General features: G+C 45.9%; 1 protein-coding gene across 2 annotated transcripts; it reads right to left on the reverse strand.

The window, feature by feature from the left end:
* Nucleotides 1–12,793: 12,793 nt before the first annotated feature.
* Nucleotides 12,794–32,138, reverse strand: LOC109740382 (protein ABERRANT POLLEN TRANSMISSION 1). 2 transcript variants are annotated; one of them, XM_045227810.2, is made up of 22 exons: nt 31,726–32,138; nt 31,515–31,626; nt 31,111–31,407; nt 30,773–31,038; nt 29,821–30,028; nt 28,946–29,114; nt 28,790–28,867; nt 27,844–28,089; nt 24,817–26,916; nt 22,776–24,573; nt 22,494–22,597; nt 21,430–21,786; nt 21,193–21,311; nt 20,485–20,743; nt 20,048–20,272; nt 16,363–16,502; nt 15,175–15,247; nt 14,825–14,926; nt 14,452–14,730; nt 14,142–14,309; nt 13,602–13,986; nt 12,794–13,145 (listed from the first exon to the last, which is right to left on the reverse strand). In XM_045227810.2, exons 6-22 carry the CDS (start codon nt 29,105–29,107, stop codon nt 12,994–12,996), a joined length of 6,747 nt encoding a protein of 2,248 aa, XP_045083745.1. In that variant the 5' UTR covers nt 29,108–29,114; nt 29,821–30,028; nt 30,773–31,038; nt 31,111–31,407; nt 31,515–31,626; nt 31,726–32,138; the 3' UTR covers nt 12,794–12,993. The 2 variants fall into 2 exon arrangements, with proteins under 2 accessions (XP_045083745.1, XP_020155021.1); XM_020299432.4 differs by having other exon boundaries at nt 28,946–29,119; nt 31,726–32,133.
* Between the last annotated feature and the right edge of the window lie 39,951 nt (nt 32,139–72,089).

Consider the following 72,089-nt stretch of genomic DNA (forward strand, 5'->3'; position numbering starts at 1 on the left):
CTCTGGTGAGAAATTGTGATGTAATTGTTTTGATTCTACTCTTCTCCCCCTTCAATTTTTTTAGGATCACGCGTGTATTGTTGGAATCGTTGTGATATCGATGTGACGGGAATTCTGTCTTGGTGCCTCCTGATTGTATGGATTGGACCCGAGGAGTTGAGCTCCAAGGTGTTTTCTTCATAGTTGCTCTCGTTTTAATTCTAGAATACCAGAGGACGCCGACATTGAAACGCTGCCATACATTTCATGGTGGCAAATTATGCCGTGACTTATCCCAGTACTGGAGGAGATAGCATGGATGATCTTCCATGACTAGTATCGTTGTTATTTTCGAAGGTCTGAGGTACATGAGTTTCTGAGGTTTTCTTGCTTATGTGTTGACGGATGTGATACATTTGGACCGTAGAATTCTGCTAGGAGTTGTCTGATGATATTTTTTCCTTGTATCCATTGGACCAGATTGCATTACCAGAAAATTGCTGGAGTTCTTAGGTGGGAATTCAAGTAGTTACCTAGGATATCTTTCCGGCAGATGCATGATAGGAGACTGGGGTTCGACGTCTAGTGGTCCGCCTGTCCACGGTTGGTTTTACAGTGGTCTTGTTGTGTCTTAAAGAGCCCTGTGTAGCTTTGCTATAACTTGGGGACGCTTTGTATGTCATGTGCACTTCCTTGTACATGATGGTGTTGTACGATCAAGCCTGTGTGGGCCCCACCATGAAAACTTCGGACGAAATCTCTATCATATGTTTGTTCCAGCTTATTCTGCAAGCCAAATCCTTTGTTTTGTTTTGGTTGTGGTATTCGAGTTGCTTCGATGTCAAGTGTTGATCCATACCTTTCATAAATGGTGTTCACATGTTTCTATGGGAGTGCTAATCCTTCTTGATGATCGATATTGTCATGTTCATTATTTTCTAACCGGTGTGCTTCTCTCCAAGTTAACTTAATCCTCTTCATCATTTGCAAGATCAGTTCCCAGTTTTCTCAACAACGTTCATTTCATCTATCCCAAGTTGCCTTTGTTTTTTCACCCTCCCACCCTTTTCTTCAAGGACTTGGATTTCTTAATCAACTATCCATTTTATTGATGTGAAGTCTCTTCATTCTTTTTTCCTCTAATGTTCTTACCTGGAGATTCTCATGAATATGCTAAGGAAGTTTCAAGCTTATCATTCTTCATTCTCTTTTCTTTTCCGGTGGACTAAATTCAAGCTTCCAGTGTTGATCATATCCCTTTCCTTTTGTTAAAAATGCTTTCACATGTTGCAAGTTCTTCTCCAAGCATCTCTTGATCATTAACCTCTCTCTATTCATATCTGGAGTGTAGAAGATATCTCAGAAGATTCGTGTTTCCATTCTAGATCCGTTCCAATTATATTGAGGTGGTTACCTCATTCAAGCCATTTAAATCAACTAGTGCATTATCTCTTCATAAGAAATATTTTCCAGCGGTGTTTCTTTTGAGTGGGACCTATCCCACAAGTCTTTTCCCAGGGTCTTACCTGGCTCTTCTAATTCATCCAGCGTTAATCTCAAATTCTTTCCAAAGTTTGACATAAGAATGGATTTTCATCAGTCAATATGCCTTCTCCAAGATCGCTTTCAGATTATTTTCATCTTTGGCTCACCATTTATGTTCTTCATTGTTCCAGAGTGTCTCAACAATTTTGGTGGTGTTTCTCATCGTAATTCTTAGCTTGATGCCATTCAAGACCGAAGAAGAGTTTCTCCTAAATCTGGGACCATTCTCTAGAAGATTTATAGTTCAAGCTTGATGCCATCCTCTCAAATTGTTCTGGTTATGAAAATTATTTTCATATCCATCTGAAGCATTTCAAAAGTCTTTTCAGTTTGATTCTCCGGAGCCCATCATTTCAGAATTATTCATTCTCGGTGTTCAGCTCTCATTCCCCAATCCTTTCGGTGTCTCGTTCAAGTATTCTCTAGTCAGCTCGTGATCTTTCCGTTCTCTTGTATCTAAATTCCATCAAGCATCTTCGTTCATTTTCTAATTATTCCCCGTGATTTGTTTTGTTTGCTTCTTTCGTTTTCAAATGCGTATGGCGGTTCATTCAACACTTCTCTTTCGTTGTTATCATATCAATTCATTCATTTTTTTAATCCTACCGGTGAATCATTCAAGATTTTCCCAAGTTTGCGCTGTATCTCTTCTTAATCCCTTCTCAATGAGAATAAGTAGTATGCCAAATCCTTTGATTGTCATCAATTTAAGTTGATGAAGGATAGGCATACAATAATTCTTATTCGTGTTTCTCAAGGTGATTTAATTCCTTCTTCCGGACTTCATTCACGATATCAAGTTCTAGGTTCTAAGTTGTTCACCTTTTCTTTACGAAGTTCCAAGTATTTGCAATACTATCACGAAGCTCCATCTAAATCATTGCAAGGCTTCAATCTTATCTTTTCATCATTCACTTCTTTCTCATCATCCTTTTGTTACCAGAGTTCTCATGAAGGCTCAACATGGTGGTTCGTTAAGGATTTTTAATTCATTCTTCAAGTGTTCGTCAAGACTTTTTTTAGGAGAGCTCAAGTATTCTTCGTCTTGCATTCCACAGTGCAATTCTTTCTACCTTATCTTTTGAGGTGGTGTTATGTCATCCTTGGAAATTCTTTCGTGTTTCATGATTCACGGGTTGTCAGGAATGACATATTTTAAAACCATCATTTTCTCTTTGTTTATGAGATCTTTTCAACCCAGCCATTTCTTTGTTGGAGTTATCTTGTGTTATATTTCATCTAAAGCCTTCCCTAAGGAATGTTGCTATTGTGGTGCTTATCAATGATCCAAGTTATCTCTTTATCATATTGGTGGAAGAAGTTTTCATCTCGTTGGTGTTCTCAATCATATTAATTGATTCCGTTAGTGGCAGGTCTTCACCTCGTAAGTTTGGGATGTTTTCCATAAGACCATTGGAAATCATATCATTTGATTGCTGATTTTCCAACAACTCCGTTCAATCCTTCTTTTGTTCTGAAGGCATTGTGATCTTGCTATGTTCGAACCATCATCTCATTTTTTTCAAAGTTCATGTTCTATTCCTTCCATGTTCAACTGGAGTGCTATCTACTTCTGTCATTTTTTTCCTTGACTATCTCGTTATACCAGGGTGGTTTCATATTCTTTTGGTTCATCAAGCTCTTGTTTCACGTCTTTCAACCTACAAAGTACTTGCAAATTTGTCGAAGAAGCAACTTAGTTTTACCTTTTTCTCTTCCTCTTCCTCTTCTCATTCTAATATCTCGGGGCGACATCTCTTGTAAGTTGGGGAGAGTTGTAACGACCCGAGACCGATGCTCCAGATGCCTTCCATGTTTTTCGTTGTTGCCGTGTGTTTCATTTTTTTGTTGCGTTCATCATCGAATCACTCGCATTGCATCGGCACTCCGTTACCGTCATATTTCAAAACTTGCATCCGCTCGTAGTTGCCACTTCATCCTTGTCTCTGTTGACCTCCTCTTAGATCAACCGGGTCGTTCTCTTCTCTCTCTTCTCGGAGCCCATCAAACCCCCTAGTCTCCATGGTCTTTTGTCAAACCCCTCACGCGCGTCCGAAAAACTTCCCTGAACATGAACCGGGCAGTCATGACCGATGGGTCCGGATCAAGCCCGAACATCCCCAAATATCTTTTGTTTCTCATTTAGACTCTCCTAGCCTAATTATCCGAACCGCTCGATCTAAATCAAATGGACCAAATGGCACCTAGCCAAAAATCCACTGCTATAAATAGCAGGTCCAACCCTAATCAAAGGAGTTGTCCCATCCATTCCATCCATCCCATCATCGCACCGCCACTCCCCCGGGTCTCTCCTTCCACCTCAGGATCATCCAGATCCATCTCGCCGCCACCCACTCCAAATATCCCCTCGGGATCCCTCCCAATCCTTTTCCATCCAAGCTGATGGCTCCGACCACCTCCCTAGATTTGCACCGTCGACCAACCACAGCCGCCACCTCCGCTGCTCCCGAGGCCCCGAGCTCCTCCTCTCGATCCAGAGCCCGAGCGCTCGACCCCCTCATCCACGAGCTCGATCGAGGCAGCTACCTCGCCCGAGCCTCCTTCTAGGGCAGCCGAGGACCTCCCTGACCCCTTTGTACCTCGCCGAACCAGCAGATGAGCCCCATGCCGCCCCCTTTCCTTCCTTCTTCTCCTGCTTTCCTTTGTCGCTCTCAACCTTCGCTCTCTCTGCTTCTCTACAGGAGCTCGCTCGTGCCACCATGGACGCCCGCAAACAGAGACTTGCCTCACCTCCTCCGGCGACCACGGCCTCATCACCGCGCCGCTCCGGCGACCCAGCCCGCCGGCGACCTTGACCTCCAAGGCCACCCCTGTCAGATCCCACTGGGGATCGACAAAAAATTCTACTCCCGATGTTGGAGCACTCTCTATGATTGGGGATTTTTGGAAGAACCCTAGCTACAAAAATAAATGCAGATAAGCGAAGAGTAAACTGGATACTTTATTTCATAGCCCGAGTCGAGTGCTGGTCACTTATATAGTCATACAAACGGGATTGTAGAGTTACTTTCAGAGTGCCTGACACAAGACGAGATACAGTTACGCAGTGAAACTGGTTGGTGGCCTTCAGCCGTTAGATCTTGGCTATAGCTCTCAACCGTTGGATCTTCATAACTGGACCAAATGTTATCTGCTAGACTAACGGACAGTTGTATTGAAAAATGTTCAGATAGCACGGTTGTGACAATGCTCCCCGTGGAGATCACACTTGTCCTCAAGTTGTATTTTCTGGAAACCAGGAGCGGATCGTTTGCTTGAAGAATGTTGGGAACACCTGCTTTATGAAGTTTGCATCTTCCAAAGACGTTTCATCAGGTTCCAAGTTGGCCCATCGGATCAGCCACTGAGTGACCAAAACTCCTTTTCTTTGCAAAGATCTTGTTTCCAGTACTGTGACTAGCTTAGTTCTGATCTTGCCATCTTCTCCCACCAGTGGTGGTTCCTGTTCGGGAACAGCATGGGTGCCCTTATGGCTCTTGAGCTAACTAACAAGGAAAACCGGGTGAATTTGAATTTAGGACGGGAGCAATATTTTGTATGAAGAGTTGCCCAATTTATGTATAATTCTAAAGGGCCCATAGAACTTTGTAGTGAGCTTGATAGCTTGCCTCAGTCCAAATGATACCATTCCGTAGGGTTGCATTTTGAGGTATACCATATCCCCTTCTTGGCATGATCTTTCACTCCTGTTCATGTCAGCATAATTTTTCATTCTTTTCTGAGCTTGTTGCAGATTTTCCTTCAAGTGTGTTATAGTCTCCTGTTTCTCTTCAAGGAATTGTTTAGCTTCCGTATCTGAAGGGCCTGGAATAGCCACTTCACTAATCATGGGTTGTTCATAACCATATAAATCCTTGAAGGCGGTTTCTTTAGTAGAGGTGTGATAGGAGGTGTTGTACCACCACTCGGCTAATGACAACCAGTCAGCCCATTTCTTTTGTTCCTTGAATGACATGCACCTCCGATACAACTTACGACACTGGTTAACTCTCTCTGGATGACCATCTGTTTCTGGGTGGTGACCAGTTTTGAGTTTGAGTTGAACATTCATAGATTTGAATACTGGTTGCCACATGTTGCTTGTAAAGATCCTATCTCTGTCAGTTACAATATACATTGGTGGTCCATGTAATTTGAAGACATTGTCTATGAAAGCTTGAGCCATTGTATGCACATTGTAAGGGTGGGGTAATGCAATGAAATGGGCATATTTGGTGTATCTGTCTACCACCACCAAAATTACTTCTTTGCCCTGAGATTTGGGGAGCCCTTCCGCAAAATCCACGGTTATATATCAGTCCAAGCCTGGGTTGGGAGTGGGAGGGGATCCAACAGGCCAAGATATTGGCAGTGTTCATATTTCTCTCTCTGGCAAATAGCACACTCAGCAATGAATTTGTGCACCTGCTTTGTGAGACCAGACCAATAGAATATCATTTTGATCCTTTGATAGTTTGCCACCATTCCTGAATGTCCACCAATAGCAGAGGTGTGAAATGAGTTTATGAGTTGCTCTCTGATGTGCTCCTCTTTTCCAATATAAATTCTGCCTTTATACCTCAGGATGCCCCTGATAGAGGGTAATGTGATGTTTTATCAGGAGCAATTGCCAGTTGTTGTAGCAAGTGCTTACAGTGTTCATCTTGTTCATAACTCCTCTCCACACCCTCAATCTAGGAAGGTGTGAAAGTTATGATTGCCATGAGTGTGTTATCTTTTCTGCCTAGTGCATCTGCAACCTTATTTGTCTTCCCTTTCTTGTATTCAATGGAGTATCTGAACTCCAGCAACTTGAGTAGGAGTTTGTGCTTCAGTCCTTCAGAAACTTTCTACTCAGTGATAAACTTCAGACTTTTCTGGTCAGTTTTGATGACCAAATCCAGCCCCTGAAAGTAATGCCTCCACTTTTTGAGGGCTTCCAATATTGCTAGGGCTTCTTTTTCATAAGTTGACATAGCAGCAACTTTCATGCCAAGTGTCTTGCTGAAATAAGCTATAGGTCTGCCAATTTGCATCAGTACTGCCCCTATACCATAACCACTAGCATCAGTTTCCAGTACAAATTTTTCTTTGAAGTTTGGTAGGGCTAGAACTAGGGCAGTGATTAGCTTCTGTTTTAGCAAATTGAAAGCTTTAGTTTGCTCTTCTGTCCAATGGAAGGAGTTCTTCTTGAGGATGTTGTGGAGTGGTCTGCAAATGAGCCCATATTTGGGGACAAATCTTCTATAGTATCCAGTCATTCCTAAGAAACTACTTAGTTGAGTGATTGTTTTTGGTAAGGGCCAATCTCTCACAGTGGAGACCTTGGCAGGATCTGTAGCTACTCCTGCATAAGAGATAATATGGCCAAGGTATTCCACTTGGGGAGCAGCAAACACACATTTGCTCATTTTAGCATATAGTTGTTTTTCTCTCAGGATTTGCAGTACCATTCTCAAGTGTGGAATATGGTCCTCCACTGTCGTACTATAGATTAAGACATCATCAAAGAAGACAAGGGCAAAATGTCTGAGGTGCTTCTTAAAAATGAAGTTCATCAATGCTTGAAATGTGGCAGGTGCATTAGTAAGGCCAAAGGGCATGACCAGGTACTTGAAATGCCCCAAGAATGTAGTGAAGGCAGTTTTGGGTATGTCTTCCTTTTTCATCCTTATTTGATAATACCTAGATATGAGATCTATTTTCGTAAAATATTTGGCCCCATGTAATTCATCCAACAGATCTTCAATGATTGGTATTGGGATTTTTTTTTGATGGTCTGGTCATTGAGTTTTCTGAAATATGTGCACAACCTCCAAGTGCCATCTTTCTTTCTGACTAGTAATGCAGGAGCTGCATAAGGACTGTCACTAGGCCTTATGATTGAAGCTTCTAACAGTTGTTTGATCTGCTTTTCCATCTCTTCTTTCTGGTGATGAGGCACGCTATAACGTCTCAATGCAGGTGGCTCAGATCATGGTATGAGAGGGATTGCATGGTCAAAACCTCTCTGAGGTGGAAGTTCATTTGGTGTTTCAAGCACATCATGGAATTCCTGTAGAACTTCTTTCACAGGGTTTTCTACTTGTGGTGTTTCTGCCTTCTCTTTGGCCTTAGGAAATAGGAAATATCCTTATGTTATTTTATTCTTACTGGCTATCAGTTTGTGTAAGGATATTGGGGGGATTCCCTTGTCAAATGTCTTGTCTTGTTGGGTAATTGTTTTCTCCCTCTTCCAGTTGATTATCATCAGCCTTTCATCAAAGTCCAAGGATATTGGGTTGTGTTCCAGCAGCCAATCACAACCCAAAATAATTTCATACCCTAACAGTGGGAGTAGTTTGAAACTGTTAGAGAACTCATGGCCTTGTATGGAGTAATTTGCAGAAGGAATGTGGGCTCATGTCTGCAACTTGCCCCCGCCAACAATATGGACTGTCTGCAAATCATTCCTAGCAATAGTGCATTTTTTTGTTGCAAAGGAGAGATCCATAAAAGTGTTGGTGCTTCCTAAGTCCACAAGTGCCAGCCCCTTTTTTCCTCCAATCTCTACCCACATGGTGAAGGTAGCAGCGGTGCTTTTTCCTCTAATAGCTTGCATGAATATTAGCATGAGTTTTGTCATGCTGTAGGTATGCTTGTTTTGTCATGAATTGCTTTGTGATGAGTGCATCAAGCTCGCAAACATGCCCTCATATTACTGTTTCTGCCATGCTCTGTTTTCTTGAGTCTGAAACCTGATAACGAAACTTGCTATGTTTACATGCTTGCCATCATATCTTCGGGTCCTTTTTGGCTTATGGTCAGTAAGGGGCTTTTGTCATATGCATTTAGTAGAATACTGCCATGCCTTGTTTTGCCATGTTAAGTTCCTGTAGCATATTGTTTTCGTGCTCTGAACATTGCTACCTGATGCTGTTTTCAGACATGTCCAGTAATTTCACCAAGTCTGTGAACCTGTTATCTTTTGCACTTTTGCCATGCTTGTTTGAGCTTGTTATGTTGTGAACTAGCCGTAGCTCAGTGTTCATCTTTTATCAAGCATCTCCTGTAGATTACTGTCATATGCTTTGTTGCTATGTTGGAGTGTTCTAGCTTTGTTACTTGTTGCATTCTAAGTGCTATCATGCTGTTAATCGCAGATTCGTGTCATTCTTGTTTTGCTTGCCATTTGCAAACCGTGCATCCGTTTCCGGTGATCTTTATATCGATTTCGACCGAAATCATCTCATATTTCCAGTGGCATGCTTGGTTTGTCAAGTTACTGCCTTGTTCATCATTTTCCTTCCGGAGCACGCATATGCATCGCATATCATATCTCGCATATCATACATGTTTTGCATCATGTTGCTTGTGCATTTCTCGTGATTGATTGTGGTTCCGTTGCTTGTGTTCTTGTCTTGGGTAGAGCCGGGAGACGAGTTCGTGAACGAGGAACCTGTTGAGTATGCTTACGAGGATCAAGCTTTCGACAACTCTGAGAACCTTGCAGGCAAGATGACCACCCCTCGAAATCACTTCTATCTTTGCTTTGCTAGTTGTTCGCTCTATTGCCATGCTGCGCTACCTATCACTTGCTATATCATGCCTCCCATATTTCCATGTCATCCTCTAACCATCCTTTCCTAGCAAACCGTTGTTTGGCTAACCGCTTTTGCTCAGCCCTTCTTATAGCGTTGCTAGTTGCAGGTGAAGTTGAAGTTTGTTCCATGTCGGAACATGGATATGTTGGGATATCACAATATCTCTTATTTAATTAATGCATCTATATATATTTGGTAAAGGGTGGAAGGCTCGGCCTTATGCCTGGTGTTTTGTTCCACTCTTGCCGCCCCTAGTTTCTGTCTTACCGGGATTATGTTCCTTGAGTTTGCGTTCCTTGCGCGGTTGGGTGATTTATGGGACCCCCTTGACAGTTCGCCTTGATTAAAAATCCTCCAGCAAGGCCCAACCTTGGTTTTACCATTTGCCACCTAAGCCTTTTCCCCCGGGTTTTCGCGAGCCCGAGGGTCATCTTTATTTTAAACCCCCGGACCAGTGCTCCTTCGAGTGCTGGCCCAAACTGGGCGATGTCCGGCGTCCCCTGGGAAACCAGGGTCTATGCCAACCCGACGTCTTGCCCATCCGGTGTGCCCTGAGAACGAGATATGTGCAGCTCCTATCAGGATTTGTCGGCACATTCGGGTGGCTTTGCTGGTCTTGTTTTACCATTGTCGAAATGTCTTGTAAACCGGGATTCCGAGACTGATCGGGTCTTTCCGGGAGAAGGTTTATCCTTCGTTGACCGTGAGAGCTTATGATGGGCTAAGTTGGGACACCCCTGCAGGGTATTATCTTTCGAAAGCCGTGCCCGCGGTTATGAGGCAGATGGGAATTTGTTAATGTCCGGTTGTAGAGAACTTGTCACTTGACCCAAAATGCATCAACTGTGTGTGTAGCCGTGATGGTCTCTTCTCGGTGGAGTCCGGGAAGTGAACACGGTTTGAGTTATGAATGACGTAAGTAGGAGTTCAGGATCACTTCTTGGTCATTGCTAGATGACGTTCGTTCCGTTGCTTCTCTTCTCGCTCTCTTTTGCGTATGTTAGCCACCATATAAGCTTATTGACGCTGCAGCTCCACCTAATTACACCATCCTTCCCTATAAGCTTAAATAGTTTTGATCTCGCGGGTGTGAGATTGCTGAGTCCCGTGACTCACAGATTCTACCAAAACAGTTGCAGGTGCCGACGATGCCAGTGCAGATGCTGGGGTCGATCTCAAGTGGGAGTTCGATGAGGAACGTGGCCGTTACTATGTGTCTTTTCCTGATGATCAGTAGTGGAGCCCAGTTGGGACGATCGGGGATCTAGCATTTGGGGTTGTCTTATTTTCATCTGGATCTTGACCGTAGTCGGTCTATATGTGTGTACTTTGGATGATGTATGAATTATATTTATGTATTGTGTGAAGTGGCGATTGTAAGCCAACTCTTTATCCCATTCTTGTTCATTACATGGGATTGTGTGAAGATGACCCTTCTTGCGACAAAACCACTATGTGGTTATGCCTCTAAGTCGTGCCTCGACACGTGGGAGATATAGCCGCATCGTGGGCGTTACAGGAGGCCACCAACATCCCCCTCCATCTTCACGCCATCTTCTCCGGCATGCTGCTGCCATTCTCAGATTTCTTCAACGACGTGCTTACGCACTACCAGATCCATGCGCTGCACCTTGACCCCGGGTCCATCGTTCTTCTTTCCGGCTTCACGTTTTTGTGCGAAGCCTTCGTGGGCGTCGCCCCATCCCGTGGCTCTGCTCCGCCACTTCCTCTCCCTTCAGAAGGCCGCCAGCGGGCAAAGCTCGGGGTGCGTGTCGCTCCGCGCGGCAGGGGCGACTGCGGGCTCCTGCATCAAGACCACGCTCCGCCCGGATGCGGAGGGGTTCCGGAAGCAATGGGTGTACGTCGATGCCGCCGCGTACAGCCCCCTGCTCCTGATCCCGTCAGCGCCAGTGGAACCGAGCTCCGGCTAGGAGCACACGGAGCTTGCTGACCCGTGGCTCGCGCGAGTCTTGACTAGGCTGGCCAAGCTGAAGGAGGCAGGGGTGACGATGGCGATGGTGGTGAGAGAATTCGTCCAACAGCGCATCGCTGCACTCCAGCGCCACTCTCACCCAAATACAGAGGGTTGCAAGGCTCATGCCTCAACCCATACCTAGCCGAACTACTCATACATGGAGATCAGATCGCGAGAAGAAAACATTATAGAACACATGTTGAAGATTGATTGATTGCAATTATGTCTTACAATGGATGCCTTGTGCGATGCATGATTACAAGTATGAACTTTATGAGGAAGCACTATGGTGGTGATGGTGGCTATGGAGATGTAAATGGCAGCAGCTAGGGTTTGTGGATGATGATGATGTTCTAGCTATTGTCGACACTCTCCTCTGACTCCTCTGTTGATATTTCGATGGGGTCCCCTTTATAAAAGTTGTTCAGGTGGACGATCTGCCTCGGTTTTCACGCCACACGAACGCCTTCTTTTGTGTTGTTTTCGCAGAAACGCCTCCTGTTGATTCCTTCTTTCTCCATTTTCCTTCCCTTCCATTTCCATACATGATCTCTTCCCTTTTTAGTCCATTTCTGATGGAAACACATCAAAGAGAGGATTTGTGAAATCTTTGCATTCATTAGTCATTAGTAGAAATATCGAACATGACTGGACTACGGACTGCCCTACCACTGGTGCTATCGGACTATCTGGACATAGTGTCTTGGTGGCTCGCTCCGACGATGGAGTTTTCGGTGAGCACAGCATACCATGCTTTATGCCAGTCGCCGTTATGGAAAGCCCCCTTACCCCTAAAGACTAAGATTTTTGTGTGGCAGTTATTACGCGATCGCATTCCTTTGGGGACAAAGGTTCTTAAGCGGCACGGCCCGGGTGATGGCATGTGCCCCCTATGCGCAGTACCAGAGACTGGGACCCATATTCTATTCCCCCGTACGGCGGCGCGGGTGTTATGGACGTTCGTCCGCGTGGCACTGGGGCCCGACTGGGAGGCCCTGAACCTCGCGGAGTTCCTCCAGTGCAGGGCTACACAATAGTCTCAACATAGCCACTTATTCTGGCTTATCTTTCTTTCTGAGGAAAGCGTCTGACTCCTCCAAATTCCTTGCTTTTCTGCAACACTGGCACCCACTCTCGAGGCAGCATGACCACAATCGTCTCGGCCGCATGATGGATGCGCTTCTGGCTACAGCGCTTCAAGCATCGTCCTCGTCGCGCCGCTTGGCAACAACCACTAGATGGCTTTTTTCCCTATTTCTTTTATCTTTTCTTGGGCATGAGTGCGCTGTTGCCTTGGCCGTCATTCTTGGTAAGATGTTTGGATGTGGTTGTATGAATCGTTACTTTATTTATTAAGCGGGGCGAAAACCTATTTCAAGAAAGAGAGAATTCTTCAAGCAAGTGAAAGATGAGTATGTCATCAATCCTCCGAAAAAGGGGATTGTAGAGTTATATTATAATTTCCTTTGCTGTTTCGTAATCCTTCTTAATTGTTAGACATTGCATATTTTGCTACTATTATCGATATATGGTCATTGACTCATTGATGATGCTATGTTACTGCACATTTGTTGTCGTCCTATTATACTGCACTGCAAAAAAAATATACCAAGGAGCAAGTTCCTGTGGCTTGCCATGAAAGGAAGGAGACTTGAGATACTAGCACTACTGATCACAGGAAATTCAAACGGAGCTTACACACAGACACAGCTTATTTCAACGCCTTATTTTCAGAAGCTCGGTAAAATAATGCTTCATATGGGTTTTCGCTTATTTTCAGAATCGGGTTTTCGCTTCATATGCATCAACAATATTTCTCCTGGATTAAAGCATTTCTTCAGGCGCAGCTGTTTTAGTCCACAAACTAGAAGCATCCATCCAGCTTTTACTGGACCAAAGAATCGTCCACGCCTACGCCTGTGCTGCCTGATCTTTTGGGATCATTTCCACCTGCGATGGCTCATCGTTGTCAGAAGAGGATGAAGAGGAGGACGACGACGAGTCCATATGGTGCCCAGAAGGGCCGCGCGGTGGCAACTCTGACCCGTGTTCTTGCTGACTACCTGGACAAGAAGAAAACACACTATCACAATGAGAATAGATTTGTTCCAGCTCACACACACTAGTCTCCAATTTGTTCAGGCATGTTCCTCAGATAGTCTTAACAATCTATAAATTGTTTCAATAATAATGAGAATAATAATGTGCATGATGATACCATTCGGGTATGGGGTCCAATACAGTTTCCAAGTGCTTGGTTGTAGCACAAAATACGGCAATTTCCTTAACCCTGTATACTAACGAATGCAAGAAATATTGTTTTACTATACAAGCTAGAGCGGTCGCATGATTAGGCAGGTACTCTTACAGGCAGACCAATTAGATCTTCTCTTTATTTATTTTCAAACAAGGAAAATATTTCAATGATTAAAATGTCTGACCAGTGCTATTTCTTCCTCTATTTCTACTTCACTTAGAGCTTACAAATAGAATCACTGAAGCGATGATTCGTATCTCACCTGCATTTTGGGGAACTTTAGACTGTAACTTTTTCGTGTGCTTCCTTATAAGCTTCTTTGTTTTTGTTATAGTCAACTGCCGAGCAAATGGAGAAAACTCGATATCATTCTCACTCCGTTCACCCTGAAAATCCTGATCACCATCTCCTTTCATAGTCTTCAGGACAAAATGCATTGCTTTCTTTTTTTGTGAACTGAACAATCCCTTCACAGAGGTGGCAAATCCATCACCAGCACCATCACTTGGTTTTCTAAGGAAAGCTGGTAGTTGATCAGAGTTCCCACTTTCATCACCATCGCTGTCACTCAAATTTAAATCACTGGCAGCGATTAATCCTGCAGTTGGCTCTTTTTGGCTAGTGGATTTAGCTTTAAACTTTTTACCCTGTAAAAAAGAAGCGCCGTCTAAGTCAAAGGATTGCCTTGACAACCTTAAAGATCCATACAAGGCATCACAAGATGTGCTATTTAACTACTTAGCATTCAATACGGAATGCCATTCAACTTCAAAAGTTAGAAAGCAAAATGAAAGAAAAGCACCTGCATGCCAGTTACTGACTTCAGTACTCCCCATACAATATGTTTCTTCACTCGTGAAAACAGTCTTGGCCATGTCCCAGTAAAATCTTCACGATGAAAGGTATCCATGAGTAGCCTTACATCACTAACAGCAAATGGCAATCCCTCATACGTGAGAAGCAATTCGACCTAGCATATCATCAAAAGCTTACATTATATGGAATAACAGCGAGCATATTAAAGAAAACGACAATTGTTTCAGCAGGCTGTGTACTACCGTTACTACGTGGCATAAATAGAACATCATTTGATGAAGTATATACCAACCAACCTGGCTTATCTTTATATTGCGGAAGTCCATCATCTTCTGAGGTCTAGATTGCTTCACCTCATTAGGTTCTACAGGCTTCTTCTCTTCACGAGCAGAACGAGTTTGGGCATTTGACTGACCCTGGATTTGTGAAACAAGTTCATTAGCTACAGATTCAGCCACATTTTCCTCCCATGTTCTGTCAAATGATGACTGGTTACTGGGACTGTTTGTTTCTGCAACCGAAGTGCCTTTCTTAACTCGCCGTGTCCCTGCTGTAGTAGAGACTTTGAAAAGTTCCTATATAAGGAAAAGGGCAAGCACAAAATGAGCAACAAAGGAGAAAGCATAATTAATAAATCACAGCACAAATACCATGAAATGATAGTTTAACCTGCCGCTTTTGTGGGTGCTGCTCATCACCAGGGAAGAAATATCCCCACATCATTCTGTACATTGATTCTGTTAAATAAATTTTCAGCGGATAGATGTCCACCTACATTAACAAGGTAGAAAGGAAACACTGTCATTCACCAAACTGTTTCTTTTGAGCAAAATTATTCACTATGCATGTATATACACAACCAAAAATAACCTGACAGTAATACTGTTTAATGTGTACTCATACAGCCTGATCTGTTACTCTTGTCCATGTAAACTACAGAGGTGGGTAAAGCTTGCAATCAAAGGAAAATATTGGTCGCTAAACTTCAGTTCATCAAATTTAAAATCCACTGAACCTACCAGCAAACTCTCAATTACTGAGTTTCCATCAGTCGGAGCTCCTTGCCTAGCATTAACACGAAGCATTGCATTCCTGCATTGAAAATTAGTGTTGAACCATGGTTGCTCAGGATGGAGAATAGATGTTCTTCCAAGCTAAAATGAATCAAATACATATGAATCAGGAAAAAGAACAGAAAATGAAGAACAAACTGTAAGAACAAAAGTTCAGATTCAAATATCACACTCGGCATCCATGCCTTTAGCTTAGTTCACTCCTTTCTCTTAATGGAGCCACGGTTAATCTTGGATGTACTTCTGCTGAGCTCAACTCACACAGAAATGAATAGAGTTACAACCCATAGTCCATGAACTCTACATGTGTCACTTATTAGTAATGCGCGATGCAGATGCTTGGAGACATGCTTACCAAAAATAAAATGCTATTTCTTGCCCCGCAGCAAAGGCAGGGTGCTAGATTTTTAGTGCCGGTGCTTGATTAGACACTACTAGTGTTAAGGTTCTTATGCTTGATCACTATCTAAGCTTCTATAAAGAGGTGCTTGCATAGAAGGAGATAACTCTCAGACGGGTGCTTGGTGCCGTGGCTATGCTTCTCTTTAAGTGCCCATTCAGAAGCTTCTTGCATTGTGCCTTTGTGCATGCTATTATATATTTCATTTTTAGTAGTATTCTAAAGTTACACTGAGATATATTTTAGTGTAGCTATCTCCAGCAAGTAAACTATACAACCATCTAAGCACCCACAAAGAGGTGCTTGCATTGGCGGAGATAACATCAGACGGATGCTTTGTGATACTTCTTGCACTGCACCTTTGTGATGTCCATCTAAGCACCCACAAAGTGTAGCTGTTTTCTCTCTCTCTTTAAGTGCCCATGCAGAAACTTCTTGCGCTGCACCTTTGTGATGCCCTTATATATTTCACAGTTAGCAGTGCAAAGTTGCTTTGAGATATATTTTGTGTGTGACAAAGTTTCACATAGGCAATATTCCTGTTGTTGGAAATTGCAGATCCCGGACTAAAAGTAATATCTTACAAAATGAAATAATCTGCAATTAAGTTGGCAAAATGAGAGGCTGAAGAGTCCACACATGCCTAAAAGAAATCTCACGTCACTTCATTCTTGTAAAAGAGATATTGTAGTTACTATGGCTTAATACTGCAAGGGAGAAGAAGCCATTCTTACTTGCCCCATTCAGACGGTGGATTCCAGGGTGCAACAACAGTATCTGATTTTGCATTAGCAAGACCATTTCTGAGAACAAACAACTTGGTTGTCAACTGAGCAATGCCTACGTCTTTGTAGTCCCGGTCAAAATCATAAATCTACAGATACATACAGAAAAGTCAGCAAAAGATCTAAATAAGCATGCACATTCTGTTATTCGGAGAAGAAACTAAAGATAATGTTGTATGTGAGCCCATGTTCCGTCCGGCCCATAAGGCCCAGGCCAGTTCCAAAAAAAAAAAGAAGTTGTACTGCCGCTTTTCTGTTCGCCATCTTTTTCTTTTTTTAGGGCTTATTGAGTTGTGCCCTCAGCAGAACCCTTTTGCACTTTGTCTATCTGCTACTTCTGCGTGTGTGTGTGCGGCGTGAACTTATTTTATTAGATATATATAGGTATAATATATATTTTAAATATCCGAAAATTATTATTTTAATCAAAAAATGTACTGATTATTTATTTCTGGCCGGGCCGGGCTCGGGCTTGAGATTTTAAGGTCGGGCTTTGTAAAGCCTGGCCCCGAGAATGCCCAGGTTTAGAAGAAAGCCCTTTACGGACTGAAGCAGTCTCCAAGAGCTTGGTTTGACAAGTTTAGACGGGCGGTGTGTGACATAGGGTATGGACAATGCACTGGTGATCATACATTGTTTTATAGACACTCTAAAGGGAAACTAACCATCCTTGCAGTTTATGTTGATATCATTATCACCAGTGATGATGACGTAGAGATAGCAAGGTTAAAGGGGTGTCTGAGTAAGGCCTTTGAAGTTGAGCATCTTGGTCGACTCAAGTACTTCCTTGGTATACACTGTGAAGCAGAATGCAGAAGGAAAGGTTGAAAGGTACAGAGAAAGGCTCTTGTGGTGAGAGGGTACAGCCAGACATACGACATTGACTACGATGAGACCTTTGCTCCAGTAGCAAAGATGAACACCGTGAGGATTCTGATCTCCTGTGCAGCAAATTCCGGGTGGCCACTACACCAACTTGATATGAAGGGTGCGTTCTTGCATAGGTACTTGCTGGAGGAGGTATACATGGTGATTCCACCTGGGTTCTGGACTTCTGAGACCGTTGGCAAGGTAAGAAGGCTGAAGAAAGTAGACCCGGGCATGGACAGCCCGGCCCAGACAGCCCGACATCCCAGCCTGGTTCGGGCTCAGCTTTTCCGCCCAAAGCCCGGCCTGGAAGCCCGAAGATAAGCCCGAACAGGGCATAAATCATTATTTTATTAGATATATAGGTGTAATGTATATTTTAAATATCCTGAAAAATATTATTTTAATCAAAAAATGCACTGATCATTTATTTCTGGCCGAGCCGGGCTCGGGCTTGAGAATTTAAGGTCAGGCTTTGTAAAGCCTGGCCCCGAGAATGCCTAGGTTTAGACGAAAGCCCTTTACGGACTGAAGCAGTCTCCAAGAGCTTGGTTTGACAAGTTTAGACGGGCGGTGTGTGACATAGGGTATGGACAATGCACTGGTGATCATACATTGTTTTATAGACACTCTAAAGGGAAACTAACCATCCTTGCAGTTTATGTTGATATTATTATCACTCGTGATGATGACGTAGAGATAGCAAGGTTAAAGGGGTGTCTGAGTAAGGCCTTTACCCAAAAAGGCTTTCGCCCCGCTTTATATATAAAGCAAAGATCATCAACAACCCGGTACAATGCACTCACCAGAACACATGCACACACCCAAGGCAGGATACATAGGCGCTGAGCGCAGCAACACCACCCCTAGCACCACATGAGCCACCGAGGGCCTCAACCGTGAACACGCCACCACGAAGAGAAGAAGCTTCATACGACGCACCGTGGGCTCCAAGGCGGTGCCTACAGGAAGGTTATGACACCGAAGCGCCGCCACCGCCCGACCCAAGGATCAGAGTTTCCCCCGGAGCAACACGATGGGCAGTGAGAGCAGCGGCGACGCCTTCAACAAGGGAATGAGGTTCGCCGCCGCCGGTCCGTCCGAAGATAGAACAGGTTTTCACCCCGGTCAATATTCACCGCCACCGAACGCCACACCCTGGCTACCACGCCGCCCACACGGCCATGGCCACCAGGCAGCACCAAGCCACGGGCTTTGCCCAGGAGCACCGCGACACCACCACCAGGGCCACCGCCCCAGCATCCAGGACCTTGACGCCACCTCACCCGCCACCCACCGCTACCCCAACCAGAGAGACGAATGGAAAGGAATCGCCTTTCGCACCCCTGAGCAGTCCCCGGCATCGAGACCCAATAGGTCGGCCAAAACTGGCCACCATCGACCCGTCCTGCCGCCAGGCGCGAGACGAGTTCGGTCCTGCCCCAAGTTGAACATCTTGGTCCACTCAAGTACTTCCTTGGTATAGAAGTGGCCAGGTCTGAAGAAGGAATAACTCTTTCTCAAAGGAAGGTACCCATGACCTCCTCTGTGATGTTGGCATGCTAGGTTGTTGAGCTGCTTCAACCCCAATTGATCAAAACCATAATGTCTGCCTAGGGGGTGTTTGGTTCAGAAGTCCTAGGACTTTTTCTAGTCCCAGGGACTAATCAAAAAAGACTCTCTAGTAGAGTCTTTTTCTAGTCCCTGTAGAAAAAGTCCCTCCCGTTTGGTTCCTAGGGACTTTTTAGGGACTTTTTCTAGTCTCTGGGACTAAAGTCCCTGAACCAACCACCCCCCTAATCAAGTGATCTAGTGGATAAAGAAAATATCATCGATTTGTGGGAAGATTATTGTACTTGTCTCATGCATGACCAGACATTGCATTTGCAGTAAGTGTTGTGAGCAGATATATGCATGATGCATGAGCCTAGGCAGTACATAGAATCTTGAGATACTTGAAGAGTTGTCCTGGAAAGGACTGATATACAAGAGTCATGGACACCTTGTCGTGGATGGTTATTGTGATGCTGATTGGGCTAGCTGCCTGGATGACAGGAGATCAACTTCATGCCATTGTGTTTTCATAGGAGGAAATCTAGCGTCTTGAAGAAGCAAGAGACAACCAGTTGTTTCAAATCAACTGCAGAGGCTGAATACAGAGCCATGTCTCAAGGGTTGAGTGAGTTATTGTGGACAAGGAATCTATTAGAAGAGCTGAAGATATTGAAGATCAGTTGTATGAATGTATGGTGCAACAACAAGTCAGCAATTAACATAGCAAACAACTCAGTTCAACATGATAGAACCAAATATGTGGAGATTGACAGATTCTTTATCAAGGAAAAACTGGATACAGGGATTAGCAAGATAGAGTATGTGAGCTCAAGGCAACAGATCGCCTTATTTAGCTTGGGTAACCCTTTAAATTGAATTTCTATTTTCAAAAATGGGGTTTACCAAATTTTTCATGACTCTGAGGTTCAACCCAATCCATCTTTTCTTTCTTTTTCCTTCCTATACTAAAAAAAGATTGAAAAGGATAAAATTTTGTCATATCACGAAGAAATCTATCCCTCCCATAGCAATAACTAGAATTAAGAAAAGGGAATGACAAAGCATCTGGGAATAAACGATTAATTTTCCTCCCTCCATCCCTCTCTCCAGATAATTGTTCGCCGGCATTTTTTTAAAAGGCACTCCTAGTCTTTGAGCTATGAGAAATCACAAACTTAATATTATACTTGGCTGGAGAAAAAAATAAACTTACAATATCATTTATCTCAGCTTCAGAAAAGGCTTTTCCATCTGCTAACATGCTCCACCCGACCTTGTTTATCCTCACCGAAACTCTCATGGCACATGAAGGGCTTTTGTTCTTTTCCTTTTCCATCAACCTCAACTGTGCAGCTTTCTGCATAGCACTTCTCAGCATAGAATATGCTTCTTTCCTACCATTTCGGACATTCACAAGTTCTTTCTTCAGACGTTTTACCTGGCAAAGCCATGATGGTAAACTCAGATTGAAGTAGTTTATTCATAAGATTCATGCTAATGAGAGCTTAAATATCTGCTTCATTAGTGTTAAGTAAGTACGAAAAAAGATATGAACTAACCAATGAAGTTTACAAACAAATACAATTTACAGGAAGCAAAATATTATTTATGCCTGTGTGGACAGACAACAACTGTAACTCTCATACATACCAGCATTGACTTTGAACCGGTAACAATTGATGTGGAATCATCGGATTTTGGCGACTGACTCAGATCACCAGATAATTCACTACTGGTAGACAAGATTCTGATATCATCAAACAGTATCTTCCGTTCTCTTTCTTTTACTTCAACATGGATCTTCGCTAATTCGACCTCTTCAACTCCATCTGGTACAACTGCATCAGATTCTTCAGCAATGTCGCTATCATCATCATCAAGGGGATAACACAGATTACTCTTCCGAGTTCTGAAAAATGGAGTAGTTTCATTAGTACGAAGCAAATATCACCCAAGATACATATTGCCCAGTCAAGTTTACAGATGAATACAGCTAGCAGAAACCAAAATGCTATTACGAACTAAATAAACTTATTTCGGCTTTTCATAAAGGCATTTTCATAATATACTATGCTACACACAGTAACGGTCAAAGATACATATTGGAGACCGTGTCAATGCCTAAAACTTCATCTCTTTACAACCGGAGGGATTATATGACAAAAGCTCATATAAAACTAAAAAATGTCATCGTTTGTTACCCATATGAACAAACACCCAATTATCATTATTGGAGTATTTCCTAGTGTTCTTTTAAGGAATCTACCACGTTAGATCTTCCCAATCTGTTGTGAAGGTACTGATAGCATAATAGTATTCAAATACTAAAATGGAAGTAATACAAGATAGACAGAATACCTGGGAGCTCTCGCAAAGAGCAGATTAGTCAAAACATCCATCATAACCTGAAATTGGCGTGATGTCATACCAGCAGTTATATCTGGAGAGTTAAATGCCAGCTCTTTCAGTGGCTTGACCTGCATCACCAAAAAAGAGTAAACACATACACTTGCTACCTCCACTGAGGCGCTGACTATGCCAAAAGATGCTCCGGAAATGGTGCAAAGCAACTTCAAATTATGGCGGAGAATAGACCTTTAGTTCAGGATTTCCTCCCTTGTGTCTTGTGATGCGGAAGTACATTTGGCATGGCATAAATACCCTCTCAAGTAAAGCACCAGTTCTTTTGACTTCTGACGATCTGCGATGTATTTTTGGCAGCCACTGAATACCAGCACCGGGATCAACATCAGTTGGAGCAACATGAGCCTGAACATGCTCCAACATTACAGAAACCTCAAAACGTGACCAGGTCATTTCTGGCTTGGACTCTCCGATGGATACGTTGCTGGCGCCAAGTGCTTTCTCAAACATTTCTTGACCAACTTGTACAACTGACTGAAATGAACGAACCATCACCCGTCCACTACCAGCAGCTAGCAGAAACCTACCCTGATGTAGTTGTAACAGATATCTCAATCATTGCAACAGTGTTCCTAAATATATTGTATTATCAAAACTGAAATCATTCTTCCATAAACACGGCACTGAGTTAGTAAGGAAATAACAAACAATGAGCTTGAAAGTAAATTCGCTAGCTGTCAAGGAGTGTTCACACGCAATCTATGTACCTGCAATCCATCGTACTGAAATCGTGAAGTTTTGGCACCATTTGGAACGTGGGAATTTCATAGGACATTAATCAAAACATCCATTCTCACTGAGAGTAGAATTTCTTACAAATTTATCCATATGGGAATCGTATGTTCCAAACGGGACCTTGAGGTTCATCGAAATTTATATATTATCCAATCATATGGCAGTAACTTGTGTGTGAGATGTAAATATCAAATGTAGTTGCATTTATGTTTTAAAATCAAATACGAACTTCTGGCCCATTAAAATGTGAAAATCACGTCAGAGTCATTTGTTATTCGAGTTCTCTTATTTAGCAGACTGACAACTACTATCAGCTTAGGTCCACTATTTCTTGTATGGGTAACATTGGTTATAGTCATTATCTGCCAGTAATGTGCTGAAGATAAAGGTTTGTGCATAGTTTTGAGTTTTGACAAGCCTGTGACTGAAGGAAAAACAATATGATATTTCTTAAAATGCTAATATGAACTACCAAAAAAGCAGGGCGGCAGTATACTCACATTTGCTTCTTCTGAATGCAGATTGAACTGAGGCTGGACAATATTAACCATGAAAAGTCTTGTGCCTTCATCTCCAGAATCACTACTGTTTGAAGGCTTCGTTGCTACATCACAAGTTACTAGTCAAAGTAAGAAAACTATTAATGCAGCTGCTAAATTTTCCAAGTGTTTAGTGCAATGCTACTAAGACATTTTTGAAGATAATAAAACAAAAAGATACCAACTTAGTTCTGGGGTCAGTACAAACAGCTAGCACGAAAAGGGATTGTGTGATAAGCATACCAGTTTCACTAGTTGATGTTGGCTCTAGCTTGCTGGATCCGATGGAAGAAGCTGGGTCTGAACTCTTGGTTTGTTGGAGAGGATCTGAAGACTGTGATGCCAAGGGTGAAGAGTTGGGAGCACCATCGTTAGACATCTCAGCTTCTTTAGTTGCCTGCTTTTTCTCAAGAATCTTTCTTTGGGTGTATTGGCGAGAAGGAGATGGTTTTGGAGGCTGAAATGCTTGGGTTAAACCACCAACCCAAGATAAGATAGCGGCTCTATTTTCTAGACTCCACAGAATTTTTAATCCATGAACGAATACTCGCTGACAATTGTCAGCAACAACGACATTAAACCCCTCCTCATCACTACCTGATTGCGCATCGTCACTTTCATCACCCCCATCAAACTCAGACTTGAATGATGTCACCTCAGATTTTTTCCTGCCATCCTCCTGCCATGCTGATAATCTAGCAGCATCGGCCTTGGGAGCTTGTTTTCGTATTGTGAAATAATCAGAGTACAGAAAAAATCCATCATCTCGGCTTTTCTCAGTCGATCTAGTTTTTGTTTTGCTCTTTTCACAAGCAGGATTATCTGCAACTTTGGTATGCAGACTCTTGCTTTCTACCTGGGCATCCTTCGAACTTGTTTGTTCAGGAGTATTATTAATAAATACCTTCAATAAGTGCATGTCTATGCCCATGTAGACAAGATCAAGAGGTTCGCGCTTGCAGTCAAAAGTAAATATCTGCTTACCACGACTGGAAGAAATTTCCAACCTGAGCTTTGTGAAGTGCAGTGTCAGACCTTTAGCAGGATCATCAGCCTGTAGTGGTATATTGTTGATCTGCAATAATGTAGCATCAAAACGAATACACTGTTCGGTCATAACTCTATCAAGTGGCAGATTTCCGGACCGGATAAATCTAGGAACTCCAAACCGTGGAAACCTGGAGAAAAGTCTTAATTTATGGGGAGGAAGAAAAAATAAGTTCCACCACTTTGATAGCCAGACCAAATCATGAGCTCCAACATTCAGAGTCGGAGAATCATTTGAAGATGCTTGGGTTTTTTGTTTGCTCTCCATAGGTTCAGCAGTACTAGGTTTAAGTGAAAAGCTCCACTTTAGTGAGAGTGAAGTTGACCGAAATGGATCAAGTACTTTGTCTCGCGGTTTTCCCTCTACAGGTAGAGTAAATATATAATGATCCATAGGGTTGCCTGAATCACATCCCCACTCTATTGCAATGTCCATGAAAAAGGAGGGTGTTTCAAGGAAAGGTATAGTTGTATGAGGTGGAGGTTCTAGAGTGCACTTCTTCGCAAGACTCTCTAGGCTAGTGATGTACACCTTTAGACACTTTGAAGACAGACTGACATAACCATCCACATATCGTATTTCTATATAGCCAGTTGTGATTAGCAATTGATCTAGCTTCTCATAAGGACTTGTTGCAGCAGGGAGATGCCACATTGTTTCAGCAAGACATAAGCTGAATTTACCGTGGATGTAGTTCCGCATATCATCCCACCAGGGTAAACTGCGCTCTCTTCTCGGGGGTTCGGGGCGCTCAAAGTACCATCTTTTAGCTAGATTTGCCCTGCGCAATGCACATGTAAAAGCATAGCTTATATCGGCAAAAACTGGCTCATAGCCGACTCCAAAGGAGACCTCCCCTCTTTGAAAAGACAATGGTATGTCAGCATATGTTTTCATTGGTGGGGTATAGCCAGTAGCGGACCGTAGCAGATTTACTCGCCACCATTTCCCAACATAAACATCTTGTCGAACTTGGGGCTGAAAACAAGTCGCCTGCCACCAGAAACAAATAATTATATAATTTGAAGTGATATTTGACCAGGACAAAAAAAAATCAAACGTATGAAGTACATATTGCAGAAATTATTTTTAATTCCCTAGCTTTAACACAATTATGTATTTGAACAAAGAGAGAAATTGCAGCTATATGATGTTTGAGTACTATTGCCAAAGGGTGAGTTTATAGTTCTAATAGTATTCCATAGATGAAAGGAGTGCACGGCATCAAAGGCTAACCTGCTGGGCAAGCACAAGCCGTCCATCACATTTAGCAGAGGTTCCAGAAAAGAGTGGAAATGTATAATCTCTTATATACGCAGATAATGATTTAGCTTTCAAAGTAAAATTGCTGCCATACAACCGGGAAAATGGAATATCATTTTTTGCACAAACAGGATCCACACTTTTAACAAAACTAATCATTCCTTCATCACCCCCATCAATCTTTGATAGGCTCACGTCAACATCTTTTGCACAGATTGACATAACTGATGCTCTCTGTTTACTCATCTTAAATCCTGACTGGAAGCCACTTGAACATGAACCTGACCCTTCTGATACTGACAACTTCTGACATGCCTGGTAATATGATTTAAATGCCTGTATATGGATTTCTTCTCTAAGCTTTTCAAGAGATTGCATGCCAGGCGCATCAACATAAACATCAGGGCTGTCATTGCTATTTTCAGAAGCAGAGCCATCCAATTTTGCCTTGGGGGAGTCTTTGTTTTTGGCTGACTCAAGCTGGTCGAGCAGATCCAACCTAACTATGGACTCATTAAATACATTCTTCATTAAAGTCATATGCTCATCAAGCCAACCTTGGAGAGGTTCTTCCTCAATTTCTGCTGTGAGGTCACGTACAATTAACCTGATATACCGAAATACCGTGGATTTTGATTTGCTCTTTTTACTGCTGCTGCTGCTGCTAGGTTTCTTCTCAGGAAATAATACGGATGTTTTTGCTGCAGAAATAAGTTTAAATGCCCGCAACGTATCTTCAACTGCATCATCAATAGCCCGCAGCTGCAACCTAAAAGGCAGACATATATAAGCATCTCGCAATTGAATAACCCAATCACATGTAGTTGCAGACTGAAACTTCTTATCAGGAAGGCTGTCCGAAACAGAAATCGGGATGCGTGAAATCTGCATACGGCTGCTTCTGAAAAGCTGTGCATCACAAAAAATAATCGCAACCCCTTCAATCAAAACACCAATCTTGGCATTCTCAGAAAAAATGGAGCCAACATGAACCATTGCTTCAACCCCATCAGCAAGTTCACCTGAAATTTTCAATGATTCCACATCAATGGCAATAACTGATTCCCGTTTCTTTTGTGCCTTCTCTTGCTGGCTATTGTCTGTAGGATCTTTTTTTGTCAAAGTATCCATGTGCGCTGTTTCATCTTTTACCTCAGTAGCAGAATTCTGGAGTTTCAGCCTGTGCAGAACTGATTTAAGCCGCGTGCCTACTTCAAGTAATTCCAGGCAGGGATCTGGCTCATACCTGACTGCTATATCTGTCACATTGATGAGGGAGCAGACTGCATTGTCATTCTGCCCACCAGAACGCTTGACGAACTTTGCCTTTTGCACATCAAAAAGTGTAACCTCCTCTGCAGGATTATCATCAAACTGATATTCTTTATGTGTTAATCTGGATCTTCCAAGTTCAACCTGCATGGAGTGCTTTTCCTTGTTCAGACATAAACCAAATCGATTAATCTCAAGAGAAGTGGAGAAGTTAACATTCTTATTATCTGGAAACCTGGTCGAGTTTACATAGGCCATCCTTGGGCCACCATTAGCATCATCGGTTATCATAACACGGCCACCTTGTGAACCAAAATTTACACGCTTTGGATCTGCTACGGACATATCTTCAAGCCTCATGTCACCAACATACAAAATAGAGCACTGCTCAACACTAATCTTCACTAGCTGTGCTCCTTTAGCATTCTTGGTAGATTTTTGAGAAGTCTCATGTACAGGTCGTTTCTTAGGGGGGCGAATGCTTTTCAAAAAACCCTTGTAGGACATTGCAGTTGTACAAAGCAACTCAAGGTAATAAAAACAGAAATGCATTCCTATTCCAGATATATTAACAGAGAGAGCAGATTTAGCATGGTCAACACCACTATCTTTGCCTGCCTCCTTTTGCTCCAGATCAAGAGTTGAGCGACTAATGTGCAGTAAGGTGCCCGAAATGCTTTCATTTATCAACTGTTGATGTTTCACAGCAACAAGGAATTTTAATTCTCCAAGCTTTGCATGCAGTTCAGGTCCTTGATTTACCAACTTACTTGCAGAAAAATGAGTAGACAGCAAGCAACACTGCATGATCCAGTATTTACAGCTAAGGTTAGTAGTTATAAATGGCAACATACCAATTTGATGTGATTCATAATTTGGACACATGAAAGCTTGAAACCTTAATATTTCTGCAGTACCAAGCAGACATGCATCTCATAATTCATTAAATCATATTGGCATGGTCTTGATAAATGGGAATGTGGGCAGACAACAATTTCTATTATTAAGAAAGTAATAACTACATTTACTTCACAAGCATATAATCTCCAAGAGTTTCAAGGATAAGTGCCTTCGAAGTGGAACAACATGCTACTGTAAAATTAAGTTGATCACATCTGGTCATATCCAACGTTTAGGCAGTTTGGCATGCAGGTGAGTGAACAGAACAGCAAAAGGAATTGACTGTGTCAAAGTACATTTTATGATATAGTATTGCTATGGCTACGACAGGGAATATCGCAGAAATGGATCTAGCATTTGGCCTCCATGAGTGTATGAATAGGCAAAAGATTGGTCCCATTTAAAATTAGCATAGACAAGGAATGTTCTAAATTAATTTCTCTCGGAAATGCTGAAATGCCAATTGATTTTTAAACTTTTCAAAACTCAAATAATACCTTAAAATGACGTTATTATTGAAAGAACAAATGTAAACCAGAACACCTTGAAATCATTTGCAACTGCTACATTACCAGGGTTCAGTCATGACATTCAAATGCATTGATCATACAATTATATTACCATTGCTCAGTCATTACAAATGTGGAGCATTTTGAGAATATTCTTCTTAAAAATGTAAAAAGAAACAAACAACACATTGAAATAATTCGTGATTTGTACTGTGTATATCAAGCATCAGTATAGCTTAATAGAGTAGTCATGTTACAAGAATTGTTCAAAGACTCATGGACATTCAGAGTAGAACAGAGCGCATGATAAGGAACTTACATGGAACAGAGGTATGTCATCAAGACTATAAAGCACAACAGACAACTCGGGTACTGAGAATGTAAGTACCAAAGCCAGTGCTAATTTTTCTTTGGGCACCTTGTCTTGTTGTGAACTTTCATGAAGAACAAGGGGCTTCTTTTTAGCTGACTTCATCAAGATCAGTGGCTTAATTCTGCTTATAATAAGATTACATTGGCCCCCACTGATCTTGATATTTACTTCCGCTCGAATTGGCTCTGTTGACTGAGAGAAGGCAATGCATCAACACATATGCTATGAAGAAGATATTACACAACAAAAAGTATAACAAAAAAAAACAGGGATGTGAAAAAAGTTGTCTTCCTGAAAACAAGGACATGACAGCCTACGATTTGCTCAATCCTATAAGAACTGACCATATGATCACCTCCTTTGTATGCACATGTGAGGATGCATATGCATGAATGCAAGACATGACAATGTACCAAACATCACCTACATACGGTAGACACACCAAGCTTTTGGACTCCCTCTATTGGCCATGGAAACAGCTTTGGCGAAGTCAAGTATGCAAATTACCAAGATTTTCTCTAGTCATATATTGGCAATTATGAGTCCACATAGCCAAGTCCACCTATGTATTCTAATTAACGATCTCAAAGCAATACCTCGGACAGAGATTTCAAAAGAAGTGGATATGGCTGTACCACATCACTGGAAGATACAACTAGTGTAATGGTAGTTTTATTCCATAGTTAATACAGATGTTACTTTTGTTTGCACAGAGACCTAGTCCAGCCAAAATTATGAAAGAACTGTAAATCTATTGGTTCATAAGTGAAGTGTTTTCCAACAAATGCAGCAATTTACAGTAAATATCGAGTTGCAGCCGGCAGAAATTTCTTAAGAGAAATCATTAGATCAACAGCAGTACAAATTTACACCGCAAGCAAACTAAACTGACCTGAGTGGGAATATTAGCTGAAACAACAGTTGCAATTTTCACAACCTCTAATACAGATGTAGAACCATCCATCAGAAGCTGAAGAAACAAATAATCATCATAACGTAATCTAAGTTGAAAAAACTAGATCACTCATAGGAGAACACAGAAACATACATGAATATCTGTCACGTCAGTTTCCAACCAAAGGTGTGTTGGAGCCACCCCTAAGTCATTCTGAGGCTGTGACTTCATAAGTCTCACAGAAATGCTACCAATTTCGTTGTTGATCGAGAGGCCATGGTCCTTTGGCAAAAACTTCAGATCTAGCTTGGACATATTGAAGCTAACCTTCCAAAGAACAACTGCATTTTAGTGAATGGTAACCCGGCAGCCAACTTACATTAAAAAAAATGTAACATGTAACAATTTCAAATGGCAAAACAAAGAGCTGTAGAAGATGCTGAGCTGATGCCAACAATAAATATTTGAAATTGCACCTGGAGTATACAATTGTTATGAACTACAGTACATGCGTTACTCCCTCCGTAAAGAGATATAAGAGCATTTAGATCACTAAAGTAGTGATCTAAACGCTCTTATATTTCTTTAGAGGGAGTACATGTTATATCATATCAGCTCATGATATTTGTGTTGGACACTTCTTAGAGTACTAGCATGTTTTCAATCAAAAAGTCATAGTTAAATGTATTAAGAGGCAGAGGATTGTTTTTCCATGCTAAAATATTACAAGTGGAGAACAGTAGTTAGGTAACTGAAAAACATAAAGAATAACACATCTTAGCCTGGTTGTGCATTCATCGGGAATTCGAATTATCTAGCCTACAAAAATATTGGTGTGTTGCGGAGCTAAGTGAATATAACTAAGAATATTATGGTCTCATCCATTTGGTGGACAAAAGTGGCCTATGTGTCTTGTTTAATAATGTCACAAGAAGCTAGAAAGCATAGAACTATATATGGAGAAAGACAATGCCCATATATAACAAAAAATGGTAAACATCAGTGGTACTGCAGGAAATAAATACAACCTTTTCAGGAATCAAATCGATCTTCTTATTCAATGACAAAAGCTTGCTCCCCTCGGGTTTGGCAGCTGATTTATTATCCTCAGTAGATTCATCCTTCTGATCAGCAACAGTAGAAGCAGAGGGCTTCTTGGTGAATAGTTTTTCTTCCAGGTTCACAGCAATTGGACCAGACATCAGATCCAAATTCTTGACTCTAATTCTTTTATCCCTAAAGAGTGTTATAAATAATGTTACAACTGCAAAATACTCAAGTGGATCACGTGTATTCAGGCTGAATGGGCCAATATATAGGAGTGCAGGAGATGAGCTAAAGCAAGCCAACTCAATCTGGTACCGACATCACACTACCACACATATACACTCTTAACAAACAATAGTTGCTCTTTCACAACAACAAATGATGCAACACATGCAGTTTCTGTAATCGAATGGGTTCCCCGAATACGATCAAAACAGCTAGGGTGGCAATTTAATCTTCACATAGGCATGGAACAATTGTTATATGACCCTGATTGTTAGCCTTGGGATAATTGATTATCCTGAACTTCATTGAACAAAAGTAGACTGAAAATGCACATTTTCTTTGAGGCTTATCGATAAGTTCTGGGGGTGCAGGAAGTAACTTATGGATAGATAAAACCGCCTTATCCACCGCAAAGTATTAGAGGCAAAAGTTGAATTGCAGAAGGTGGTTTCAGAAATTATATTTGTGACTGCTATGGTTCACATGAGTACATTATGGTTATGTTGCAGTAAGAAGCATTAAAAAGGTACAGCAAATAGCAATTAGTTGTGTGCGGAGACATGTGATGAAAATAGTAATCAGTTAATCGCCAACAGCTACTACTTCTCAATCAAAACACCGGAGATCCTAGCCATCAATGACTAGTTTTCTACTAAAATGACCATACAGTGTCGAGAGTGTTTGCAAAGCATCCCATTGAGGGGTTACCTCTGATGAAGCTCACACGAGAGTGCTATATCCTCAAGCAAGAAAGAGCTGCAGTCAGTAGTGTCCATAGCTGAAGGGTATTGTCCACTCACCCACCAATCCAATTTGTTAAATGGTGATGAAGAATCATTTTCTGTGCCATCTATCTCTAACGCTTGTACAAATAAAGGTATCAGGTGTATTTGAACATTAAGGACTGGATGCAGTGCTCCAGATTTAGATAAATCAATCTTAAAGTCCTTGATGCCAAGAGCAGCTTTTGGAGTCTACAGTAAGAAAATGACATGTTATCCGTCAAAAGTAACATCACTAAAAAAATTGACAGAGGAGGGAGGTACCTTGAGCCTGAGGTCCACTAGAGATAGTGATAAAAGGCTGGCAACATTTGTTATAAGCCTCCATTTTGCTTGGCCTTTGGAATTTCCTTTTGGTTTGGGCGATGAGGCTGAGGTTGGCTTGCGCGGGGCAGGTTTCTTTTTGTCTGCAGATTTGGCGGGTTGCCTGAGCACAATGTGCAATTCAGAAATTCGCAGTTGCAGGACTGGGCCTTGAGTTAGAATGGTGAGCCCCAGCTGGGTGAGTGGCTTGCGCAGGCCGAGTCTAATTTCACCGACAGAGATGGACTGGAGCGGTCCCTGAAAAAAGAAGGATTGGCACTGGTTGTGATGAGCAAGAAATAAAATACTACTACTACTACTGTACTTACTACAGTAATGATTAAGCAGGGCAGGGAGATGCATACTTTAGGAGAGTTAATGGTGATGCCCCTGAGATAATTGAAACCATAGGAGCGGCAGCCGATGGAGAGCTTGGCCGTGCGACGGAGCACCCATGCCAGAGCCTTGGCAAACAAGCTGCATTTGTTTGTTTGTTTGTTAGACATTATATTACAAGAGAAAAATCCCAAGAAAAGTGAAGAGCAAGTGCAAGAGAGAAGAGCCAAAAGGGCATACAGGACGGCGACACACGAGGCCGTGGCGGCCAAGGCGGCAAGGAGTAGGAGCTTGAGGGTGGAGAGGAGGAGGCCGTAGCGGAGGACGAACTCGAGGGCCTCCCAGGAGACGACGAACCCCACCAGCAGCTGCACGAGGCCGAGCATCATCGCCGCTGCTGCTGCATTCACCACCGTCCCGTGGCCGCATCAAACTGGGAATTCTCCATGGGGTGGGGTGGGGTTGGCCGTGCGTATGTCGCGGTGGATTGGATCCGGTCGACGGGGGGAAGGAGAAGGCGGAGTGGAGGGATCGCAAAGTAAAGTAGTGGTGGAGAGGAGTGGAGAGGAGGTGGTGCGCCATTTCCGGAACAAGCAGAGGAGAGAGAACGGGAAGAACCACCGCACGGCGGTTACGCACGTCTTCTTCATCTTAACCAAAAAATTGACACAAGACCCTTATACACACGCACATACACTCCTCTATGCACGCACGCCCTATTTTTTTTAAACACGATACAGACGCAAGCGCTCATATACACACACATACACTCACCCCTATGAACACACACGCACAGCCTACCCTTATGAGCACCCCCGAAAGACTGAGCCAGCATATCATCTTGAAATTTACAAAGTCAAGGAGGTGATGCATATCTTTGGGGAAGCGTTGGGTCTGAAAATCAACTATCAAAAATCTTCGGCAATTCTAATTAGACCGGGAGAGGGCGACACAGAGAGAGTTGCGACGGCTCTACCTTGGAAGATCCAGTGCTTTCCGTGCAAATATCTTGGGCTACAGCTCTCTATCAAGCAACTTACTCGTAACCAATGGCAGCCGCTGGTGGATGGGGTGCTAAACTTCCTGCCAGGATGGATGAGAGGTATGATTACTAGACCAGGCAGACTGATTCTTGTCAACGGCGTCGTGAGAGTGCGGCCCATTCACCATCTGATTGTGGCAGATGCGCCGAAGTGGGTGCTCGATAGCATTGACAGAGGATGTAAAGCATTCTTCTGGGCTGGTTCGAAAGAGATACATGGGGGCAAATGTCTGGTGGCTTGGAAGCGTGTCTGTCGACTAAAGGAGCTGGGGGGATTGAGAGTCATCGATCTTCGAACACAGGGTATCGCTCTCTGCCTTAGATGGGAATGGCTCAGGCGTACAGATCTTTCAAAACCGTGGCAGGGTCTGGCCATGTCCGCTGACCCTCGCGAGGGGCCAAGCCTCGCGAGGCGGACGACGCAAGACCTCCTCAGGAGCGGCCTCACCAGGTTGCCTCGCGAGGAGCGGAGAGATCAAGGCAGGGCAAACCTCGCGGGGTTCACGTGACGTGAGCCATGACGATCAAGATCAGGAGGGCGCCAGCGCGCGCAGCGTCCTTGTTTCCCCTTTGGTGCTAAGGGGGCAAGCGCAGACGCATAGTACCGAGGCATCAAGCAAAAATTTCCATATCAGTGCAACGAGACCAAAACCAGCAGGACGGCAAGACGGAGGTCACCATGGAGCCCAAGGCGGCGTCACCACCAGAGCCTTTTGCAGGCGAAGACCGATTTTGTCAGGATAAGTTGTACTAGCTGTCCCCTTTCAAATTGGCCGTTGTTGGCTCCCTTCCCGCTCAATATTTGGGGAGAGGACCAGGGCCTATATAAGTAGAACTAGCCACCACAGTAGGGGGGATCGATTCCATCTTCCATCCTCACACCCACAAGTTCACTGAGCACAAGAACACCTCAACCTCAGGAGGCTGTTCTTCCCCTTGTATTGTTCATCATCAGCCCAAGAGGCAATCCACCATCACCACACTGGAGTAGGGTATTACACCACAATGGTGGCCCGAACCAGTATAAATCTTGTGTCTTTTGTGTTGTGAGTTCGTCGAGTTCATCCGCGAGATCTTAGCCAGTTAGGACGCGGATCGATAGGAAGGAAAGAACTTCGCGCGCACCCCAGAGTTCGAATCTTAAGGGTTTTGCCGGAACCCGTGATCCGACAAATTGAAAAGAGTAATAGACATTGGCTGCAAACCGTGCAGTTCAATGCACAAGTCAGAGTAAGTAGTAGTTAAAAGGCATGAGGATTAAGGACTTACAATAGCGGCTTTGACTGGTGTAGTCATGCCCTTTGTCTTGCTGGTGTGACAGTCCTTGAAGATTTCCACAACATTTGGTTCAGGTACTTTTTGGTCCTTGCGGGCTTTCCTCTGCATTTGAACAAGTCAATATAGATCTGATAATATGGCACAACAAAAGGAGTGAAACAACAGCTAGTTACAAGAGCCTCATAGTGTGCAATATAGCTACGAGATCCGTCTGTTGGAATTTCACTTTCGCACGGTTGGCCTTGTTCTTTGAATAGTTCACCTACAAGAAGATAGATTTGTGAGGCACATGCGTAAATAGGAGTTCAACATGTGATCAGATCACACACACACACACACACACATATATATATATATATAAGATATATATATATATAACCGTATAACGTACTTGATACTATGGATCAGACCAGTGTTTAACAAGGCCTCTCCAATTTTCATCCGATATATTTTCCACTGGAGATGTTTGGGCAAGTTCACTGTTAGCCTTATCTTCAAAGTGGGTTTTCCTCAAGTTATACCGATATTGTCGCAGAGCAGACTTGAAAACATGGGTGCATGCTTGTCTGGTTGCATCATCTTGTATATCCAACTTGAACCTCATCTATTGAAAATTATGGGAGTCTCATTACCAGCAACTTAGAAAGTATGGGACAGAGCAAGACGATATTACTAATTTCCATACATAACCATACTTACAGATAAATGGTCGAGGAAGGTGTTAAACTGGGTTTCGTCTTTGTCATTCCTGTACTGAATCCATGTTGGGAGGATACATGCATGACACCTAACGACAACGGTTGCCTCTAATACTAACTTGGCTGACTCTGTAGCATCACATGGCCTTTTTAAACCTGCCTCAAAACAGATCTCCATTCTTCCTCTTCTAGATTCAATTAACCAGTCGAGCATTATCCCTGACGTCTGTTTCCTCTTGCGCCTAGGTTCTAGTTCAACAACGAACATGGGAAGTGTTAGTGTACATCAAACTATGAGACTACATATAAAGAAGCATGCAACTGTAACTTGACTCGAGCAACTACCTTCTTGCTGTTGAAGCTCACAAGGTTCATCCAATCTTGCCGACTCGTCTTGTGTCAAGAGTGCTTTGGAAGTAGTGTCAGGTGGCAAGGGAGCTTGGGAACTTGCTGCTAGCAGAGTTGTCGAACGAGTAACTCGTGTAGATGTTGGTACTATGGAAGAAGGTGCTGCAACAACTAGGGCTATCGTTGCTTGTTTGGTGGCAGCTATTCATTTGTGTTTGGATTGTTTTGCAGCTAGTGTAGCAGGGGATACCATGTTTGTACAATTTTTCGGTGGACTTCGACCTTCTATTGCACCATCAGTACCAGCAGAATCTGCATAATTCTTCCGCTTTCGTTTTCGTGCGTCCTGAGTACTAACACCATCCCCTACCATTATGTGTTCCTTCCTCTTTCTCTTTGCCATGTCAAGTCAAGCCGACAAGAAAAATGAATAAAAATTTAGTTCTTCAGAATAAATTGATGCGTAATACAGACGAACTAAACTTTGATGTTAGAAAACCGCATGATAGGAGGATGTAATATGTACGAAAACAGGAAAACATGAGATAATCAGACCTACGATGTGTAAACTAAGAAGAAGGCATTTCAATAAGTTAGAAGCAATGCAATGGAAGGTAGACACCATATGAAAGATGCTACAAATATCACTTTCTCAAGTTAACAATGTCTCGTCATAACTTGCATTTAAACAAATGTGAAGTAGTACAAGAAATAAATCATATGCAAGATGCAAACAACATCACACTACCAAGTTAAAGGTCTCTCGTCATTAGTGCCATTGCATATTCACAGTGTTGCATATTCATAGCTATGATGTGTGTCGTGGACTTAACACGGTAGATGCCCTAGCAAAAGGACTTAGGTGTGGAGCCATCGCAACTAGGTCAGCTCGAAGGGGTTAAACAGGACAAAGGACACAGAGAGTTTACCCAGGTTCGGTCCCTCTCAACGAGGTAAAAGCCTACTCCTGCTTTAGGTTATATTGCTTTGGTTTTGATTACCAGGGAGCGAATACGCTTGACCTAGCTCTCGATGAGTTGTTTCTTGAGTTAACTCGCCGCCGGGTCACCCCTTTATATACAGGTTGATGCCTGGCGGCTTACAAAGTCCCGGCCGGCTCATACACACGTGACCGACTCAGTTTCTAACTAAGCTTGCCTTAGAGTACAAGTTAAACATATGACGGCTCACACCCGTGGGCCTCAAGTCGTCTCTGGGTCTTGGGGCTTCAATTGGCTTGCTCTATGAGCCGCCATCTTCACATCTTCTTGGACCTTATCGGGCCTCTTCATCTATGAGCCGCCAGTAGCATGACCCGGCCCCTCCTGGGCGAGTCATACCTATTAGTTACATCCCCAACATTAAGCCTCAGGTTGATTTGAACTGATTCACATCAATCTTCACCACTTGACTTGGCAGAATCTTCCTTTATCAATTCATTGTAACTCGCCATGATGTCATATCTCAGAATCGTGTTAACCCACCATGACATCGTTGCGCATTGAATTCGCACAAAGCCCAGGACATCTCAACAGATCTTTATCTTAATGGACCTCCCGAAAATCGAGGCGTCCACACAGCCACATAATCATTTTTAGCCTCCTCGATTCCCGCGCATGCCATCTACCCACTTCCTTATAAATAGGCATAGGGGGTCCTTCTTTTCACTTTTACTTTGCCCCTCGTCTTTGTCTTCCTCCTTGCGACGCCTCAGCAAACACGAGCTCCGCCGCCACCGTCTTCCTCCAGTGTCCTCAACTCCGGCCACTGCATCGACCTGAACGGACCAGAGAACTGCGTCGCACCTCCGCTGTTCATCAGCGTCAGTAAGTATTCACTTCCCCCCGTAGCAGATCTGCATTAGGGTTTGCACCGTTCATCGGTGTTCTTCACCGTTCCTCATTTTCCTGTCTAAATTGTGTAGTTTGATCTGAACATGATACTGAAGTCACGCGGTAGTAGTTTAACATCCCTTTCCAATCGCAGAAGATACCTTTTCTGTATAAGATCCCATCCGAACACATGATTTCTTCCACTGCCGCGACCTTAGGTTTAAAATTTATTTTCTTTTCTGAACTGCTGTAGATCCAAAATAATAGAACTGATTTGCGGATCCTGTTTGTTCAACACTTAGCAAAATTTCACTCATAAGCCTATAGACACTTGTGAACTGCAGCCGTGCGGGCGGCTTATGAGATAGGCCGCAACCCGCCGGACACCATTAGCCCCTCTTTAAGCCGTCAGTATATGTTTAGAATCTTATAACCCGACATCATCTTCCGGTTTAACCATGCCAATGTTTATAGCACATACCATCTGCATACGAATTGGCCTTGCATAACGCACTTACTTGTTGATCACTGGACGGCTTAAAGGCATAACCTTAATCCTACAATATTTTCTTTTCTAGGCTTTCATCAACAAAATGACCAAAACTGTTACTTCATGCAACTGGGTCGCCTCCCGGGTTACCGAGCAGACGCTAAATGAACATGTTCAGGTGGGCGTCTTAGCCGCAAAGAACGTTATCCACTAGAGAATCCCAGGAACTGAGACCACCCCTGACCCAAAATAAGGCGAAATTGTTGTTTTTACTGATCACATGCTCCGGGGGTTCACTCCACCCGGCTCAAAATTCTTTCATGATGTGTTGCACTTCTTCCAACTCCATCTACAAGATATTGGGCCCAACTCTGTTTCAAACATCTGCAACTTCCAAGTTTGTTGCGAAGTGTATCTTCAATAGGAGCCCACGATTGAACTGTTCAGGGAATTCTATTACCTGAACCGCCAGACCGAGTTCACGAACGGGCCTAGCTTAGAACTAGGTGGCATTTCAATTCAGAGACGGTAAGAAGCCACATTTCCTACTGCCGCACCTCCCAGCCATCCTAAAGACTGGAACAAGACTTGGTTCTATTGCAAAGACACCTCTCCAGAAGGCGAAAATCCTCTGCCGGGTTACCGTGAAAGCTGGCTTAGCAACAGACATCCTCTCCCAGAGCGGATCAACATAGAAGAACGGGCCAAATATATGCCCAAGATCAGAGCCTTGATGGCCAATGGTTTGACTGGAGTTGATCTGGTTCGTTGCTGGGTCGCATGGAGAATCTTGCCCTTAAGCCGCCGATCCGGCTTAATGTGTGAGTATACCGGCGATGTTAATGATCCACTGCGTTACTCTCCAATCTATCTGGATGATAAACAAATCAATGATATGACAAAGACTCTGCTCAATGAGAGTCTAGAGACTTGCAACAAAGTGGGGCTGAACCCCTTCTGCACCCTCAACAAGCCGCCAGCTGTAAGTATATTTTGAACAACTTTCATTAACTCATTATTTGTCAATCTGCCTTCTCATTCTTACTTGAACTTCTGCAGGCTCACTCCCCCTTTTGGAACAAGAAACTCCAAGATAAGCCGACCAAGAATGTCAGAAACAAGACCAAGGTGACCAAGAAGCCTGCCAAAAAGAAGGCAGATGCAACTGATATTTTTACTCTAGATGACGAGTCAGAGGTAGAACTTGACTCCCTTGGCTCATTCATTGTTCATCTTATTGACATTGATTACTATCAGGATGATGTAGAAGGCAGCCACGCAGATGGTGAAGAGGTAACTATACTTTTCTCTGACTCAGAACCTCTGCTAAGGTAGAAAATTCGTCAAGCGAGCCGGAAAGTAAGGTTTTCTCACCCTTTAGCTTATTTGGACCCCAACTTTATTTTGAAGAAGCAGCAACATGAAGTTCACCGCACAACCCGGAATAGCGGCGGTGGGAATCTCTCCTCCGGCTTACTCAACATGCTGGTTCCTCGCAAGCGCCGAGCAGAGGTTTCACAGATTTCCGACAGCTTTTCCGAAGGCGGGTCTTATTCGACAACCTCTTAACCCTTCTGATTCAAACTATCAGGGAACTTCTCACTCCTCATCTGGCGACTCCACTGGGACTCAGATTCCTCGTTTCAAAACCGTACCCGGGTGAGAACATTAAGCTTATTTGCTTTAATACTTACTCAATTGATATACTAATCCCGTCATGTGTTTTATTTTCAGTGCTATAGCCAAGCCCAGCAAGAAGCTGAAAGTGAATAAACCGGCTAAAGATCCCAAAGCTGCTGACCCGGAGAAGCAGCAATATCTGAATCTTTGCATCAAACCTCTGAAGCAGCCATTGATGATCTGCCACCAGAAGAGCACCATGTCACCATGGACTCCATGGATGTCAACCCGGCTCATACTAAGCCGCCCAGTCCCGCTCAGCCGGCTCAAGAAGCTGAAGACGTAATAGTTACTGGGACGGCTTATAGAACACCAGGCAACCCCACCATCCTATCTAAACACAACGCCAAAGAAGAATTCTCAGCTGCTGACAAGGGCAAGTGGAAACTGGATTTGGAGAGCTATGCCCAGTTCAATGCTCATGAGATTCATGTGGGTTATCTAAACCACCTTCACACCAGCCGTGATTTTGAAGCCGGCCTGGTTAACCTCATGAAGGAGCGCTTTGAGGTAAGCACTAACAAAACCTTCTCATATAAGTATATATCTATCAGCCGCCAAGTCTACTGAATATGAAAGACTTGAATATGCTGTAGACTTAGATAGCCTCTTTGATCTTGTAGCTATACCATAGCATTTGTAACTGCTGAATCAAAACGAGTAGTTCCCAAGGGCCGGCTTAAACTGGAAGGTTAAGCCGAGACTTCAATTTGTAGTGCTAAAATCCGCATACGTAGCCCCCAAGGGCCGGCTTAAGCTGCATAGCTAGGCCGGGACTTACCACCATATTTATGAACAAATCCAAATATGTAGCCCCCATGAGCCGGCTATAGTTGAAGAAACTTAGCGGGTCATTAAAGATTTGTCTTCAAAAAGAGCAATGTACATTAGCCCCCAAGTGCCAAGTAAAATACTTGTATTATGCTTGGGACTTTAAATAAGATGATTATCATAACCACATACTGCTGCTAAATCTCCTTATCTTGCAGGCTGAATTAAATATGAAAGAATCCCAAGTAGTGGATCTGCGGCAGAACATCCAAACACAGCAATCTGAAACTTCCAAGACCAAATCAGAACTGAAAACCGCTTTGGAAGACATTGAGAAGCTGAAAAAGGATTTTAGTGCTGAAAGAACCGGCTGGGGCATTGAAAAGGCGACCCTGTTAAAAGGAGTGGAAGATGCTGTGGCTGCTCTTAAGCCGGTAACTGACGAGTTATCCGGCTTGAAGCATCAAATCAATAGCATGACGACCGCCATCTTTGGTAAGTAATATTGTATTTCAATCTTTCACCACCAATGTATATCAATCATCAACCGGTTTATCAATATCTTTGCTAATGCAGGCTCCAGAATTTCCAACCTTGGCTCAGACATGCGCGTGAAGCTTAAAGCTGCATACACCCATGTGGAGCAGTTATACACTGGCGCTCAATGAGCTATAACTACCGTTTCTCATACCAAACAGCCACCTTCCCTTATCAGAGAAACACTGGACAAGCTGTCAGTCGTACCTCAAAGGGTGGGGGAGATAAAGAGGTCAGCCGCCAGAGCTGGCACCATCACCGCCCTGAGCCGGGCCAAGGCATGGCAGGCAGAGCTTGACCCAGAGGAACTGGCCACTGGCTGTCCCAGCCTAAAAGAAGACGGGTCTCCCTTTAGTGTAGATGACTTCACCAAAATTGTAAGGGAAATGCGTCCTTTGGCAAGCAAGCTGACAGAGGAGACCGATCTCTCCAAATATCAGGCGGCTTATACTGTTGAAAATGCAAAAGTGAAAGTGCGGGTTTATCTAGTCATGGATCTTATTCCACCAACACGTAAGCACACTTTTGCCCCTGAAATTGATCCATCCACACTCGTAGATGATGAGGCTGTATTCAAAGCCGTAACTGGCGTCAACTGGACATCACCTGATTTCCTGCCAGTGGAGGAAGAAGAAGAACCGGTGCTGGATAACCCGGAAGCTTCAATTCATCAAGACTAGGGCAACTGAACCATGAGGCGGCTCTCAAACTGCCACCTAGAATTTGTGTGCAGAAAAACATTTATTCTTTTGGGTCGTACGATGCCTTGTAATAGGCTAGCTGAAAACAATGACCTGCTATGCCATCGTGCATGTTTATATTCATAACACTTTAAACCGCCGATCTTGATGTTGGAAGATCTACTGTTTTATGCTCATAATATTATCAATCATGTAGGTCATATTATCATATTCCCTGCACATAAGCAGATAACATGTGCCCTGGCGGTTTACCCCAGGGTGGGTCATGATGTCCCATATAAAAATTTATGGTGACTGTATAGTCCATAACCAGGGCGGGTTATCAAAACTCACATATTCATATAACAAGTGAAAACATACCTGTGAGATTGGTTCATACCGCCGGCTTACAGCGCCATATGCAGTAAGGGTAACAGCCCAAAAACTTAGAGCGCATAACTCCAAATGCACAATCAAAGCATACTGGCGACTTATCGTTCAAAGCCAGACCGGGTTATCAAAACCCTAGATATGCTCAAATATGAGTCATAAGGATTAAGGCTACATGGCCTGAATCATTTTAAACCATATGTCAATATGGTACAAGGATATGAACCAAAACAATGTTCATAGAAAATAACAAATCAGAAAAACAAGGCTTTCATAGGCTGCCAAGGCTCAATCTCAAGTGTTGTTCATGGGCCGCACAACCACTGAGTTAATCCTTCATTCAAACCTGTAAGCCGGGCCTCACATGACCAACCGCCGTTTTAACTGTGACAAGTTCAGGGTCTTTATAAGATAACTGTCAAGAGTACGGCGGGTCATTCCAGGATTACCTGGGCGGAGTGGCAGACATACAAGGCAGGATAAACCGGAATTTGGTGTTTACACCTGGCGTACAAGCCGATCAAAAGGGTAAATAAAGCTATGTTCATTGAACAGGGAGCCCCCAAGTGACGTATAATGAGCCCTCAAGGCAGGATACCTATGTTTGAACTGCGCACTACAGCAAGTTCTCTTTGGTAACCTTTAACTCGGGCAAGAAGCCTCCAAGTGATTTATAACAAGGCGTATAAGCCAGATCAATAGGGTAGTCATTGCTATGCTCAATGAGCAGGAAGCCCCCAAGTAATTTGTAACAAGGCGTGCAAGCCGGATCAAGAGGGTAGTCACAGCTATGCTCAATGAGTAGGAAGCCCCCAAGTGATCTTATGAATTGACAATAAAGACTCAGATACTCAGAAATGAAACGACAGAGGCCCTGAATTATCAGGGATGTCGGCTTTATTATACTTGATCATAATATATACACAGATCAAAATATGTACAACACAAGAGCCAGTGGCTCAAGTGTAATAATGCCATAAATGAGCAATGTTCCAAGGCCGACGTGTCTCCTCCTCCGATGTGCGTGAGTCCTTGCGGTCTCGAATATCAATGAGGTAGTATGACCCGTTGTTCCAATTCTTGCTGACTAGAAAAGGCCCTTCCCAAGGTGGGGATAATTTGTGCATATATGTCTGATCCTGGATGAGCCGGAGCACCAAGTCACCTTCTTGAAAGGTCCGGGTTTTAACCCGATGACTATGATAACAACGCATATCTTGCTGGCAAATCGCTGAACGAGCCGCCGCAAGGTCACGTTCCTCATCTAGGAGGTCAAGATCATCCCGACGTGCTTTTTCATTATCAGCTCCAACATAAGCCGCCACAGGGGGCGAGTCGTGACGGATGTCACTGGGAAGAACCGCCTCTGCTCCGTAAACCATGAAGAAAGGCGTATAACCCATGGACCTGTTGGGGGTGGTGTTGATACTCCAATGCACTGAGGGTAACTCCTCAACCCAACAACCCGACGTCCTCTGCAAAGGGACCATAAGCCGGGCTTTATGCCTCTCAAGATTTCTTCATTGGCCCTTTCGGCTTGACCATTGGACTGGGGGTAAGCCACTGATGATACGTCAAGACGAATATGTTCTCATTGACATAATTCTTTCATAGCACCCTTGGACAGATTAGTACCATTATCAGTTATGATGCTATGAGGGTAGCCAAAACGGAAAATCACCTTTTTAAGGAATTGAACCGCCGTTGCCGCATCACACTTGCTTACCGGCTCTGCCTCAACCCACTTTGTAAATTTGTTAACCGCCACCAACAGGTGGGTCTTTTTGTCCTTGGATCTCTTAAAAGGCCCAACCATATCCAGCCCCCAGACCGCAAACGGCCAATTGATTGGAATCATCCTCAATTCTTGAGCTGGCACATGAGCTCATTTGGAAAATTTCTGACAACCATCGCACTTGCTAACCAGATCCTCTGCATCAGCATGAGTCGTCAGCCTATAAAATCCATGACGAAAAGCCTTGGCTACAAGAGACTTAGAGCCGGCATGATGGCCACAATCTCCTTCATGAATCTCCCTTAAAATTTCACGGCCCTCTTCAGGAGAGATACATCCCTGAAACACCCCTGTGACACTTCATCGATGTAACTCGCCATTGACAATAGTCATTGACTTAAACCTCCGGGTTATTTGCTTGGCCAAAGTTTCATCCTCAGGTAACTCACCCCGAGTCATATAAGCCAAATATGGAACTGTCCAATCAGGAATAGCATGAAGAGACACCACCAGCTGTGCCTCTGTGTCAGGGATAGCAAGATCCTCTTATGTAGGCAGCTTAAATGAAGGATTGTTCAGAATATCAAGAAAAACATTAGGTGGTACTAGCTTACGTTGAGACCCCAGCCGGCTTAAAGCATCAGCCGACTCATCCTGCGATCAACATGTTCCACTTGATAAACCTTTGAAATGTCCAGCAATAGCATCAACCGCCCGACGGTAAGCCGCCATGAGCGGGTCTTTAGAATCCCAAGTTCCTGAGACTTGCTGAGCCACAAGATCTGAGTCGCCAAAACACCTGACCCAGCTTAGATTCATATCTTTAGCCATTCGAAGACCATGGAGCAAGGCCTCATACTCAGCTGCATTGTTAGTACAAGGAAACATCAACCTTAAGACATAAAAAAACTTATCACCGTGGGGAAGTCAAGATAACTCCATCCCCGAGCCTTCCAACTGCCTAGATCCATCAAAATGAATAGTCCAATATCTATTATTAGGCTTCTCCTCAGGCATCTGTAACTCTATCCAGTCATTGATGAAATCCACAAGTGCTTGAGACTTGATGGCTGTCCGAGGCATATATTTCAAACCATGGGGTCCAAGTTCAATGGCCCACTTGGCCACCCGGCCTGTAGCTTCTCTGTTTTGAATAATATCCCCTAGGGGAACAGAACTTACGGCTAGCCATAAACACTCCATAAACCAGCTTCTGCCAATGTGGGCACCTTTGCTTAGATTCAATTAGTACCTCACTGACATAGTAAACCGGCCTCTGAACCGGATATTCCTTGCCTGTCTCCTTCCTTTCCACCACAACCGCTACACTGACAGCTCTGCTGTTAGCAGCCACATATAAAAGCAAGGGCTCCTTATCAATAGGAGCTGCAAGAACCGGCGGCTCAGCCAACTGCTTTTTAAGCGCCTTGAACACCTGATTAGCAGCATCACTCCAGACAAAGTGATATGTTTTCTTCATCATCTGGTACAAAGGGATAGCCTTTTCTCCCAGGTGGCTTATAAACCGACTCAAAGCCGCAATACGACCTGCCAAATGCTGAACGTCGTTGATACACGTCAGTTTAGCCAAAGAAGTGATAGCCTTGATTTTCTCCGGGTTAGCTTCAATACCTCTCTCAGAGACCAAAAAACCCAAGAGCTTGCATGCTGGCACACCAAAGACACATTTGGCCGGGTTAAGCATCATCTTGTAGACCTGGAGGTTGTCAAAGGTCTCCTTCAAATCATCTAACAAGGTCTCTTCTTCCTAGATTTCACAACTATATCATCCACATAAGCATGAACATTGCGTCCAATTTGGTTGTGGAGGCAATTCTGAACACAACGCTGATAAGTCGCCTGGGCATTCTTGAGCCCAAAAGGCATAGACAAATAACAGAAGGCTCGAAAGAGAGTGATGAAAGATGTTTTATCCTGATCCTTAACTACCATCTTGATCTGATGATAACCCGAATAAGCATCCAAAAAACTCAAATGCTCACATCCCGCTGTAGCATCAATGATCTGATCAATACGGGTGAGAGCAAAGGGATCAGCCAGACATGCCTTGTTAAGGTCCGTGTAATCCACACACATGCGCCAAGTGCCGTTTTTCTTAAGGACCAGCACCAGGTTAGCCAACCATTCAGGATGAAAAACTTCAATGATAAACCCGACCACCAAGAGCCGGGTCACTTCTTCACCAATGGCCTTGCGCCTCTCTTCATTAAAATGATGAAGGAATTGCTTGACCGGTTTAAACTTTGGATCAACATTGAGAGTGTGCTCAACGAGTTCCCTTGGTACACCTGGCATGTCTGAAGGCTTCCATGCAAAGATGTCCCAGTTCTCACGGATGAACTCGATGAGCGCACTTTCCTATTTTGAATCCATATTGGCACTGATACTGAACTGTTTGGATGAATTGCCAGGAACAAAATCAACTTGCTTGGTGTCGTCTGCCGACTTAAACTTCAACAAAGGGTCATGTTCTGTGGTTGGCTTCTTCAAGGGGGTCATATCCGCCGGGTCAACATTATCTTTGTAGAACTTCAACTCCTCTGTTGCACAAACAGATTCAACATAGGCAGCATCGCCCTCTTCACACTCCAAAGCTATCTTCCTGTTGCCATGCACCGTGATGGTACCCTTTCGACCTGGCATTTTAAGCTTTAGATAAACATAACAAGGCCGTGCCACAAATTTAGCATAAGCTGGCCGTTCAAAGAAGGCGTGATAAGGGCTCTTGATCTTGACCACCTCAAAAGTCAATGTTTCAACTCTATAAGCATGGTCATCGCCAAAAGCCACTTCCAAAGCTATCTTACCCACCGGATACGCTGACTTACCAGGCACTGATACGTCTCCAACGTATCTATAATTTTTGATTGTTCCATGCTGTTATATTATCAATCTTGGATGTTTTATAATCATTTTATATCATTTTTGGTACTAACCTACTGACATAGTGCCAAGTGCCAGTTGCTGTTTTCTGCATGTTTTTTACATTACAGGAAATCAATACCAAACGGAGTCCAAATGCAACAAAACTTCACGGAGAATTTTTTGGACCAGAAGACACCTAATGGGACAAGGCTGCGCCTGTGGGGTGCTCCGAGGGGAGCACAACCCACCAGGGCGCGCCAGGAGGCCCAGGCGCGCCCTGGTGGGTTGTGCCCACCTCGGGTGCCCCCGGACCGCCTCTTTGCTCTATAAATACCCCAATATTCCAGAAACCCTAGGGGAGTCGACGAAAATCAATTCCAGCCACCGCAGAGTCCAGAACCACCAGATCCAATCTAGACACCATCACGGAGGGGTTCACCACTTCCATTGGTGCCTCTCCAATGATGTGTGAGTAGTTCTTTGTAGACCTTTGGGTCCGTAGTTAGTAGCTAGATGGCTTCCTCTGTCTCGCTGAATACAATGGTCTCTTGGAGATCCATATGATGTAACTCTTTTTGCGGTGTGTTTGTTGGGATCCGATGAACTTTGAGTTTATGATCAGATCTATCTTTTTATATCCATGAAAGTTATTTGAGTTTCTTTGATCTCTTATATGCATGATTGCTTATAGCCTTGTATTTCTTCTCCGATATTTGGGTTTTGTTTGGCCAACTTGATCTATTTATCTTGCAATGGGAAGAGGTGCTTTGTAGTGGGTTCGATCTTACGGTGCTTGATCCTAGTGATAGAAGGGGAACCGGCACGTATGTATCGTTGCTACTAAGGATAAAACGATGGGGTCTATCTCTACATAGATAGATCTTGTCTACATCATGTCATCGTTCTTATTGCATTGCTCTGTTTCTCCATGAACTTAATACACTAGATGCATGCTGGACAGCGGTCGATGTGTGGAGTAATAGTAGTAGATGCAGGCAGGAGTCGGTCTACTAATCTTGGACGTGATGCCTATATAATGATCATTGCCTGGATATCGTCATGATTATTTGAAGTTCTATCAATTGCCCAACAGTAATTTGTTTACCCACCGTTTGCTATTTTTCTCGAGAGAAGCCACTAGTGAAACCTACGCCCCCAGGTCTATTTCTCATATTATTTGCCTTCACGATCTACTTTTCCTTTGCATTTATTTTCAGATCTACTAAACCAAAAATACAAAAAAAAAATACCTTGTTGCGTTTTATTATTATTTATTTTATTTGGCGTTCGATCTGTCAATCTACTACAATTTATTCACGCCAGTTTGCCTCTCTTGAGGTGCCGTTACCCAAAAGGGATTGACAACCCCTTTTACACGTCGGGTTGCGAGTAGTTGTTATTTGTGTGCAGGTGCTGTTTACGTTGTGTTGCTTGGTTCTCCTACTGGTTCGATAACCTTGGTTTCATCACTGAGGGAAATACCTACCGCTGCTGTGCTGCTTCATCCCTTCCTCTTTGGGGAAATACCGACGTAGCTTCAAGCCGCCATCAAAAGGAATTTCTGGCGCCGTTGCCGGGGAGGATCTTCAACATATACAAGGTTCCTAATCACAAATCCATCTCCTCGTAATTTACATTATTTGCCATTTGCCTCTCGTTTTCCTCTCCCCCACTTCACAAAAATTTGCCATTTTATTTGCCCTCTTTTTCGTTCGCCGTTTTTTCGTCAGATCTCTTCTTTGCTTGTGTGCCATGTGTCTTCTGTTTGCTTGCATCTTCGCTTGCTAAAAATCTCTTGATATGGATCCCCGTCCACTTGCTAATCTTTTTGAAAGATCCAATCATGATGAACCAATTGCTAGTGAATTGAGTGCACTAGGTTATCTTTATGAAGTATTGCTTGAGATTCGTGAATCTGAAAATTGTGATGAAGAAATTTATGAAGTAATTCATGATAGCTCCTTGAATGAAAAGCATGATTGCAATGATTTTACTATAAATTCTATTAATGTCAATTGTGCTAACAATATGCAAAACCCCAAGCTTGGGGATGCTAATTTTGATATGTCTACTACTCATTGTAATGATCATGATTGGGGTGATAATGTTTCTTATGATCTTGAAAATTTATTTAAGCCTCATGATGAATATGATATTGATAATAGTGTTTGCGATAATATTAAAAGTGGGTTTGGAAGAGTGTCAACTTTAGCTAAAAATAATCCCACATATTTGGAGAGTGTTCAGTCTTATGAATTTTTTGATAAAGGTGGGCTTGGAGAGGTCATGACTTTATTTTATGATAATCCCACTATTTTGGAAGAGTGTCAACTTTGCATGCATGTGGATCATGAAGAGAATATTTTATGTGATAGTTACAATGTTGAATTTGATTATGATCCTACATATAATTATTACGAGAGAGGAAAATATGGTTGTAGAAATTTTCATGTTATTAAATTTCCTCTCGTTATGTTGAGATTGTCAATGTTTTATTCCTCTCCTTTGCGTATGCTATATATTTCTTGTCTTGATAATTTGTTTGATTATAAAATTCCTAGCATAGGAAGTATGTTAGACTTAAATGTGTTCGTTACATGTTTTATGATGCTCTCTTTGTGTTTCAATTATTATCTTTCATATGAGCATCAATGAAATCTTATGCCTAGCTAGGGACGTGAAACAATAGCGCTTGTTGGGAGGCAACCCAATGAATAAAATTTTATTTTTGCTTTTTTCCTTTCTGTTCTTGAGTGTTTGCACAATTATGCTACTGATATGATTGTGTTTTTTGTGTTTAATTAGTGTTTGTGCCATAAAGCCTTTAGGATCTTCTTGGGTGATAGTTATTTGATCTTGCTGAAAAACAGAAACTTTTGCGCTCACGAAAACAATTCCTATTTTTAGCCAAAGCGTGATAAAATACCAATTCTTTTCGCAGAAGATTAATATACAAATTGCTCATGTTGTACTAAATTTTCAGAATTTTTGGAGTTTCGGAAGTATTCGAACAATTCAGATTGCTACAGACTGTTCTGTTTTTGACAGTTACTATTTTCTTTGCGTTGTGTGCTTGTTTTGATGGCTCTATGGTTTTCTTTGATGAGTTTTTGCCATAGAAAAGTTGGAATACAGTAGATATAATGCAAGAACAAAATATGAATAGGTTGCAACAGTACTTATAATAGTGATTTATTTTCTTATACTAACGGATCTCACGAAGTTTTTGTTGAGTTTTGTGTGATTGAAGTTTTCAAGTTTTGGGTTATCTTACGATGCATGAAGGAATAAGGAGTAAGAAGAGCCTAAGCTTGGGGATTCCCCGGCATCCCAAGCTATTATCCAAAAGAGAGCAAGCAACTAAGCTTGGGGATGCCCCGAGTGGCACCCCCTCTTTCTTCTAATGACCATCGGTATTTTACTTGAAGCTATATTTTTATTCGTCACATACTATGTGTTTTTCTTGGAGCGTATTGTATGATATGAGTCTTTGCTTGTTTGATTTTGTGTTTTAAGTCTTGAATCATTACTGGACACACCTATTTGAGAGAGCCAAATTTATGTCATGACTTGTTAGAATTGCTCTCTATGCTTCACTTAAATCTTTTATGAGCCATGGACTTGCTCTAGTGCTATGGTTAGATTTATCTTAATTCTTCTTTCATAGTTGCAGATGCTTGCGAGAGGGGCTAATCATAAGTGGGTGGCTTGTCCAAGGAAGGGCAGCACCCAAGCACCGGTCCACCCACATATCAAATTATCAAAGTAACGAACGCGAATCATATGAGCATGATGAAAACTAACTTGACAACAATTCCCATGTGTCCTCGGGAGCGCTTTGCTTCATATAAGAGTTCGTCTAGGCCTGTCCTTTTCTATAAAAAGGATTGGGCCACCTTGCTGCACCTTGTTTACTTTCATTACTTGTTACCAGTTACGAATTATCTTATCACACAACTATCTGTTACCGATAATTTCAGTGCTTGCAGAGAATACCTTGCTGAAAACCGCTTGTCATTTCCTTCTGCTCCTCATTGGGTTCGACACTCTTACTTATCGAAAGGACTATGATAGATCCCCTATACTTGTGGGTCATCAGGACTCTTTTCTGGCGCCATTGCCGGGAGGTTAAGCGCCTTTGGTAAGTGGAATTTGGTAAGGAAACATTTATATATGTCGGCGTCTTGGGAACAGGGGTACCCAGACTTGCCTACCTGCGGCCCATGACATAGCTCCGTCAACGGCCCGATACGGCCCAGCTTCAGCACCAACAACTCAAGACCCACGCGAGGGGCCAAGCCTCGCGAGGCGGACGACACCAAGACCTCCCTGGGGGCGGCCTCACTAGGCTGGCTCCCGAGGAGCGGAGATATCAATGCGGGGTGCACCTCGCGAGGTTCATATGACGTGAGCCATGACGACCAAGGCCAGGCGGGCACCATCGGGCGCAATATACCAGTTTCCTCTTTGGTGCCAAGGAGGCAAGCGCAGGTGCGGAGTCCCGAGGAATCAGCTAAAGGTTTCCATATCAGTGCAATGAGACCAAGACCGCCAAGACGGAGGTCATCACGGAGCCCACCGCGGCGTCACCACCAGAGCCTTTTGCAGGCGAAGACTGCTTTTGTCAGGATAGCTTGTAGTAGTTGTCTCCCTTTGAATTTGGCCGTTGTGGGATCCCTTCCCGCCTACATTTGGGAAGAGGACCAAGGCCACTATATATAGGACTTAGCCACCACCATAGTGGGGGATGGATCAATTCCCACCTGAACCACATCACCAGCTCATCGAGCTCAAGAAACACCTCATCTCCTGAGGCCGTTCATCCACTGTACTAGTTCATCCTCAGCCCCTCGAGGCAATCCACCACAAAGCTAGAGTAGGGTATTACACCGCAAGGTGACCCGAACCAAGATAAACCCCTATGTCTCTTGTTTTTTTGGTTCGTCGAGCTAGGTCGTGGGATCGTTGAGCAGGAAGACTGGGAAGAGAGAGTTCTTCGTACGCACCCCAGAGTTCGAACCTCTCAAGGGTCTGCGCAACCCTGAATCCGACATTTGGCGCGCCAGGTAGGGGTGCGCCGAAGCCTCTTTTCCGTCGGTCGACGCACCACCGCTCCACTGTTTCCATGGCTGATGCTCGCCGAGCCCGTGCTGAGCGTCAAGCCGCTCTCGCTGCTCGCATGGCCCAGACGGCGCCCGTCGACGGGCCTCCATGTCGTTCTCCATCACCCGCCGCCAACGCCGCCATCGGCCCAGCGGGGAACGAGCAGGAAGCTTCGTCGTTGCACCCCTCCGTGCGAAGGGACGGACGCACCGGCACACCGTCGCTGACTCCGGCCAGCTCGTCGTCCAACGCTCGTCACGGGCCCGCGGATGCGCATGCTGCACTTCTCATGGCGCGTGAGCTCCTGCGCTACCGCCCGGTCGATGACCTCTACGAAGACTGGCTGGACCGCATCGCTGAGCTTGTCAGCGCCGCTGGGGGCTCTCCTGCACTGTCCCTCTCGTTGCCTCGCCCGTCGCCCGCTGCGGGCGACGTAGCCCATGGAGCGCCTCCACCGCCTCCCCGTCAAGACGTCGTCCTCGAACCAAGGCGCGCGGCCCCGTGGCGCGATCCACCGCGCAGGGCGCCCGCACGCGAAGAAGAAAGCTGCCAGGAGGTCCAGCGGCCGCAAGAAGGTGCTCTGGCGCAACCTCCGCCACCGCGTCAAGACCGCGCGCTGCCTGCAGTGATGGCGCGTGAGTACCAAGGCCAGGCTCCACCTCCACGACGAGCTCCAGTGACCACCGCAGGCTGCCGCACCTTCACCCCTGAGCTACGCAGCATCGTCTGGCCATGCAATTTCATGCCTGACCTGCCTCCACGCTACAACGGCACCCCCGACCCTGCGGAGTTCCTGCAGCTCTACGAGCTGAGCATCGAGGCGGCCAGCGGTGACGAGAAGGTCATGGCGGACTGGTTTCCCATGGCCCTCAAGGATGGCGTGCATTTTCGTGGCTCCTGAACCTGCCCGCGGGATCGATCTCCTCCTGGGGCGAGTTGCGCGAGCGTTTCATCGCCAACTTCCAGGGCACGCGCGACTGCCCGCCTGCCGCGGGTGACTTGCGGCGCATCAAGCAGCAGCCATGGGAAATCCTGCAGAAGTACCACTACTGCAGGATGGTCCAAACGTGACACTACGATCAGAGACCCTTTGACGAAACTATGTGCGATGCCATAATCGCAAACGGTGGTGTAAAAAATCATCAAAAAAGGTGAAAACATTTGCGATGACAGATGCATCAAACACGGTTCAGAATTTAGTTGCGTGTGCGATGCAGGGCATACGGTTCTGCTCAATTAACTATTTGGGATGAGGAGGAACAAAAGATACGGGCAGCCAGATGAAGGCGTGTGCGATATACAACATACGGTTCACTGAGATGAACTGTGTGTGAGTAGGCAACACAATGGAAACGGTTCAACTGAACAAGATGTGTGTGATACATGGCAAACATGTCCGTAATCAGAAATGTGTGAGAAGACCAATAATAACACAGACGACTGCTGCTAATAAGCCGTGTGAATTGCTCTGTCTACACTAGAATAACATGTATATATATAATTGAAATAAACATCCAATTACATAAGTGACTATATAGATCATTCGCACACACCTCAATAAACAATTGCATGCATTCTAAAGTAGGAGAAACGATCGTCTAGTCATCTACTTCTTGTGACGCTCGCGCCACTGCTATGTGGCTCGATCCCTCGTCTAGGTCAGGAAGAAGACAGTTCCTCATGTCAACGATCCGCCTGTACATCTAGTAGCTTGTGTACACGTCCATGGCCGCATACTTGACATGTTGTTCATCCAGTCTCTCATGCCACACACTGTGCCAGGCGTTCTTGTCATTATTGCTCTCTTCCTTCATCTTCGCGTAGTAGGGGTCGATGATGGCCGAGGCGAGGTCAACCAGGGAGTTCAGTTTGTTTTTGTCGCCACCCCAGACCTTGTAGTGGTGCTGTATGTTGACAAGATTTGGGCATTTCAAGTCCGAAACCTTGAGCGCTTTTAGATCGTTGCTGGTGTCCACTATAGCAAAACTGTAGTCAGAGCTGTTGATAAACCTGGAGAAACGCTCGCAAGGCCTTGTGGCAAGGTGGTAGTGGTAGACGAGGACGTCATGTCGCACGCACAACTGGGCGACGGCAACCTTCTGATCGTGCCCGGCACGACCGATGGTGTACTTGGGGTCGAAGCCGACCACTCGGTACTTGTCCTCGGCAAGGAACTGCTCCATAGTTTGGATGGAGCTCTCCACCGAGACCGGATCGTTTGTGTACACCACCGAGAGGGCCTTCCCCCTCACGTGGGTGTCCACTACGTGATGCATGGTGAACTGCCCGCCATTGTCGTCGTCGGCCGCTGGGAGCGCCATTGGAGCCACGGGGAGCGCCATTGGAACCGCTGGATGTCCTCTCTGTATGTGTCCTCGTGGGTGTGCTTATTGTGTCGTGTGCGTGAGACGAGAGATGAAGGTAAATGGCCACAGGAATAAAAGGGGGCCGTGCGGCGTGGATTCTCGGCGCGTCCGCATGGCAGTTTTTGCAGTGGGTAACTGCATCGTCGCGCCGCGCCCGGCGCAACCGCTTGCACACGAATGTGCGTGATCATGCGCCAGCCCCGAACACTTGCATCGCGCGTGGAGGGACGAGGGCAGAGCACCTAGAGGGACGCGAGAGCAGAGCGCGCGTGGCGGGATGCGAGCAGAGCGCGCCGCGGCCGCCTGAACCGCAAGCAACCACGCATAGAGCAGTTGAACACGCAGGAAATGGTCGCCTACAAGCTGGCCGACGGTTGCATCGCTGCGTAGAGAGCGGCCGTGTGCTACCACCTCCGTCTAGTCTATAGTCTCCTTTATATTATGTGCCATACTTTGCCCTCAAATTTAAGCAACAAAATGTTAATGCATGTTTTAAAAATTATATAATTGGAAACTATGTTCAAATACAAATCCAACTATATAATCTTTGGCGACATGCATTCGTATTTTATTAGTTAAATCATACTTATAAACCAGGACGGTGGTATAGTAGGTAATTAAATCCCAAACATTTTTTATTAACCGTATGTGTACGTGGCCTTTCGTCCTCCTCTCGCACGTCTTGTCACCCCGCTGCCACAGACGGCTCACAACGCAAGCTTGCGCAGCGCGCGGGGGCGTACTTTTGGCCAAACGGTGGCGCCAATGAATCGTCGGTGAGCCTGTTCCCGCGCAACCTCGCAGGTTCCCGCGCAAGCTTCCTGCCCAACTCGGTGAAATCCCCCAAAATCCCAATGCTTACCGGCCTGCTATAAAAACCCTCACGGCCGGCGAGTCCTGCGCCGCATTTTCCCCTCCCTCCCTGTAGCTTATCTCGTCTGCTTCTCCCACAATCGCCAATGGTACCTGTCAGTCGTCGTCGCTCAGCCACTCCGCCGTCATCAGAGGACAGCTCCAGCTGGGAGGCTACACCACGGCGGCGGCGCAGTCCCCAGCGTAGTGTAGTGCGCGTGGCGTCCCTGTTGGGTGTGCGCGGAACACCCACCACACGCTCCGCCGCTGCTGCCCGTCGGCAGCTGTTGCCGGCCGCCGTTTCCGCCACACCACCATCGAAAGCCAGGGCCATCGCCCGCTCCGTCGCCCGACCCGAAGGTGAGAGGTGGCCGTCGTGGCCGCCACCCCACTGCCGGCCACTGTGGCCATCACCCGCTCCGCCACCATGGCCCGAAGGCGGGAAGTGGTGGTCGTGGCCGCCACCCCGTCGTCGGCCGCTGTGGCCGCCAGCCCACCGCCGACCACCGGGGTCATCACCCGCTCCGCCACCACCGCCCGAAGGCGGGAGGTGTAGGTGGATGCCTGCACGTGCGTCAGCGACCTTGCGCGCTACACCGAGTTCCTGCAGGAGGAGGAGCACCTCGTTGAGCACACAAAGAGCCTGACCGCCGTTGTGGCCGCGGCACACGCCACCTCAGAGGCGAGGAATCAGGAGATCTATGAGGAGAACCACCGCTTTGAGAGGGGTCTTCTGGAGCGGCAGAGGGCGTTCGAGGTGAGCGTCGCTGAAGCTGCAACAGCGGCAGGCACCATATTGCGGTTGCCCAGCTCGTCGGTAGGCTCCTCCTCCTCCACCTCTTACTGAGCGCGCTCGACAGAGGAGAGGCAGCCGGAACTAGTACAAAGCCCCTCTGCAGTAGTAGTAGTAGTATTTAGGGGCTATTTTGTTCAGTTCATCTGACTATAGATGTCACGTCCCTAGTTCTGGTATGACCTAGACTAGCTAGTCATGTGTGCATCATGTCTAAATTTCATTTAAATTTGAAATGGGGATTTGTGAAACCCTCAGAAATCATTTATGGAAATGACCCAGATAAAAATTCCTCCAAAAAGGTCCAAGGAAATGTTCATGTTACTCTCTGAAAATATTGGACAGAGATAAAAATCAAACCAATATTTTTAGGAGCTCATAAATATTTATTTTGGCCATTTGGAATTAATGCACTAATTATTTGCATTGGATATATATATGTTATATATGTCCAAAAATTCTGAATTTTGGTGAGGGGCTTTGGATTAATCCCTTAGGTCCCTGCAAAAATTGACAGAAGTAAATAAAATGATTTAGTATTCTACTAAATCAGAACAAATGTCAGGAAAATAGAAAATAAACAAAAGGGGGAAAATCCTTACCTGGACTTACCTGGGCCACTTGCTGGCCTGGCTCTGTGCCGGCCCAGCTGACTGGCCAGTGCTAGTCGTCCCCTTCCTCACGCGAGGAGGACAGGGGCACGCGCTCGCCGCCCGCGCGCATGCGCGCCACCTCCTGCTTCTCCCCTCGTCGCCTGGATCGCTCGAACGACGCGACGCGCCGCCCCGCACCTCTCTCGCTCTCTCCCGTGCCCATTCTCTCTTCTCCCTCGCTCTCTCGCACGACGGCCGAACGCCCCCGTCGCCGCCGCTCGCCATTGTCGCAGCCACCGCCTCCTCCTCGCCTCTCCGACACGCGCAGGAGCTCCGCCTCCTCGCTCTGAAGCTCTCCGCCGAGCCACGCAAGCCGGAGCACCCCGTGGAGCCGTCGCCGTCGCCATCTTCGCCTCCGCCCGCCGTGGATCCCCATCGCCGCCCCGCCGACTCCAGCCCTTCCCCGAGCTCTCCAACGACGCCCGCCGATCCGCTGTGAGCCCCGCGTCGGTTTCCCCTCCTCTCCTGCTTCCCCGTGCTCTGTAGCCGCAGCCGCTCGAGCCTGAGCTCCGGCCGCCGCCGCGAGCTTCGCTTCGGCAAGCTCTGGCCACCCTGTGTCCTCCCGTCGCCTCCGCTGGATGCGGACGAGCCCGGGCTATGCCCCGATGCTCTCAGCCGCCGCCCCCGTGCACCGCAGCGCTGCGCCCGCCCTTGGCCGTGCTCCGGCCGCCGCCGCGAGTTCTGCTCCGGCGAGCCCCGGCACACCCATGGTCTCCCGCGTGTCTCACGGGATGCGCGCGAGCCAGGGCTCCTCGGAGATGGTCTCCGCGGCCCTTTTGGTCGTCGGAGACGCGATCCCGAGCCCCTCCGCCGCGTTTGGCCTCGCCGGCGGCTAAACGCCGATGGGGTTTGACCCTTTGACCTCGCCGGCCTGACAGGTAGGTCCGGCTTGTCAGGTGATTAGCTTAAGGCTAATAACCCTCTAATCTACCCCCACTGACACTGACAATGGGCCCCAGCACCGCTAAATAATTTGGGTTAACTAGAAAACCCCTCCAGTTAACACTGAGTCACTGACGTGTGGACCCCACACATCAGGTTTGACTTGGTCAGTGCCGTTAACCAGCTGACGTCATGATGACGCAGTGCTGACGCAATAAGCCCTTTTTCTGGATTTAAATTAAATCAGGAAATTCCAGAAAATTAGTAAAACTTCTAAAATTCATAGAAATTCAACCGTAGCTCAGATTTAAATAATTTATATATGAAAAATTATCAGAAAAATGCAACCTATCCATCTGTACTAGTTTCATGCATGACAAACCAACTTATACCTACTGTATAAGTGAAAACATATAAATGGCATATATAAGGACTTAAATTAGAGTTGCATTTGAACCTTTGGTTCAAATGGATCTCTTCCAAGTTGAATGCTAAATGCATTGGCTCAAAATACATCACATATTCATGCCATATTCATGCATCATATTGTTGCATATGATTGTGTTTTAATTGTCGACACCGTTCCTTCTCGATAGGTCCTGCTCCGGAGAGTGTTCCAGAGTACCTGTCCGAGGAGCAGTGCCACCCTGTTGATCTACCAGGCAAGCAAACCCCCTTTGTTCATTCCGATACAATCCTACTCTCTCGCTCCTGCTCTCTTTTACTGCATTAGGACAACAACGATTCAACTGCTACTTTATGCTGCGGTAGCTGAACCCATTCCTCTGCATGACCTGTCATTGCCACAGTAAATAGTTGAAACCCACTAGCATGTGTAGGAGTTGAATGAGCCATGTTGTGTTCCTACCATGCCATGCCTGCTATTGCTTAGAGTTGTGTCAGGTCTGATTCATTGGGAATGAATTGGAGTGTTACGAGATGTTCTGGTGCCGAGAGTTAAGCGTGTGAACACGATTTGGTAAAGGTAGCGGTGAGAGGCCATGTAGTACATGGTGGGTTGTCTCATTGGGACCGTCCTTAAGAACCGAGTTCTGTGTAAGTTGTCCAATGACTAGCTACTACCACACATTGGGCTCCGGGCGCTCCAAGCTCTCTCGACTTATTAACCGCCTTGATCTCTGTCCAGGAGTTGCAAATAGTTTCTGGTGTTTGTAGGTAGTGCTATTTTTCTACCGAGTGGCACCCGGCAGGGTGGGCTTGGGACAGACTAGGCACACGTGGCCGGTGTACCGAGTGGCACCCGGATGGTGGGCTCGGGAACCCTGCACACATCGTTTGGGGCCGTGAGCGACACCCCGGCCGGATCTCCTTGCGGATGGAACCCGAATAGGCGATAAACCTGGACTAGAGTCTTGCGTGGTTAGTCAGGTCGTGGCCGACACCCTCGCCAGGCTTCCGCTTGAAGGTTGCTGAGGTACATGACGTGTACATGGCGGTAAGTGGCGAGAGCGTGTGTGACGTAGTACACCCCTGCAGGGTTATCATGATCTATTCGAATAGCCGTGTCCTCGGTTATGGACTTCTTGGATGCTTACGTGGTACATAGACAACTTGAAGTGGATACTCTAAAATGCTCAAGATAAGTGTGAGTGCTATGGATGGCTTTTCGTAGTGAGACGAGAATGAATCCATAGTGGTGTATTGAGGTGGTGATTAGTGGACTCGTGTGCGCCTTCTTACCTCAAAGAAGTTTCTCATAGTCGTAGAACAGGATAGCCACTAAGTCAAGCTGGCTTGCTGCAACTAAACCCCACACTACCTTCTTGATACAAATGCATGTATGATAGGATCTGATGTAAGTCTTGCTGAGTACCTTTGTACTCATGTTGCTTTATTTATGTTTTTGCAGCGGAGACTTCGGTCTTACTAGTAGTTCTGCTTGGACTTCGACGAGTAGCTTATACCTCAGCTACGATCTTGCACCCTTGGGAGGGTCTTGTAGATAGTCAGGCTTCTCAGCCCTTTTCCTTTGTAGTTGTCTGTACCCAGACATGTAATGCTTCTGTTGCTTGTATGCTCTGAATGATGGGTCATGTGACCCCCGTTTGTACTTAATGCTATGTGGCTCTTCTGGGCCTTTTATCTATATGAGTTTGCGTTATGTTGTGATGCCATGTTGTACAGCACATACTTGCATGTTATGCGTACGTGTAACGTGTATTGCTATGTGTGGGATCCAACAATCTAGTTGTTTATCCTTGGCAGCCTCTCTTATGGGGAAATGTAGTCTAGTGCCTCCTTGAGCCATAGTAGTCCGCTACAGCCCGGTTCACCGGAGTCCTGCTAGCCCAGCATTACTGCTCTGGACACTTGACTGGCCGGCATGTGTTTCATTTCGTTCCTGTGTCTGTCCCTTCGGGGAAATGTCACGCGGTGACATCCGGAGTCCTGCCTAGCCTGCTACAGCCCGGGTTCCCGGAGTCCTGTTAGCCCAGTGCTACAGCCCGGATTCACACGCTGCTGACCGACACGCTCGATGTTGAATCATGTATGCCTGTCCCCATACGTTAGTGCCGCTTTGGGTTCACGACTAGCCATGTCGGCCTGGGTTCTCTGTCATATGGATGCTAGCGACATTGTCATATACGTGAGCCAAAAGGCGCAAACGGTCCCGGGCCATGGTAAGGCGACACCCGTGGGAGTACCGTGCGTGAGGCCGCAAAGTGATATGAGGTGTTACAGGCTAGATCGGTGTGACTTAGAATCGGGGTCCCGACAATAGATGTGGTGGAACTATACAACGTACTTAAAATTAGCTAGTATATATAGTTGAACTAGCTATTTCAGTACGTGGTTAGCAACAATTGGGGAAAAGTTTGGTCGGTTCAGCTGTCGAGTTGAACTGTTTGTATAAATTAAGAACGACTACTTAATCTATGAATGAAATCTATGCTTAATTACTGAATTTTAGTTGGAAAAATTAGATACTGCTAGTGATTTTTAGCTTCATATTTTGACAAATCGCAGTGTTACAAGGATTGACAAATCTTACCAAATTGTTTGTACGTGGTTGCACACGGGTCATCCAAAACAACCGTTCGCATTGAAGGGATGCACAAATCCTGCGCTGCTCTCACTTTGCATATGGGTGTTCTATCTAAAACATTTGCGATCAAGAGCTGCAGAAATCCTGCTCGGGACATTTTCTCTTGGCTTCCTGGGGAAGCTGTCGGTTTGCATACCAGTGTTCTAACTAAAACATTTGCGATGAGTGTTTTATATTTAAAAAGCAAATTAAACTGCGGCTTGGGCGCCATTAATGGAGAGGATGCAAGCAAGGCGGACGACCATGAAAGTCAAAGGGCTCGCTTACCAGTGAGCCTGCGCAGCGCACAGCTTGCACGCTTCCCGGTGAGCTTGCGCATTCGAGGACAGCTTGCACGCCTCTCGGTCAGCCTGCGCACCGGACGGCGCTCGCACGCCTTTCGTTCAGTCAAGGTCAAGCAGCTATCTGCACAACACCTCCTACAACCATTAAAACCAAGACACGTGGCGTCACGTGAATGGTTAACAGAACGCACACAGTTCGAATTATACAAACGTTTGAGATATTAAAGTGCCAACTATTTTTTCAAAATGCCTTTGTTGGCTGTCATTATTCGAGTGCGCCTTCTCTCAAAATGGACACGAAAAATACCACAGCATGTCGGGTGCCATTCCATGATAGAATGCCAAGTTTCATGAATTTCAGACGACTTTTGGATTTACTAAAATTTAAAAATAAAGTACTCAACATTTTGCTGGCAATCAACGGAGCCCTGGTGTTTGAAATTCATTTCCATTTCTTGCATGTGACCTAAGCATGCACCCAAGGACACAGATTTGATTTTCAACCAATTTATATGCACTGGAGCATGTGCATGTGGTTCAAATTTGAATTATGCACATAAATGCATTGAAAACTCAGTTAATGCATAAAAATGTCCAAACGAACCCCAAAAAATCACAAAAATTGACACAACACTCCTATTGTTCTATGTTGACACGTGAAAAATTTTGAAAGCAATAAGAGGCAATGGATATTGTTTCGTCCCCAAAGGTGGGATGTTCCCTACTGAAACCATCATGCTTGTTGTGAGAAGCTCTGGTTTGTGAGAAGCATATACCCAAACCCGCCCCAAGTGGGACAAAAAAATTACCACGGCATGTTGATGCCACTCCATGATAGCATGCCAAGTTTCATGAATTTTAGACGAGTTTTGGATTTACGAGAATTTAAAAACCAGGCATCTCAATATTTTGCCGCAATCAACGGTGCCCTGGTGTTTGAAATTCATTCCCATTTCTTCAATGGGACCTAAGCATGCACCCAAGGACACAGATTTGATTTTTCAACCAATTTATATGCACTGGAGCATGTGCATGTAGTTCAAATTTGAATTATGCACATAAATGCATCGAAAACTCAGTTAATGCATAAAAATGTCCAAACGAACCCCGAAAAATCACAAAAATTGACACGACACTCCTGTTGTTCTATGTTGACACGAGAATATTTTTGGAAGCAGTAAGAGGCAATGGATATCGTTTCGTCCGCAAAGGTGGGACGTTCCCTACCGAAACCATCATGATTGTTGTGAGAAGCTATGGTTTGTGAGAAGCATATACCGAAACTTGCCCCAAATGGGACAAAAATTTTACCACGGCATGCTGATGCCACTCCATGATAGAATGCCAAGTTTCATGAATTTCATACGAGTTTTGGATTTACTAGAATTTAAAAATAAAGCATCTCAATGTTTTGGCGGCAATCAACGGTGGCCTGGTGTTTGAAATTCATTCCCATTTCTTGCATGGTACCTAAGCATGCACCCAAGGACACAGATTTGACTTTTCAACCAATTTATATGCACTGGAGCATGTGCATGTAGTTCAAATTTGAATCATGCACATAAATGCATTGAAAACTCAGTTAATGCATAAAAATGTCCAAACAAACCCCGAAAAATCACAAACATTGACACAACACTCCTGTTGTTCTATGTTGACATGAGAAAAAATTTGAAAGCAATAAGAGGCAATGGATATCGTTTTGTCCCCAAAGGTGGGACGTTCCCTACCGAAACCATCATGCTTGTTGTGAGAAGCTCTGGTCTGTGAGAAGCATATACCCAAACCTGCCCCAAATGGGACAAAAATTTTACCACGACATGTTGATGCCACTCCATGATAGCATGCCAAGTTTCATGAATTTCAGACGAGTTTTGGATTTACTAGAATATAAAAACCAGGCATCTCAATGTTTTGCCAGCAATCAACAGTGCCCTGGTGTTTGAAATTCATTCCCATTTCTTGCATGGGACCTAAGCATGCACCCAAGGACAAATTTTTTTTTCAACCAATTTATATGCACTGGAGCATGTGCATGTAGTTCAAATTTGAATTATGCACATAAATGCATTGAAAACTCAGTTAATGCATAAAAATGTCCAAACGAACCCCGAAAAATCACAAAAATTGACACAACACTCCTGTTGCTCTATGTTGACATGAGAAATTTTTGGAAGCAATAAGAGGCAATGGATATCGTTTCATCCCCAAAGGTGGGACGTTCCCTACCGAAACCACCATGCTTGTTGTGAGAAGCTCTGATTTGTGAGAAGCATATATACCCAAACCTGCCCCAAATGGGACAAAAAATTTACCACGATATGTTGATGCCGCTCCATGATAGCATGCCAAGTTTCATGAATTTCAGACGAGTTTTGGATTTACTAGAATTTAAAAACTAGATATCTCAATGTTTGCGGCCGAGTGACGGTGGCAGGGTGTTTGACATTCATTCCCATTTCTTGCATGGGACCTAAGCAGGCAACCAAGGACACATATTTGAATTTTCAACTAATTTATATGCATTAGAGCATGTGCCGGTAGTTCAAATTTGAATTATGCAGATGAATGCATAGAAAACTCAGTTAATGTATAAAAATGTCCAAGCGAACCCCGAGAAATCCCAATAATTGACAGAACACTCCTGTTGTTCTATGTTGACACTAGGAAAAAATTTGAAATCGAGAAGAGGCAACGGATATTGTTTCGTCCAGAAAGGTGAAACGTTCCCTACCGAAACCATCACACTTGTTGTGAGAAGCTCTGGCTTATGAGAAGCTTATACCCAAACCTGCCCCAAATTGGACATAATTTTTACCACGGCATGTTGATGCCGCTCCATGATAGCACATGCCAAGTTTCATGAATTTCGGACGAATTTTGAATTTACTAGAATTACAAAAGCAAGTATGTCGACGTTTGCCGGAGAGCCACGGTGCCGTGGTGTTCGAATTTCATCCCCATTTCTTGCATGGGAGATAAGAATAAACCCATGGACACATATATGATTTTACAACCCATGTTGGTGCACGGGAGCATGTGCATGTAGTTTAATTTTGAATTGTGCACCTGAAATGGCTAGAAAACCAATTTAATGTATAAAATGTTCAAACGAACCCTGAATAATTCCAATTCTTTTATGACACACATATAGTTGCATGTTCACTCCAGATAAAAGGTCTAGCAATTAAAACACCGTCCATTGCCGCTGTGACCCCATTATGTAATTCAAATCAAGATGAAAAATCAAGTAGACCGCACACAGTTTATTATCACCAACCGTGTGAGATGCAGCACAAAATATCTTGAAACACCGTCGGTGTATAGTACGCCTATGGCTTACGCGAGAAGGTGCGTCGGCTACAGTCCGCAGCCAGCGTCTCAAGCACACTAGATTGATCCCCAAATATCATTTCACTGTTCAATCGTCGTCGGTGAAAGATGGGCACGTGGACCCGCGTCGTGAGGGCAACTTCAGTGGCCCACTTCGGCGAGAGCACGGTCGTAGCCGCCATGCGCGTGCTAACAAGGTGCATGAGCGCGGCCGCAATCTACGACCGGGCGGCAAAGGCAGCCCAAACGGCTGCTGTTGCTTCTCAGGTGGCGGCAGCAACATCTGCCTCGGGGATAGCAACTGGCGAGAGCGGCACAGCAGCTGTCCGTTCCGCAGCGGCGGCCTTAGCCCAGTTGGAGGCCGCGCACGACCATGTCGAGGCCTCCCACGCCCAGCTCCTGGCGGTCACCGCACAAATCGAACGAAGCTTCTCCGACAACGGTCGGCAACCCACGGCCGAAGAGCTGGCAATCACCGAGAGCGTTCGAGCAGCCGTCCGTTCCTCTGCCGCATACCTTGCGACGACGGAGCCCGTCCAAGCCCAGATCGCGTCTGCCCACGCCCAGCTTGTGGCGGCCTTTTCCAAAGAGATGGCGGACGCGGATGGCGAGATGCTTGCCGAGTATGGTGTGATGGATGCCATGGAGCCCCTTCCCCAGGAGACCGTCGGGCGCGAGCTGGACATGGAGGCGGCGGCAGAGATCGACGAGCACCAGCCGTAGTAGTACTCTTTGTTTTGTTTAATTAAGAGCGCCGGTCTTTAATTTGTTAGAGTAATGTTTAGGTCAGCTAGCTCATTTTAATTGCTGAACTTGCTCGATTAAGAAGTGTGGGTGTGCTGTAGTCTCCTTTGTGTACCAAAATTATGCAATGACCTGGGTGACCACTGTAACCATGGAAATTCGAACCAAAGCTTTTGACGTTCAAACTCATCACACACGGGTTAAGCTATCTGAATCGTTTGTGATGTCCACATATCATACACAGTTCTGAATAAGGGACCATGTCTGATGACACTTTGCGCGCCAGTTTTTTGGCTGAAGCGATTCCAAAATTTCGGCTTCCGCGGAAATATCTACCTCCCCGCCCCCCCTTACCAAAAGCCACATTTCCCCTCTTTCCGCCTTCCTTTTCAAGTTGAAACCTTCACTCCTTGCTTACAGCGCCGCCTCCTCGTCGGCGACCCTCCTTCACGCTGCTCTGCCTCGTCTATCCAGGAGGTAATCCACACCCGACCCGCATCTCCTCCTCCTTCCACATCCCACATGCCCCGACCGCCGGCGCGAGCACGACACCTTCCACCCAAATCACCGACCCCTCCACCAAATAAGCGCCGCCCTAAGCCATGGTGCATGCAGTATAGCCAGGATCTCAAGGAGCATTTCACAGCGGAGAAGCAAATCGCGGCCGCACGCGCGGATGAGGTCGCGATGGCTGCCATTCGTGCCGACCCCCAGATCTTGGAGGAGCACCGTGCCATTTGCTAGCTATGCCGGTTAAGCATGCTCGATTTACCCGTTGCGTGTGTTGCTCCTGTCTTTCCTTCACAAATTCTAGTGAATTGTGCTATCTAATTTTACCATGCAATCTGTTGCTCTAGTGTATATGTTCTATATGTCGTGCAGTGTGGTGCTCACTTATTAACTGTTTTGTTAATTAGTTGTCGTCTTCAGTTAACTGTTTGGTTCAATTCTGCAAATGTGATGTTCAATTCTTCGGGCTGCAATTTTGTATTGTCTTCCATGTGAGAAATAAATCGAATTTATCTTTACAAAATACATGAGAAACGAATACAATTGCTACATTTCCAAGTTGTCAAGCATGCTTGGTTTGGTTATACATTGTGCAATGTGGTGCTCAGTTAACGTTTGGTTCATTTGTGTTGTGGTGTTTAGTTAACTGTTTGGTTCAATTCTGCCATGCGATGTTCAATAGTTGTGGGTGCATTCTGTTATTGTATACCATGTGAGGAATAAATTGAATTTGGCTGTAGTAAATACATGAGAAACAAATACAATTGCTACAATTGGCTGTAGTTAAGTGTTTGATTAACTGTCTGATCTTCTATTAGGAGTATGTTGTATTGTGCAATGTGGTGCTCAGTTAATGTTTGGTTCATTTGTTGTGGTGTTTAGTTAACTGCTTGGTTCAATTCTGCAATGCGATGTTCAATTGTTGTGGCCGCATTCTGTTATTGTATACCATGTGAGGAATAAATCGAATTTGGCTGCACTTAATACATGAGAAACATATACAAGTGCTATATTTCCTAGTTCTTAATCATGCTTGGTTTGGATAAATGGGTTTTCCGTGTGACTTGAATTAATGTGATGAATCTGCAATGTGCTTATTTTTCATCAACATATTTTACTGATAGCATGCGAACCCTTACTTAACCTGATGACTAACTACCTTATATGTGTTGCAGGGAAACAATGGGAAGCACTGAGGTTTACAATCGAGGTTAGCACGTGCATGGTCCATTCTCTAATAGCACATTATTGTGCAATTGCACCAAAAAGAAAGAAGGCTCACACCATAATAATACATACCCTTTTTCCTCGATCGTCAAGGTCGTGGATTTGGATCGATTTCGGTTTTACGGGAACCATTCTAATATTTCGGTTTTTAACAATTTGGTCTTGCACATGTAGGTCCTGCTGTTAGAGGTTTTGACCCACTGTTCGACCCTTTTTGCATATGGGGAAATGAGTTGTCCATGAATATCAATCAAATCAAGAAACTCAGAAAGATTGTTAGGATAAAGAAATTAGTGACAAAAAACAAGAAGATCTTTGTCTGCACAATGAAGAAGACATCAGTTCACTACAAGATGGTACCAACTATTATACCTTGCCTTTTTTTATTCCTTTGCCCCATTTCCAATATAGAGAAGATATTTATGCACATCCTTGTTTTCAGGCCTTTCCAAAGCAGTTCACTGATGATTACCTCTCAAATCACCTCTATGGTCAGGAGGCGAGGAAGGTTTTCATACAACACCCACGGTTCAATATTGAAGTGTTCCTGAAGAGGACGAAGGACGGACGGTCAATCATCCACAGGCACTGGCCGAAAGTTGCAAAGACCTTCAACATGAATGAAGGCTTAATATTTGCCTTCCGCTTCAGCAGTTTTCCAGATGAGATGCATCTGTCTATATACCGTCTATGATGCTAATTTCGAAAGGTTCTACATGTTGCATGTGGAACTTGGTGCTGGTGCAGTCGTGTAATGGGGTAGCTGAGTGCTGAAGCTATATCATGTTGTACTCTGATGTATTTCAATTATGAAATTCTGCTTCCTTCATATGGAAATGAAATATATTGTTCTTAATATGAATGTCAATTAGATTAATAAATGGATTATTAATAATAGGGCAATTAGCCGGCTAATGGCGAATTAGCCCGCTAATTGGGTTTTGATATTGCAAACGGTTATTGAAAAAATACCGCGGGGGATGACCTCAGGCAATGCACAAAGTTTCTAGGAATAAACTGTGTTGGATCAATGAACAATCACACACAACTTTCTCTTGAAAACTGTTTGTGTTAGGCCCCCTTGCGCAAACGTTTACCACATAAAAACTGTGTGTGATGGGCAACCTTTGCCACATAGTTTCTTCTATGGACCGTGTGTGATACGTTCAATAACGCAAACGATTTAACGGGAAAAATTGTGTGTGATGTACCTGTGAACGGATACGTTTTCCTTGGAGCGACTGTGTGGGATGTACATACGAACGGAAACGTTTAGCGGGGACTGACTGTGTGGGATGTACTTGCGACCGGAAACAATTTCGCCTGTATAATTGTATTTTTTAGCTCTACTGTACATATTTCCGTATTTGAGCGCTCGCCGATCGCACACGACCTCGCCAAGCGTGTGTGCAAGGAGGGTATATCCCCGAGGTTTCTGGGTCGTGTGGGAAGGACCCCCTATCGCCCACACTCACTTGGCGACGGTTCCAAATGCCGTCGCGGAAAGGGGTTAAAAACCGTTTGTTTAGGACCGACGCTTACCAGTGTACATCCAGTGCTTCAACAATGTTCGCCTCAAGATCCCCAAGGTGATGGACGAGGCCATCATCTCAGCATTCTCTGATGGTGTCCATGATGTAAAGATGAAGGAGGAGCTCACCATACATGAGGACCTGTGCACGACTCTGGAGATGTTCAACATGGCGACCAAGTGCGCGAGAGCTGAGGAAGGACGCCTCTCCATCCTCAAGCTCCCAGCTGCCGACCCAGAAGACAAGAAGGCCAAGACCAAGGACGTGAAGTGCAAGGGGGCGGCCGTGCTCGCGGCTGAGCCGGAGATGAAGCGCGGCTGCGACCACCGAGAGTCATCCAAGGGCAGCCGCCCGTTCTGCGCCTTCCACAACGTACACAGCCACAACACCAATGAATGTCAAGAGCTCAGGGCCATCCGCGACGGGCGCTTCGGTCGACGCCCCGAGCGCAACGATTGAGGCTACGACCATGGAAGAGGTCGAAGTGGAGGACGCTGGGACGACCGCGGCCCCCGCCAGGAGTGGCGCGGTCAGCCTCATGAGGACCGCTGGCAGGGCCAGCCTCGCGAGGGCTCCTGGAGGGAGCAGCCCCGCGAGGACCGTCCCCAGGGCAAAGCAGGCCTCCCTCCACTGCTGCCACCACCAAGGAGGAACGACGATCATCACCAGGACGAGGGGGCTGGGGGCTTCCAGGAGCCGCGCACCATCGCCTGCATCTTGGGCGACGCTCAGGCCCCAGCCTCCCAGCGCATCTTCAAGCAGTTCGCTCGTGAGGTGAACGCGGCCCTCCCTAGGCTCGAGGCCACGCGCCCGCTCAGGTGGTCCAAGTGCACCATCACCTTCAGCTCGTCCGACCAGCTCAAGTGCACGGCAACTGCCGGCGCCCTCCCGATGCTCTGCTCGCCCGTCATCAGCAATGTCCTTGTCACCAAGACCCTCATTGTTGGCGGAGCGGGGCTTAATGTTCTTTCCATCGAGACGTTCGACCGCCTCCAGGTGCCATATGATCAGTTGCAGCCCACCAAGCCCTTCTCAGGAGTGACCGACGGCTCCACCACTCCGATAGGGCAGATTCGCCTCCCTGTCACCTTTGGCCAACGAGACAACTACCGCACCGAGCTCATCGACTTCGATGTCGCCAACAACCGCCTACCGTACAATGCCATCCTTGGATATCCGGCCCTGGCCAAGTTCATGGCGGTGACCCATCATGGCTACAATGTCAAGATGCCAGGGAACCGCGATGTCATCACGATCTCCTGTGAGGAAAAGGACGCGGTGTGCTCTCTCGAGCACGCCTACGAGGCTGCGGCGGTCGAAGACCCGGACCACGAAGGCGCCATCTACCCTCCTGAGGCTGTCCCCAAGAAGAAGAAGAAGAAGAAGCAGCTGCTCCGCCAAGAGCCTCAGGAGACCTGTGTCTCCAGCCACACCACCTCAGGACCTGCGCCCACGGATGGGGCGCCTCCCTCCCTCTCATAGGAAGGCGCGCCCGTCGCCCTCCTAAGGCTGGGCTCGGGGGCTCTCTTCTGTAGGGCCTCTGACTTAGCCAACGTCACGAGGGAGGCGCTTGGGCACCACGTGGAGGCATACTTCATCGCACGCTTCCCTCATGAGGGCACAAGGCACGGGTCGCCTGGTGCTCAGGAGTTCATCACCAAGACGACCGAGGAGCTTCAAGAGGCAAGAGCCATGCGTGGCGACCGCCGCCCACCACCTGGCGTAGCTGCATGTCCTGGTGAGGACGACGAGCTGCGCGTCTGCGTCAACATCCCAAGGCTCAATAGGGCCGCATCCCAGGAACACTTCTGGCCTTCGCGCGTTGGTCGGTGTGAGGGTCCACCTCACAGCTATGTTCACATGCCATTTGGCTTGCCGAACGCAGTTGTTACCTTCCAGCGTCGCCTACGGAGCGTCCTGGCGGCTCGGGAGGCCAGGTACCAGGCGGTCCTGGCGGAGATGGCGACGGTTCTTCACGAGCCCCCCGGACCTCCAGAGCCTCCCGAGGTTCAGGACCCAGGCGGCTCGTGAGGAGCGACCTCTTCAGCACGCGTCTTCAGCTGCTTCAACATCTCTCCAACAACGGTGCCAGGTGACATTTTTCCGGTTCATTCTGTTGGGGGCGCCCCTCGGGCTGCATTATCCCCAGGTCGCATGGGCCTGTCCCTGCGACATGTATCCTTTGCATCTTTAATTTACTCCGTTGGGGGCGCCCCTCGGGTTGCATCATCCCCAGGCTGCATGGGTCCGTCCCTGCGGCATGTATCGTTCTTGCATCTACCCGAATTAGCTTACCTCCTCCCATGAGTTGCCTTATGATTATTATATGCCTGCCCGGTACTTCGATACCATGAATGTCGTACGCCCTTGCAAACCCACCCACGGCCGCCTCATGATTAAGGACTGGCACGACGTCTGTGCTCGGGTCCGTCCCTGCAACGTCGCTAAACCCAAGAGGCTGAGCTCTGGCTCGCAGGCCAGCTCCTGTGTACATCACCTCCCATGGTCCTTGGTGCCTTGTCCTCGCATGAGCTAATCGCGGGCGGACGAGCTAGGGTGCGTGACCCGGTGCCTCGCCACCACGGGAGCCACATGCCGGTTGTCTTTCTTCAGGATTTTTGCATGAGAAGACTGGGCACGGCATCTGTGCTCGGGTTCGTCCCTGCAGCGTCGATAAACCCAATGACTGAGCTCTGTCTGGCGGGCCGGTCCCGTTCACGTCACCTCCTGGGGTTGTTGGTGTTTGGCTTTCTCATGTGATCACCTCAGAAGATTCACTCGGCGCAGGTTGTCTAACCACCTCGCAGGGCCATCACAGCTATCAAGAATGAAATTCAGGCGCAACCCGCCTTGAGGTAGGCCCTCGTGAGTCCCGCGCTGGCTCATGGATGCCCAGACACACCTAGTCTAGCCCTGCCGTGCAAGCCACGTGTCAGGGTGGGGCTGTACACGCCCCGAGGGTTCCACCCAAAGGAAGCCCCCACCCACGCACCAGTGGAAGCACCATGCCCCGCGCTGGCAATCGGCATGGTCAAGGAGCGGCTATGCCCGTGCAAGTGCGGAAGCGCCATGCTCCGCGCTGGTGATAAACAACTGAGGGCGGCCCCATGGCCGCATCAACCTCAGGGAGCCACCAGGCTCAGTGTCCAGCCTCATCGCAACACTTTCCCCTCGGGAGAGTCACGCGAGGGGCTGGGCACGGGGGCTACGCCACCCTGCCAGGTCCCTCGGACCTGGTCGTCGCGCGCCCCTCCCAGGCGGGACCTCGGTGAGGACAGGTATGGAGGTCTGTTCGTACATCGAGGGGGATTCCTGAGCATCGCGACTCAGGAGCCTAACTGGTCACGTAGCCCCTCACCCCTTGGTCTCGCCCTGGTGATCCGGACGACCCAACGGTGGCCGAGGCATGCGCGGGGCCGGACCCTGCCGACGCAGAATGCTAAGGCCTACTTTCGCATTTCCTTCCCGAGGGCTGTTTGTGCGTCAAGGGGGACTCCTGAGCATCGCGACTCAGGAGCCTAACTGGTCACGTAGACCCTCACCCCTTGGTCTCGTCCTGGTGACCCAGACAACCCAACGGCGGCCGAGGCATGCGCGGGGCCGGGACCTGCCGACGCAGAACACTAAAGCAATGGGAAGGAAATCGCAAAATCCTAACAAATTATTACAAGACATATTGTTTCTCCAAGTATCAAACATAAGTTTCAACGCCTCCATGAGGCACTGTGCATGTTGCAGGAAATAAAAATGGAAGGAAGCGCTGCCAGCAAGCCTCTTCTTCAGCCTTAGGCACTGCCATCGCTCGTGAGGGGTGCCCCGTCGTCGACAACATCGCCGTCACCTGTGCCAGCGGTTATGGCTGCAGGTTCGGCGACACCGTCAGTCGGGGGTGCAGGGTCGATGGCGGGGAACTTCTGCAGCAGGGCCTCCACTTGGTCCTTCACGGTTTCGGCGGCGGCGGCGCAGTGCTCCTCGTCCACAGGCTCAAGCAGGGCTCCCAAGTCGATGCTGGAGTCGCGAAGATGGAGGTGGCTAAAGACGCGCGTCATAGGTGAAGCGAAGAGCGCGCGGGCTCCCCCCTCCACCAACGGGCCGACTCCAACAGCAACGCCCTCGAGCGCCTCGACAAGCTGGGGGAGCAGCTCGGCAGGGCCTTCCTCAGCAGTCACCAACGGCTCCTTCAACCCCCTTTCGTAGAGTTCCCGCAATGCCTTGCGGGACCTCTCCTCAAGGGAATCGAAGGCAGCATGATCGTTGGCAAGGATGTTTGCCTTGGCCTCCAGCAGGACCTTCTCCTCCTGCACCTCCTTCTTCAGCTTCCCCAGGCGATCGCGCTCCGCGGCCTGCGCCTGCGCCAACTGCTCCAGCTCAGTGTCCCGACCGGCGACCGCGTCTTCTCGAGCCTTCAACTCCTCCTCCCGCGCCTCACACTGACGGGCCTCGGCGGCACGCTCGGTGCGCAGGGTCTCCAGCTTGGCCTTCGCCGCCCAGCAGCGCTCCTCGGCGGCCTCGGCGTCCTTTAATGCCGCGTCACGGGCGGCCGCGGCCAGGCCGGCAACCCGTTTACCCTCCTCGGGATCTGCTACGGCCTGGCTCCACGACGCCCTGGCGGACGCGCCAGATCGCAGCCACCCCGAGATCAACTCCAGGCACCCCGACGCCAGGCGACAATCTGCGCCTTGAAGGTCGTCGCGAAGCTAGGTCAGTGCGGAAAGAGCCTCCCCCACAGCGTCGGGTGAAGCAGGAGAGTCACGGCCCGATGGCGTGATGGAAGGGGGAGGAGGCAGCACCGGCACCAGGGTCATCAAGTCAGCAGCAGCAGAGGGGACTGTCGGATTGCGGGTTTCGGCAAAACCCTTAAGGTTCGAACTCTGGGGTGCGCACGAAGATC

This window comes from Aegilops tauschii, chromosome 4 (genome assembly GCF_002575655.3).
Source record: "Aegilops tauschii subsp. strangulata cultivar AL8/78 chromosome 4, Aet v6.0, whole genome shotgun sequence".
Taxonomy (NCBI): Eukaryota; Viridiplantae; Streptophyta; class Magnoliopsida; order Poales; family Poaceae; genus Aegilops; species Aegilops tauschii.

Bases quoted from the DNA above. Each gene is read 5' to 3' on its own strand.
- LOC109740382 (XM_020299432.4), bottom strand. From the start codon at position 31,874: ATGATGCTCGGCCTCGTGCAGCTGCTGGTGGGGTTCGTCGTCTCCTGG. The intron at 28,868-28,945 runs GTATGTTTCTGT...TTGTTTCTTCAG, and splicing joins CTGACGTGACAGATATTCAT to CTTCTGATGGATGGTTCTAC. The intron at 15,248-16,362 runs GTAAGAATGGCT...TTTTCAATGCAG, and splicing joins CCACCGTCTGAATGGGGCAA to GAATGCAATGCTTCGTGTTA.